Source organism: Gymnodraco acuticeps, unplaced genomic scaffold (assembly GCF_902827175.1).
Source record: "Gymnodraco acuticeps unplaced genomic scaffold, fGymAcu1.1, whole genome shotgun sequence".
Taxonomy (NCBI): domain Eukaryota; kingdom Metazoa; phylum Chordata; class Actinopteri; order Perciformes; family Bathydraconidae; genus Gymnodraco; species Gymnodraco acuticeps.
In genome coordinates this window covers 2,617,758-2,689,846 of record NW_022991154.1, presented here as the reverse complement: position 1 = coordinate 2,689,846, position 72,089 = coordinate 2,617,758, and the positions used below count along the sequence as shown (strand labels likewise).

At 40.0% G+C, this 72,089-nt stretch overlaps 1 protein-coding gene across 3 annotated transcripts; it reads left to right on the top strand.

Moving 5' to 3' along the window:
- Nucleotides 1-43,536: 43,536 nt before the first annotated feature.
- LOC117560625 lies at nt 43,537-46,502 on the top strand. 3 transcript variants are annotated; one of them, XM_034237555.1, is made up of 5 exons: nt 43,537-43,557; nt 44,583-44,946; nt 45,334-45,495; nt 45,581-45,673; nt 46,056-46,502. In XM_034237555.1, exons 2-5 carry the CDS (start codon nt 44,770-44,772, stop codon nt 46,374-46,376), a joined length of 753 nt encoding a protein of 250 aa, XP_034093446.1. In that variant the 5' UTR covers nt 43,537-43,557; nt 44,583-44,769; the 3' UTR covers nt 46,377-46,502. The 3 variants fall into 3 exon arrangements, with proteins under 3 accessions (XP_034093446.1, XP_034093448.1, XP_034093447.1); XM_034237557.1 differs by lacking the exon at nt 45,581-45,673; XM_034237556.1 differs by lacking the exon at nt 43,537-43,557 and having other exon boundaries at nt 44,506-44,946.
- The last annotated feature ends 25,587 nt before the right edge of the window (nt 46,503-72,089 follow it).

Sequence of the window (72,089 nt, the reverse complement as noted above, 5' to 3'; positions counted from 1 at the left end):
TTAATTTGAAACTGCCACTTTATCCCCATCATTCAATGCGGGAATTTTAACCGACTTCCTTTTCCCATTCATCCGTTTAGACATAGACCATACATCCCCTAACTTTACTCCTCTTCCAATGGTGGAACAAAACTCTCTCCATGACGTCTTTTTTGTGTATTGTATTGTTTTACGGGCTACTGCCCTTTTCCTTTGATAATCTGTAATATTGTCTTGTGACAAGTCTTTCTTTAAAGACCTAAATGCCTTGTTTAGTTCTTAATAGCTCTGCTACACTCCTCATTCCACCACGGCACCACCTTCTTCCTACCCTCTGTTGTTCTTTTTGGTATAGTTTTATTTGCTGCTTCTTTAATGTGAATTGTGACTTGATTTGAGCACTCCTCTATACTTCCATCTAATGCTAATAATTGTGCTGACTCCTTACAGTAAAGCCTAAATGTTTCCCAGTCAGCTTTACCAAAGCTGACTGGGAAGCTAAATACACTCCCTTCCTGTCTATATACATTTGTGTTGATGATTGTAAAAACTGGGTAATGATCACTTCCAATGGTAGAATCACTTTTTACATACCATTCACATGATTTAACTAAACTATCCGTCACCAGTGTGAGGTCCAAACATAATTGTGTCCCCCTATTCACGTCTGTTCTTGTTTTTTGTCCATCATTAAGGCAAAACAGTGATCTTTCCTCTAGCATTTCTTCTACGAAATCCCCATTACTGTCTGTTTGACTGCTTCCCCATAGGCTGTTGTGAGCATTAAAGTCACCACACCATACTTCCCTTCTATGAGCCGTCCCTGCTATTGTCTGTAAGGTTTCAATGTTCAGATTTTTACCCGGGTTATAGAAATTGATAAGCTTTATGTTCCCTTCTTTCCTTGGACTGCATATTTCTACTATGACACATTCCTTGTCTTCCGGGGATGGGACTACCCTATAGGCCAGCCCATCCTTTAGGAAAGTAACACACTCTCCACCATTTTGATTGCCAACTCTATCATATCTTATAGAGCTGAACCCTGGAATTACAAAGTCTAGATGAGGTTTTAACCAAGACTCTTGCACACAAATTACATCTGGCAATGTTTGTAACTTATAGACATATTTTTTAAACTCCTGTCCATTAGCTATGAGGCTTCTAGCATTCCACTGTAGTATGTGAATTACCATTAATAACGTGCTAACCCTCATCCTGATTGTCCGTTTCTTCCACATCTTTTGTTGCTAGGAATTAATGTATCTGGTCTGCTTTTATATCTCTAATGTTAACGAATTTCCCCGCTGCCTGCACTATGGTTTTGATTCTGTCACTTTTCTTCTTCAGCTGTGCTGCAACATTAATGGTATGGCAGATGAAGGCCATAAAATTGACTTTCTTTACCACGAGAATGCTATCATCTTCTTTATTTTCCACAGGTACTTGGCTTTGATTTGTAACCTGACTTTCTGTAATGTTGCTACCACTCTGTACTAAGTTTCTTTGAACCCTTCCACTAGGAGCCTGATTGTTTGCTTCCGTTTCTCTTACCTTCTTTAGAGCTTCTGCATATGAGACTTTACTGAGTACTTTGACCCTCTGAGCTTCTCTGGCTTCTCTCTGCACTACACATCCACCAAACGCCGCACTGTGCTCTCCTCCACAATTACAGCATTTAATCTTTGCCTCTTTTTCACATTTCCCATACTCATGTTGGCCTCCAAATCTTGCACACCTTAGTTTTCCTTTACACTGCTTTGCTGTGTGTCCCATTATTTGGCATGCATAGCATCTTAGAGGTTTTGGGATTAATTCCCTCACACTGTAGTTCATGTATCCTATTTGCACAGATTTCGGTATATTTTTCACAAACTGAATAATTAGTGAAAGTGTTTCCTTCAATGTACCATCTCTTTTGCTCATAAGTCTGTTGGCATCAATCACTTTTCCTCCTTTAATCTCCTTTTTAACATCATCCATAGACATATTTAGTGGGACTCCAGATATGACTCCTCTCAACATTGCCATTGCTCCTAGAATATGAGCCTTCATTTTTTCTCCACTGAGTGTCGTCATTTCAAGTATTTTTCCCTGCTGCTGTTGGTTGCTTGTATCAAAACTTGTTTGTTGTTCATAAACTTGGCAAATTTGATTTTACCAATGTCTTTCTCAATAGATTTTGTCAGTTGAATTGGGTGGTAATGCCCACCATCCTGATTTAATTATATTATAACTTTCCACTCCTGTTCTAGTTCTTTATTCAAATTTGCTTGGTTTCCATTTTGACTGACTTTGGATTTTTTGTTTAGGCTAGCCTTGCCTGCTTCACTCGACCAATCCGACCAACTTTGCGCTCTTGCTATGCTATCTCTTTCTCTCACAGCCCTTTTCTTCCTCACAGCGTTGACTTCCTCCCATTCCATATCAGCTCTGTGGTTCCCATCTAAGCTGGTTGACATGATGATACAGTCAATGTACAGTTTATGCTAACAGTCCAATGCTACAGTTTCTGTATGTTTAGATGTTTTCCGATTCTCTCTGAACTTTCTGCAACGTGTCTCCGACTTCACTTCCGGCTTCCGTCACGTCCTGTCCGCAGGAAAACCAACCCCCGATTGTGTTCACCTGGTGCCCTGTGTTTTCTCCTCCCCCCTCACCTGTGTCTTGTGTATTTGATTAGTCTTGGGTGTATTTAGGTGCTGTTTTCTGTTAGTCAGGATTGTTGAGAACTGTGTGGGTGGTGGAGGGCCGCCCTGTTGTCACAGTGGATGGAAAAATAAAACAGTTTTCTGTGGAAAAACACCAACCTGCCTGCTTCTCCTATTTTGCCTCCATGGCCACTCGGGAATTCTCACAAGTGGTGTCAGAAGTAAAGGCCTAACAAACACTTTGAGGAGGAACAAAGAAGCCAGCGCAACAGATGGAGCCAGATGAAGGTGCACCGGCTGTCCAGCAAGGGGCGGCGGCGGCGGCAGACAAAACTCCTGAGCAACTGGAGAAATTGACAAACATGGTGAAGTCTCTTATCTGTTTCAATACATCCAGAGATCAGCAATTGGAGAAAGAGTCCATACACCAAGAGCAGAGATAGAGGAACATGCACCTCGAGTCTTAAAAGAGAAATACAAGCCCAGGTGATAGAATTGAAAGAAGAATCGGAAAACAGAACTGAGTACCGTCGCCATGATGAGGAGGATGATGATGATTATGATGAGGACGACGGGGAGGAGCTCAAGTTACGAGCAGACCGATCCGACCGGAGGAATGAGCCGCCATTGGGGAGAAGAGCACCACACTTCCGTAGAGACCCCAAGTTAATGCCACTCACTCCTGAAGATGATATTGAGCACTTTATGACAACGTTTGAAAGTATGTCCATAGCCTCGGGGGGGGGATTATTCTGTCCATAGCCTCAGGGGAGGGATCTAGTGTGTCCATAGCCTCAGGGGAGGGATCTATTATGTCCGTTCTAGAAATGCAAGGACCTGAAGGAAGCCAAGACTGTTAAGACACTGTAAGTGGGCCATTGATTCGTTGAAGTACTATTTGCTGGGACGTCACTTCCTCCTGGAAACTGATCATCGCGCTCTGCAGTGGCTGAACCGGATGAAGGACTCTAACACACTTCTCACAGGGTGGTACCTGTCCCTGCAACCCTATGACTTTACAGTCCAGTATCGGGCCGGGATAGTCAACTTGGTGGCAGACTGTCTATCCCGGGTACATGAGAATTGAGGTACTGTGCGCTTTAGGAGAAAAGGGGGGGAATGTAATGACGAGACGCCGTTACTAGAGCTCTCGTTAACATGTTTATATAATCATTGTAATGTATAGGGAATATTGACGACAACTTCCCTGTGCACGGAAATAATGTCACTCAGCACTTTAGTGGTGAAGAGTTTGCACTTCATTGGTGCGATTGCACAGTACAGTTTGGCATTGCACATTTGTACATTGTTTATACTATTTATTGATGTAGTATTTATTAAATTGCATTAATTGTATAAGTGTTCACCCCCGTCTTGTCTGTTGCTTCCGGTCTCTGTGTTCCCTCCTGCTGATTACCCGATTGTGTTCACCTGGTGCCCTGTGTTTTCTCCTCCCCCCTCATCTGTGTCTTGTGTGTTTGATATAGTCCTGGGTGTATTTAGGTGCTGTTTTCTGTTAGTCAGGGTTGTTGAGAACTGTGTGGTATACTGTGTGGGTGGTGGAGGGCCGCCCTGTTGTCACAGTGGATGGACACATAAAACAGTTTTCTGTGGAAAAACACCAACCTGCCTGCTTCTGCTATTTTGCCTCCATGGCCGCTCGGGCATTCTCACAACCCTCAAGCAGTTTTATTGACTGTTTGGCTAACTTAGGGGCAAAAGAACAAGCTATAATTATGACATTGACATATAGTGACCTAAAAAAGTAGATAAGCTATTTAATGAACAGTAGTTTATTTACAAATTCAACAGGGTAACATCAGCTTTCAATTAGAGTTGTGTTTTTGTTCATGAAAGTCAAATATTCACTCTCTTGCTAACCTCTGGTCGGGTTTACACCAACTTCTGAGAGAAGTATCTTTGAAAATAGTAAGGCTGAAGGCCATAAAACCAAAACAAAAAGTTGAAACACACAGAGAACAGAAGGAAATAAGATAATTGAGTTATAATTCTCAATAGGGTTTATTACTCCAAGCAACTATTTCACATTACATGTTGTCATTGATCTATTGGACTTTTAAATATTGATTGAGTGCATTTTGAACGCAAGGCTTTGACACACAACCATGTTTTATTCATTGTGGTATTGCTTCTGCTCTAAAAAGTTGGAATGTTTTTTTACCACTGACTTTGTAGTATGAAGATAGTTATCATAAATGTTTATTAACGGTTTGAGCAGACCGTTAATAAACGGTCTGAAAAGAAAATATATTTCCCCATATATTAACTGCCAATATATTACATTATTTAGTGTTCTGATTTACTGGTTAATTGAAAAGATGAAATAGAACAATGAATTTTATTATATAAAGCTTGAATATGTTAAAAACTGTGTTAAAACTCTGTATGCCATAGTCATGTATCGTATAGTTTAATGCTTTAGCAATATAAGCAGGATGTATAACAGAAATCCTTAACATGGGTATTTGTAAAGACCTGTGTTGCAAAGTACGCACTTCCTCTTTCGAGGAGACAAACTTTCTATGCATAGGCCTGTCACGATAATTAATTTTGTTGGACGATACATTTTCCTGGAAATTATTGCGATAAACGGCAATATTGTCGGCACTGTTGTAAGACCATTTTAGACCACTGACATAATGATAATATATAATACTAATTCAAGTACATCCTTTCAAACAGAACTTTTTATTCAACACTCAACATTGCAAATGAAATGTGAAATAATATTCAAATATATAAATGTAATTATAATAAATTAATTAAATCACGCACAACCAAAACAATACATTAAATAGACTCAGGCTGGAAAGCAGAGCTCTCTCTATCTATCTATATATATATTTGGCCATATACAAATCTGTATTTCAAAGTTTTCGAGCAAGGAACAACAACATGTTTGCATTGTCGGGCTGGGCAAATGCATCATTAGGCGCGTTCACACCAAGTACTTTTCCCACAAAGGTTCCTGAGAACTACGATTTACAGTAGTTGTGTTCACACCAAAAAGTCCCAGGAACTAAATTAGTTCTAGAGAACCTTTTTTACCCCCTTTTCAGGCCCTGCTAGAGAGCAGGGACTTTCGTGGGAGAAAAAGGTTCCTGTGTCTGATTGGCTGGGCGGATTGCAAACCACGCCTCGTAAAACTCCCAAAAACTTTTGTGCGGCCGCAATTTTATTATCCTCGCATTGCATTATTAGCATTAGCATTATCCCAGTCGCAGAAACGCAGAGAGACTAATTTATGACATCACAAAATAAAACATGGGAGCGGTGGAGATGAGGAGGTGTCGGCATTCTGGCCGTTTACTCGGAAGGCTTCAGAAGCTGCTGGGAGTCCCAGCAGCTTCTACTTACCAAGTTGGTGTGAACGCGCCTTTTGATTGCAAACTGTCGAGAAGGTGGGGGCTCTCCATCTCCAGCTGTCGTGTTTGCTCCCAGCTGGGAAAACGGAATGGGGTGGTTATGTTTTAGGTGTAGTTTAAGATTTGTGGTATTGCCTGCTTTTGTCGCTACCTTTTTTAAACAAATGTGACATACCGGCTCATTCAAATCCGTAGGTTGGCCTTGTTAATTTGGCTTGAATCCAAAATATTGCCACACCGGAGATGTGTAGTTAGGTTTTGTAACCAATTCCATATCACTTTAAATTCCCCTTGAGTAAGTCACACGTTGTCTCCCGCTTGTCGCTGTATTATTAATTTGGATGCTACACTGCTGCACGTGCACGCAGAGTGTCTGACTCCTGACCTGGCTGTGTGTGTCAGCCCCGCCCCTCACAGCGCGCGTGGCCGGCAGCCACACGCGCTGTGAGGGGCCAGCATTTTAGCCAAATGCTGGTCACATCCTTATGTAAACGGCAATTTATCGAGCTCAGAAAAGTTATCGAGTCCATTTTTATTTATCGTACGATAATTTATCGATTATCACGACAGGCCTATCTATGCACTTCCCCTTTTGAGGAGAACATCTGTTATGCATTTCCTTGCGGGAAGTGGACATTTAACCACAACAACGAAGAAGGACACTTCTAACGCACCAGCTTGCACGCACAGGATGTGACAAACCCCGTGTCAAACCATGTGACAAGCCGCGGGAAAGAAACGGATAAAAGAAGACTGAAGAACATCAGAGTGCAGTTCCCTTTTGAACCCAGTTCGAACTTGAACTCTCCAGCTTTAGCAGGCAATGGAAGATGATCTTATAGCCTACTAACTCATAGTGAGGCAAACCTAAATCTCAGATATAATATGTATCTGAGCAAAACGCATTTCATTTTTTATTGATGTGTGGTGTTATAACTTGTGAAACTTTAATAAAACTACCTGTTCACATTTGTGAGAGGAAACTAAAGTTCATGTAGCCCTTCTGATCATTGTTGGATAAGTGACAAATCAGACGGAAATGTAACCTGTTCCCACATAGATTGAGTCCTGAGTCCAGTTTTGATTCCAGTGTCCTGTTCCTTGGTTGAGGATCAATCCCTGACGGAGTCTTGCAAAACGCCAGAGAAAACAACGGGTAAGTCGCACCTAGGTAACTCTGTTGCTGAATTCTATGTCATTTTGGAGGTCGCCATGATCGATTGATCTTACATACGGCAGCAGTGCTTTACGGGTATTGAATCCCAAGGTTTCAGAGGTGTGTTCATTATGGTCTGTGTTTAAAGTCTAAAGGGGTAAACTAACAGGGTAAAGTTAAAATGGTGTAAAACTGATGAATGGAGGTAGTATCGAAAGAAGGGAGTTTGTCGGTACCTCGTGGTGGTGTGTGAGGACACACCTTTTATGCCCGGACTGAGTAAAGACCGAAAAATATTACAACACTACACCAACTGATACTGATTAATAATCAACAGGAAAAAAATAATATAGATATATAGAATAATATATTGTGTTAATATATTACAATATATTGTAAAATACAAAAGTAATTGCTGCTTTTCATATATTGAGTAATATATGAAAGTATATTTAATAATATATCTTAATGTATGTCATTATATATTTAATAATTATGTAATATGGGACAACATATGGTACATATTGGTTGTGTATATATTAGGGCCGGGACTCGATTAAAAAAATTAATCTAATTAATTAGAGGCTTTGTAATTAATTAATCGAAATTAATCGCATTTTTAATCACATATAAATATTTGACCTGAGAACAGTGAGAAGCAATTTTTTTCACATGGATTTTAGTATACCATTAAGCGCATTCACACCGCAGTACTTTTCCCACAATGGTTCATGAGAATTTATTTCATGAGAACTCTTTGAACCTGGGGGTGGATTAGGCAAATGAAGCCGCTGACGTCACTTCTTCTTCTTCTGCTTTGGGTTTACTGGCAGGCCGCAAACCACTTCACGGCGTATACTGCCGCCCAAAGTCCCCGGAGTTGGGGACTGGCTTCAGTAGAAGCTGCTGGGAGTCCCAGCAGCTTCTACTGAAGCCTTCTGAGTAAATCGCCAGAACGCCGACACCTCCTCATCTCCACCGCTCCCATGTTTTATTTTGTGTTGCCATAAATTAGTCTCTCTGCGTTTCTGCGCTGGGCTAATGCTAATAATGCTAATGCGAGGATAATAAAATGGCGGCTTCACAAAACTTTTTGGGAGTTTTACGGGGCGTGGTTTGCAATCCACTCAGCCAATCAGAAATATAGCTCTTTTCTCACAAGAGAGCCGCACGAAAGTCCCTGCTCTCTAGCAGCTCTCTGCTCTCTAGCAGGGACTTTCGTGGGGGTAAAAAGGTTCTCATGAACTAATTTTAGTACCGGCTCTTTTTGGTGTGAACGCGATAAAAGAGGCTAACGTCCACGCTAGCTTCCACGCTAGCTGCTATATGTTTTGCATTGAGGTGATACTTGAGGCTTGATGTGCTGCGGTGATATGCGAATTCCTTTTTGCATAATTTGCACACAACCGTGCTCTTATCGACTCTTCCATCCGTCCGTTTTTTAAAACAACATTTCCCACTGTTGTTCACTGTGGTTTGTTGTTGTCTGAAGTCAGGAACGTTAGTTGGTGCTCCAGTATAATCGGTACGCCTGAAACTCATCCAGTGAGAAACGTTCCGCGGTGCAAAAATAAGTGCGATTAAAATGCGTTAATTTTTTTAACGCGTTAATTTTTGTGTGATTAATTCATCTTAATTAACGCGTTAAAGTCCCGGCCCTAGTATATATGTGAACATACATTTATATTAATATTTATATGGGGACAAGTATGTACTACAGTATATATTCAGATTGATATGGAGACATGTATGTACTATATATTCACAATTATATGGGGACATGTATGTACTCAACACAGTCTCACTCCCTGATAGTCCAATAGCGACGCTTGGTCAGGGTCCTTTAGCGTGCAGTTGTGACGCGCCGAGTCTCCTTCAGCTTCATAAACGGACGCAAAGAGCTTTCAACTGATTGCAATGTATTCCCATCGGCTGGGGTATTTGACGCTCAGGGAAGCACCGCATCGGTCCATGTCGGTGGCAGTCAAAGGCAATGTGAGCATCCATTCCAACCCAGTCTCACAAAAAAACGTGTAATAGCTACATTGGTCCACAACTTGGTACGTAGTATTTCTACAAAAACACCTCTGAAATTGTAAGATCCCTACGTTTTTTTTCACTATTCATTTCCAATGGCTGTGTCACGTGATCTTCAAATTTCTCCCTGCAGAAAAAAAAAACATGGCCGACCTTCGTTTTATTCTCGGTGGAAAATGCCTATTTTAAGGTTAGTTTGGCCATTAAAATGCGTTATGATGTCATTTGATGCGAGAAATATGAGTTGTTATTTCAGATTATGTGTGCAGTGGATGTACATGATCTTTAGTTTGCTAGTTATTACGAAGATTACTTCAGAAAATGGTGTCCATACAACGTTTTTATTGTTACCAAGGTGGTTGCTAGGGACGCTGCTATCGATATTATTTCTGTTATGTAACTGTTTAATGGTGTTATCTTTATTGCTACCCCCTTCCCCGTCAATTTATAGTGTTGGTACACAACACAAACGTATACATTTAACAAAATCCGCATCTAAAATTGTGGCATAGATACGTTATTTTCTCCTGTGCGATTCTGCAACCCAGTCTCACATCTCACAGCACATCGTCATAAACAAATACCGGAAACAGACCGAAAACATTTTTTTTTAAATAAAATAATACTTTATTCCGAGTGTGCTTGCTTTTCTCTTTGAAAGTCGTCACATAACGGCATTGTAATACAGGTTCGGCTGCTTTTGTGTTTTTCCCCTTCAATTCTGAGAAACAAATGTTTTTTCGGAGTTTAGGATGGCAGAACACTACACTACCTATAATCCTCAGCTATCCTTCCGCTTAGCTCAACAAACCTCGTGATTGGTACTCAAGCTCTGTGATTGGTTGACCTCCAACTGCATTCCATATGAAAAAAAACGTTTGTGAAAGATCAAATCATACTTTATTCAGCAGTGCTTGCTTTACTCTTTGAAATTCGTCACATTAATGAATTGTAATAAATGGTTTGGCTGCATTTTCACTAGCAGGAACCATGCCAAAACAGTGTGATGTTTGTAAGTTTATTGAAGTAACATGTGAATGATATGAGGGGGGTGAAGGGATGTTCTGGGAGGACGAGCTGTGGTCCGTGCAGTGGGAGACTCAGAGTGGGGGTTCCATCTGCGGCATGATCTGCGTGGGCTGATTACGGGCCCCCAGATGATACCTGGAATTAAAATGTTAGTATACACCAGGGGTGCCCAACCAGTCGATCGCGACATGTGTCTAAAAATAGAACAACAATATTCTGTTGTATCGTTAATGTCCTATAACATAATCCTCCTGTGCCAGAATAATGCACTTGAACGCATCAAAGCTTTGTGATTGGCCGGCGTGACCCCATGTGTCGGGGCGTGGCCGGTGGGCAGTGGGCAGTAGTTCGCTGACGTTGTCCGTGTCAACAGGAGTGACAGTCCGCAGACACACAAGACTGCAATTATGGCAGAAGCAAAAAAGCCCAAAATATAATTTTCACTCTGACTGAGGACGATTATTTTTGTATCTATTCCAATTCAAAGTCCATCCATCTCATCTGCAATGCGAGCGTGGCTTTATCGAAGAAGGGTAATTTAGGAGTGGCATTTCAAAACAGTGCACAAACGCTACGAGACGGAATTCCCTCCTAATTCTGCCCTACGCTCCCAAAAGGTGAGGGACAGGACATGCAGCTAAATGCACAGCAGTCCATTTTCACCAGGCCCAACAACAAGAGCAAGGCTGCTACCATAGCATCTTATCGTGTCAGTCACGTTCTTGCGAAACACATGAAGTCTTTCAAAGATGGCGAAGTTGTGAAAGAAGCATTCCTGGAGGCTGCCGACGCGCTTTTGGGGGACAGTAAAAATTAGCATTTCAACAGGTTTTTGATATAATAAAAAACTCAAGTTAGATACCGTTATTAATCAGCTGTACGTTTTAGTTTGTTGGAACTTATTCATTATAATTATTGCACAAAATGGTATAAGAATGCAAACATTAAGATCTGGATGGAGACAAGCAGTGGCCGGAAGTTTTGCCGGATATAAATAGGGGAGGCCGTGGTTCGAGGCAGAGTTTTAGGCGTGGCCATGCACCTGAACCTATGTTAACAATTTAACCTCATAAATATTACACATCTGTCGGAGTTTATTTATCTACAGAGATTGAGCCTCAGAATAGACAGGAGACTATTATTTTACCGTTCTATTTTAATTTCACAATAAAGTTATTAAATCGTAATATTTGTTTTGATATTATTGTTTTTTATTAACTAGACCGCTGGGTCATGTTAAGACCATCTTTTCTGTGTTGCTGTGGGTTTTTCCCATCGCTTTTGTGTTACAAATATCAAAACAATATATGTGTGGACACAAAATATATCCGTCGTAAACTAAACCGGAAACAGCAGTATATTTGATTGTGTTAACACTGTAAACTTTACAGCTTTTTAACCCAAACCACCTACTAGTTAAAGCACGTTATTAGACGTTTAGAGTAATTGCAATGCAGGTAGATTGTGTTGCTTTTTAATGACGTTTTAAAATGCCTTTTTCTTAATATCTTTCATTTTTCTAAAGCACTTTGAATTGCCTTGTGTTGAAAGGTGCTGTATAAATAAACTTGCCTTGCCTAAGGTCTGCTGCATGTTTTGTTGAATGTGTTATATTTGATGAAAACATTTACATATTAAGAGTACATACAAATTAGAGGGAAAGTAGAAGGTCAATGATAGACATATAGAATAGAAAATATCAAGAAGATACTGTAGTGATCTCTACAATAAAACAGTACATCCAGTAGTGCCGGATGTAAAGATATTAATAGGAGGATGTGAAAAACAGACAAACTAATTAGGCTTTATTAAAACATTAAATAATACTTTAGGTTAAGGTCATCTCTTAAATACATGTAAGCAAAAAGCTTTGAAGCACCAATATTATATATATTTATTATACTTATAAGATGTATGTAGATAGAATAAGAAATGTGCAGAATATGACAGTTTAATAGTGGAGGTATACACATATTGTATCTTGTAATCTTCTCTGGTCCCCTCCCCAATCTGATCAATGACGACATGTAGGCTATAGCCGCATGTCATCATTTCAGCGCTGGTTGTCTTGGTGGTGCAAAGCAAACAATGTGGGCTTCGTAAATAATTGGACAGCCTTCTGGGGAAAACCTGGTCTGATTAAGACCAGATTAAGACCATTCTACTTTGGAAGGTGCAAATCTCATTTCGGCAAACATTTCAGGGCTTTGTGGACGTAATCCATGACAAACTGGAGTTGAGACCAGGAGGCGGAGTCGCAGTCTTATACGCTTCTCTGCGCTCTCTCCTAGGCAGTCATCCATAGGAATCCCGAACCCAATAAAATACCCAATATTAACGGTGCGTGTGTCTGCCCAAGGACAATTTAAGGTAGTGATGCTCCGATCGCCAATTTTGGGGCCGATCGCCGATCGCTGGAATCAGTATCGGCCGATACCGATCGCCGATCCGATCGAGTGGGCGGGGCCTAAATGGAAGATTTAAACATCACTTTAAATCTTCCATTTAAAGTGATGTTTAAAACTCAGTTAATGGGGCTCATTCACTTGAGCTTCCACAAACAACAATCAACTTAATAATTACATTCAAATGATGTACATTATTCAAGTTTACATTCACTTTGGATAATAACACGGGAGAACTTAGCGGAAGCGCTCTCTTTTCCTCTCTCCCTCTCTCTCTCCCCCCTCTCCTGACAGCCTGTCAGTAGGCTTGTTTGAGACAAGCGAGACTTGCGCAGACCTGCGCAATTGCGATCAACGTCTTGCTCGTGCGTTGCATGATGGTTAGTAATTTTGTCCGACTTGCTCTGGAGGCTCGCCTACATGAGACGTTGAAATCTTGCGGGACAAAGACACCCGCAGCCTTAAGAGCGAGGCGCGGCGAGTCGGCGCAGTGCCTCTCCACGGGCTGCGGAAGCGAAATGCTTGATGGGAAACGACTCGCTGGTATCTCGAGCTGAGCGCTCATTGGTGGTTTTTACCACGTGCTGCTGATGAAACTCTCCAATTGGCTCGGCAAAAGTTTGTTGTTGTTTTGTGTCAGTTTTACGTCGTCCCTTCCGTTCATTTTTCATCATCGTTCCACAATGTTTATTATCATGAAATTAATATCTATATATTTTATACTATACTTGCACTACTTACCGTTTTCATACTTTATATATCTTAGCATATTCATACACACTATTCATACTGCTCACAGGCTGCTGTGTATATCTAGTGTATTTATACCCTGTTTATTCATCATTCAATTAATTCTATATTTTATTCTGTAGATTGTGTACATTACTTTTCACTTTACTGCTTGTCGCACTCCTGGTTAGAAGCTAAAGTGCATTTCGTTGTCTCAGTACCTGTAATATGTGCAATAACAATAAAGTTGAATCTAATCTTGAGCAGGAACAAATGTATTTACTTAGTACATATCTGACATTAACGATTAAACACATGTGTGCATTCTTTATAAATGCAAACCGAGTCAAGCCGACTCCGGAGGTGGCGGTATGCACCTTAAAGTTGTTTGCAATCCGCCAAAAAACCGAGAGAAGAAGAAGAAGACGAAGCCGACTCCGAGCATGGACTCCCGGCCCGTCTACACTACAGGCGTCAAAAAAGCTTGAAGCTGGGCGTGTCTGAAGCTTGGCAAGTTTTTGCGAGCAACGCGACCAACAACCAATCACATGAATCTCCCGCCCCCGACATACAAAGCAATAGCAATGTTAAAACGAAGTAAACTGGATATAAACTCCCCAAACAGGCGAAAACCTACCAGTTTCACCCACTGTCTCTGCCACCTCCCTCCATGCCTGGTTCCTCCGGTTTGTATCCCGGTAAATAGTTCTGGTCGTAAAGAACCGGGTGATTTGCTACCGTAATTTCTCGTTTGGAATATGAGGAAATGAACTGCGGTCTGGCTCTCCTAGCTTGCACGCGGTTTGATTGGCTAGCGCTTGTACTGGCGGGATTTGCATAAACGGGATTTGATTGGCTGACGCCAGCTTCGAGCAAGCATCGAGCCTTGACGCCGATAGACGCTCGCGATGCTTGCAACGCCTTGCCATGCTACCCACAATGCAGTTCGGCGAAGTTTGAAAATATCCTACGTCACCCCATTCAAATGAATGGGCGAAGTGTTGAAAGCATTTTTTGACGCCCGTACTAGTGTAGACGGGCCATCCGAGCTGTCCGACTTCAGGCGAGCTTTTTGAGACCTCCCCCGGCTGCGATCGGCTATTCTCGTCTACTTTCGAGGCGAGCCGCAACGCGTCTCAAACAAGCCTATTATCTCATGCAGCTCACTGATCCAGTAATGAGTGACCCGACAATGAAGAATACATATATTTATAATAACTAGTTTAGCTTGTTCCAGAGGTAGATAAAATAGCTAAGTGTGTTAGGTCTAACTCTTACGGTACGTCCACACAGCAGCTTTTTAAAAATCTTGAAAATCTTGGAGCTGGGTGTATCTGAAAGCTTGGGGATTTTTTGCGAGCAACGCGACCAACAACCAATCACATGAATCTCCCGCCCCCGACATACAAAGCAAAAAACCCATTTCAGATTGTCTTTACTCACCAATCAAGCGCAGATTCTTTGTGTTCTTCTTGTCTATAAGAGGAAGCAAGATATTAGTCTTACATCTTTTTATTTCTGTAATGATATGTTGAACAGCAGATACAACTCCCTGTATTTAGCCTTAACTGTCAATAATGTACACAAGCTATTTAATTAAGCAATCATACACTCCAGTACAGGCGTACAATAATGACGTTAAAGAACGGCCTCAAGTGTATGATTGCGATTCTATAACACAAACTATCATTGTAATCAACAATATCGTAAAATAATTTCATAATGTGGGCTAATTTGCTCCCAAACCTTCACTTTCTGCTTGAGTTCATCTCCGTCAGAAAGTAGTTCCTATAAAGTAGTTCCCTTGGTAACGAGAGCCGATCAATCGAACACTCATGCTTCCCCGCTTACAGTTATTGATATAATTATAGTAAATAATATATTATTAACCAATTTATTGAAAACAATTTATTGACAACAATTCTTGAATTAGGCTATTTATTTATTTATTTACATATTTAACATTTTGGCTTCAGAATGAAGGTGGATGTTCATGCTGCCATTAAACGTGCAATTTTTTAAACAACTCATGAACTCCATGCCAGACTTTTTTGCAGTTGGTGCTGTGGTGTTCACAGAAGAGCTTTCCTCCAGTGGCCGTTTGGCGTGTCCCGGACCGGCAAAAAGCGCGTTGCTCCACATTTGTCTGTTGTCCAGAGATGGAGCCCAGTAGCTGCGAAGCGATGACTTATTTTTATGCCCGCTAACAGACATGATTTCTCTGGCCTCCAACCCTGCCTCCGCCAGCCGCTGCTTACTTCTTCCTTCTCTCTGTCTATACCTGTACTCTCATGTTCCGATGAACCCAGCTTCCCCAAATGTCTTTCTTTTTGGTGGCTATATACGCCGGGATCCGGAGTCATGGATGATCCTGCGCTCCTCTGTCCTGGATCGCGAGCCCTGGATCTTGAGTCGTGGCTGTGGTCCTGGATCATAGGTCCTGGATGGATATCCTCGTGGATTCATCTTCCTATTATACACACATGCATTTCCAAACATTTGGACTACCTATGTTGCAAATGTATTATCTTTTCAATTTACACACGGCATCTATTGCACGTCTGTCCGTCCTGGGAGAGGGATCCCTCCTCTGTTGCTCTCCCTGAGGTTTCTCCCATTTTTCCCTTTAAACTGTGGGTTTTCTTCGGAAGTTTTTCCTTGTACGATGTGAGGGTCTAAGGACAGAGGGTGTCGTATTGTCATACTGATATTTTGTACAAACTGTAAAGTCCACTGAGACAAATGTAACATTTGTGATATTGGGCTATATAAATAAACACTGATTGATTGATTGATTGATTCACTGCTGATCACTACGCACTGAATACTGTAGCATTTAATCACGTATGTTATGGTTTTCACAGGCTACTATAACGAAAAAACATCAATATTTTAGATAAAATAAAGTATATCTAATCTTATTATCTTAATTGTAATTAAATAATATAGTCTTTATATATAAAATAATCATAATGTAAATGTTTACACTTCTTTATTTTGTATGCTCATACTTTTACCTTTACAATAGTTTGCTTTAATATGCAGTATATTTTTTGTAATATTGTTGTGTTTTTACACAGTACAGTCGATCGAAGTAAATCAACTTATACATTATCATGTATTATAATGTCTTGTATAAGTATACCATACATTAACCCCATTATAGCAGATGCCACATTGAATGGATGAACACATTTATTTCTAAATATAAGTTGTAAAAATACTTATATGTATTTAATACTAATAACATAATGATTCATTTTACTTTCAGATGATAATACTTTTCCCTTGGGCAATTGACAATTTTGAATGCAGGACATTTACTTCTAACACGGGAGAGTTTTGTCACATTCCAATGGGCCATTACTTGATTTAAAACAAAGAGAGTCACAGCCCTGCGTTGATTTAAGGGAGCTGTCGGGGGGATGGGGGCAGTGGCGCCTCCAGAAATATTTCATAGGGGTGGCCAAATGGGGCCACTGAAAATCTTGGGGTGGCCCACCAAAACCAAGAATGTAATTGTTGTAAAGGTATAGACTAGATGAAAACAATGGCAAAGAGAATCACCTACTGATATACTTTGGTTTCTTATACTATTCATCTGAAGTGAATATAATACGGATAGTTAACATTTGACTTCAAACAACATTTAAAAGAACCTTGTTTTGTGTTATGCATACATGTGTTAGGTGATTTATTGTTTTGTTTTTATACATGCTAGTTGTTCTTTCCTTTTAAAAAGACAAATACAGCTTAATTAAAATAAGTTCCTTTATTGTAAGGCACAAAATGTTCAGCATTCTCAACACATACAATACACAAAGCAACACAACATGTTCTTCAGTTATATTATGTCTCTAGGTTATAAATAGTTTTAGACTGAACAAAGCTGTTTGTGTCACACTGGGATCAAAGATGATTGACATGACTTTATTAAATCAAGTTTTAAAACATGACTATTTTATTTCAACAGGACCCAAAAACACAAGGGGTATAAAATGGTAAATACATACTGTGATTGAACACAAAAACACCATCTATTATTGACCTTTATAGCAAATTCAAAACATTATAAATGATACAAAACACCACCCGTTGAAAATAGGTGACGAGACATATTTCAATTTTTTTTAGATTAGGCCACTGTGGTGAGAGTAATACATATGGCTTGTATTCCATTTGTTTTTAAAATGTATATGTATACTTTATAAACAAACTGGTTACCCTTTTTTTTAATTAGCATACAGAACATTATGAAAACAAACTTGACTATTGGTCGGCTCATAACCTCAGAACACAGAAGAGGAAAAACTGCATAGATTCTCGTTTTTGAAGGAGCTGCAGACCTAAAGTGTGTAGAATACTTAAATGATTAAAAAGGTCACAATCACATTAATAAAACTGTATTTAGGTTTTAGTTTCACTTTTACAAAACAGAGTTCCACATGTACTTTCTAGCATGTATGGCCATCTCCTCACTAGCCATATGCTGCTGCTCCCCTGCCAGCTCTGTCTCTCCTTTACTCATCTTCTTCTTAAAATAAGAAGAGATGTCTGTTGACTTTCTCTTCATTTTCTGCAAATTGACATTACACACAGCAGTGATTAATAGTAGCCTACGCATTACACCAGCCCAGCATACCGACATCAGCTAACGTTAGCTTAGCAAGCTAAACTAACGCTAACTAGGATAGCTGCCAAAGTGTGTTTCCAGACGAATTATACCTGAAGTCAAGCCAGCCTTTACTGAGCCCCGAGCCTGTTTTCCAGGTCTTCCAGCGTCTCTCGTTTTAATGCCATTGAACACAATTTTTGATCAGAATAACAGCTAAAGGTTAGCATATCTCCGTTTTTTGCTCCCTAAAGCTAACACACTAAAGCCTAAGTGTTGTGGGGCTTAACAGGCAACGAACGTACCTTCTAGAAGTCTGATGGATTTTTGTCAAGTCAGTAGAAAGAAACGTTTTGCTGCAACCTGCTGCTGTCTGTGCGAATCTCAGAGTGGTGCGCACGAGTATCAGAGTGTTACCATGGTGGGAGAGGGAGGGGCTGCAGTATGAGTGTTGAAAGCTCATGGGTCATGTCCTTTTTACACAAACATGGGAAGGTGTGTCTTAGGCCATAGCCAATAGAACATGGGTCGGCAACAGGCGGCCCGTGGGCCATTGTTGGCCCGCCAGCAATAATATTTGGCCCGTAATTTTGAGAATCAAAAATAAAATATTATTTTGAGATTTTTTTTTCTTCTTTTTTTTTTTAACAACATAGGACCGAGAGTCGCACATTAGGGTTTCCGTTAGCCGGTAATCACCGGTTTTTATCTGGTAAAATTAATTAAAACCCGGTAAATTCAAAACCTGCTGGTCAAAATGTCTGGTAATAATTAGGGATGCTCCGATCGATCGGCCGCCGGTCATTATCGGCCGATATTCACTCGTAATAGTTTGATCGGTGCTCTCTATAAAGGCCGATCAGCAGAGCTGGATCTGATCGATATGGACATAATCGCGAGTGAAGTATAACCGGACCCGAGAGAGAGATCAGATCAGCTGCTGCATAATCACCTGAAGCCCCGCCCACTGTTTAGCGCGCTGCATGAGAAACTGACGGGCTGTCAGGAGAGAGAGAGAGGGAGAGGGGAAAAGAGAGGATCCGTTTCTCCCGTGTTATTATCCAAAGTTAATGTAAACTTTTGAATAACGTACTTCATCTACTACAAGTAGTTTGTTTGAATGTAATAATTATGTTGTTTGTGGAATTATTTATTGAAAAATGAATCTGAACTTTTCGATCTGTAACGATTATAAACTGAAGCAATATAAAAATGACTCCCATTAACTGAGTTTTAAACATCAGCATTTCCTGTCATAGTCTGGTGATTACCTGCTAACGGAAACTTTGCTACACCATTCTTATTATTATTATTGAAACATGACCGGTAAGTTTCAAATTTGTCCGGTAAAATAAATTATGTCCCGACATATCCGCTTACATTCATAATGTCAGCGGAGGGAGGGGAAGCGGCGCTGTGGAAGAGCAGAGTGGCGAGGGAGAGCTGTCATCTTCCCTTTACAAGCTTCATCAAACATGTATTTATCGTGTGATTTTGGAAATAAAAGTTCCATATTCTGAAAGCCAAGACTTTGTTTATTTAAAATCAAACAAAACACCCGAACCCTGAAAAACTATTTTTTTACGCAAATCCACGTTTATTTTTAAATGAGCCGTTGCGACTTCCGACTGATTTCGATAGAGCGGGTCACATATGGCAAATGTGTGGTTGTGGGGAACCAGGTCAATTAAAGTATGTATTTAACTATTAAATACATTGAGTTTGAGTAAAATACTTGGTTACTGATTCATTTAGGTTATAATAGCCTATATTAAATTGCAAAGCAAAACATGCTGTAATTGATTTATTTTGTCCTTTGATATTTTTTAAAGGTTTTCAACCTGAAAGAATCCTAATGTGTCCTTGAAAAGTTGAAATAAAGAAAAGGAAAAAGGATTAGAGTTGTCCATGCGTTGCCCCTCAAGCCTCTCAAATGTGGGCAAACACTCAAATAAATGCCAAAAACCCAGAGAACTTGACAATACTTATCAGAATAAAAGTATGTTAAATAACACTGCTACCGAGTTAATAACTCTACTTTACTCAGTGGAGGCTCGTCCATTGAGGAAAGGGAGGACCATCCTCCCTAACATTTCAGAGAAAAATGTACTTTGAAGAGAACAATAAATACACCTCATTTAAAAGATAAGTCTGTTAAAATACAGATAATAGCCCTGGCTTTGGGACTGAAATGGGGCTAGAGAGGACGAGCCTCCCTTTGGGCGGGTCTAGCCAGAGGCTCTGGATTGGGCGCCTATATCATCAGTGAACCAATCAGCGGATCTGACTGCGCATCAGTGTTGATGGGGAGGGTTATCAGCAATATCAGAGTTTTTTCTGAACCGGGGAATAGGGGCGCTGCGCCCTCTTATCAAAATCAATTCCTTGAATTAGGCTTTGATTATGTTCTGGCCCGCCATCTTGTTGCTCAACAAAAAATTGGCCCAAGGCCAAACTTACTTGCCTACCCCTGCAATAGAAGATGTTGGTTGGGGATAGAGGAGGTGTTTTTTGGGGTTTCGATCCGGTTTTTTGAGCATAAAGAGACTGTTTTTTTGAGAGAGCGCGAGAGAGAGGGGAAAACCCCTGGTATTCTCTCTCCCGGTAGGCTCTGGCCCTCAAGGCTGGGTAAATGGCTCTCGGTAAGGTTATCCTGGAAGGCGTTATTAGGACGTACGGGAATCTTAGACCTAATAGCTTTATTTAGATCTATCCTGGAAGGTGTTAATAGGACGTACGGGAATCTTAGACCTAATAGCTTTATTTAGATCTATCCTGGAAGGCGTTAATAGGACGTACGGGAATCTTAGACCTAATAGCTTTATTTAGATCTATCCTGGAAGGTGTTAATAGGACGTACGAGAATCTTAGACCTAATAGCTTTATTTAGATCTATCCTGGAAGGCGTTAATAGGACGTACGGGAATCTTAGACCTAATAGCTTTATTTAGATCTATCCTGGAAGGCGTTATTAGGACGTACAGGAATTTTATAACTAATGGCTTTATTTAGATCTTGGATAGATGATGAATTAAGCTTTTAGATAAAAATATAACCCCAGCATGATATGTTGCGTATGATTATAATGTGTTACAAGGTAAAAACCCTGTATTAGTTTTGGACCTATTTTTCTTCAAATAAACTGATCTCACCTGTTGGATTGGGACAACTAAAAGAAAATCTGTGCTCTTCTCTCCTGCTTCAAAGGTAAGACTGCACCCTGCCACACACACTTAGGTAGGAACACACTCCATTTACTGATATCAAAATCCTTCGGGATCCCTTAAACAGATTAAAAAAGAGTTGTCTGAATAGAAACAGCAGTTAATTGAACCTGGTTCTTCGGGGAGTTAATAGAGGTGAGATCTTGCTGACGTTGGTGGATCTGAGCCAAGCAGTAAACTTACATAGACTCAATAACTTCGGTCAGGTCAATTAGTAGGTCAGAGTAATTTACCGGAATAAATTATCAGGACCTCCCCGACTCTAAACTGGAACTAGAGACACCCCTCTGCCTTTATAGCCATGGTCCGGTCCGATAGCGCTCAGCTCTCTGCTGCAGAGGAAGATACTAGAGGTTTCTCAATACTCAAATTTCCCCTCTTCGACTCCTCGACTCCTCGACTCCTCGACTCCTCGGTCCTCCGGTTGTGACCCGGAAATGAATTTCAGCGCGCCATGTTGACGGACATCTAATTTCTCTAAATGCACTTCGAGGAGCTATAACCGAGGATACACTGATGGTTCCTCCACGGATGCATTTCCTGGAACGGTGGAGGCGTGACGCACGGCCGGACTTATCTCAGCCAATGACGGCTCTGCATGCATCCCCTGGATATTATTTTAGTAACTGCTTTCATCGCGACGCAATGTTTACAGTGAGAACGTTACACAAATTCACAAATGTATTCACAAATGTTCGATTTTACCCTCGTTACCAAAAGTGGAATAAGAGTTTAGCATGTAAGGGCGGTAACACGAGCAATTTGTCTAAACATTTAGCAAAAGTGCACCACATTCAGACGGAGAAATGCACCGGGTTCGACTGTCTTTCTAGTAGCTCTGTAGCCCCATCCACGAGTAACGTTTCCACGTCAGGTAGGCTATGTATGCTAGCAGCAACACACCGAGTTAACTACATTATACAAACATGGGTTAATGATTTAATACGATTTGTTAAAACATTGTTGTTTCTTTTGATGTGAAATATTATGTATTTAATTTAAATAAAAAGCAATGTTAGTTTTGTTCACAATTTGTTTAGTTAGTTTACCTTATTTTTTTCTCCAAAAGAACCGATAAAAGTAATGTTAAAGGACCGGATCGATAAGACATAGACACAGACATACTTTATTGTCATTTCAACAAGACACAGAGTGTACTATTAAAACGAAATTTCGTTGTACTGGCTTACAGGAACAAGACAATATAAAAACTTGCTAAAATTGTACATATAAATAAATAATAGTGACGTGGTGCTGATAAAATTAAAGATAAAATGTGCGTTTAAATAAAGACTTACTATACATATAAATAAAATAGACATACTATATAAAAAATATGTGCTCTTTACACAGCGTAATGTAATCTTTATGTTACTGGTCTACTTGCTGTTCAGCAGTCTGATGGCTTGGGGGAAAAAGCTATTGCAGAATCTGGCTGTTTTGCTCTTAATGCTGCGGAACCTCTTGCCGGAGTGCAGCAGGGGAGAACAGAGCATGGTGAGGAAGAGTGGGGTCTTTACAAATGTTCTGGGCTTTTGTCAGGCAGCGTTTCTGAGCGGTGTCTCTGATGGGAGGGAGAGAAACTCCGATGATCTTCTCTGCTGTCCTGACCACTCTCTACAGAGACTTCCAGTCTTTGGCATTGCAGTCTCTCGACCAGATGGAGATGCCGCTGGTCAGCACGCTCTCTATGGTTCCTCTGTAGAACGTGGTGAGGATGGGAGGGGGGAGCTGTACTCTTCTCAACCTGTGCAGGAAGTGTCGGCGCTGCTGTGCCTTCTTAAATAGTGATGTCGTGTGAGTGGACCAGGTCAGACTGCTTGTGATATGCACCCCCAGGAACTTGGTGCTGTCTGTAGTCTTCACTGCTGTGCCGTTGATGTGGAGAGGTGGGTGACAGTGCTTTTTGTTCCTGAAGTCGACAATGATCTCTTTTGTTTTATCGACATTCAGGATCAGGTTGTTGGTGTTACACCAGTCTGTCAGATGTTTCACCTCCTCCCTGTAGGCCTGTTCGTTGTTGTCCCTGATGAGTCCCACCACTGTTGTATCGTCCGCGTACTTTATGATGTGGTTGGTACTGAACCTGGAGCATAAGCATAAGCGCTATCGATAAAAGTAGTAGTACCGTTAAAGCCTTAACGATACCCATCCCTATGTGGATGTCAGTTTTACACACATTCTGAGGCCGCCGTGCCTATGTGTTTGTTTTCACTGCTAATTTATGCTTATGTTCTATTAGTGCATTCAAAAATCATTAAAATCATTAATGAAGTTTCAGCTCAGACCCCACGCTTAATATGTCTCCCCCTGGCCCACCTACATTTCTCCAGGCCCACCCACACAATAATTCCTGGCTACGTCACTGCACTCATCTGCAATTTATCAATATAGTAATCATATTTTCTAATGTAAGTCTGTTTGGAGTCTAGTTTTTCTTATACATCTGTGAAAATCTCCCTCAGGACTTAGCTGACACCACTGAGACATAAGAATACAAAAATAACTTTTTAAAAGCTAATGTTGTTGTTTGCTAGTATGTTTGAAACCATTTATAAGGTTACATTTTGTTGTGCTTTTTCTTTTTGTTGCAATGCCCCTAAGTTTCTCAGTAATTTTCTCTGTATTATGAGTAAAATGTCCGTAAATTACAGTGACGTGCGGCTGGTGAGGCACTGACTCTTTCTTTTAAATTTGACCTTAATCGAAATATTCGGTTATTTTCAAAAGCTTTTTTAGTCTGATGCTTCAATTCATTTTAAACAGACCGTTCAACAAAAGGGTCAGTGGCGTTTTTATATGTACAAAAGTGGTGGGAAACACAAAACTTAGATGTCTATATATAAGCTTCTGAGGTTCATGGCTGGTGAGGCTCTGACTCTTCAGGTTTACAAATATTATATTTTGACCTAAATCAAAATATCATATTATTTTCAAAAGCTTTTTTTGTCTGATGCTTCAATTAATTTTAAACAGACAGTTCAACAAAAGGATACCCAAAAAATGTAATTTAATCATTTAAATATTGAATTGTTCTCTCTTAGTAAGATCCCATTTTCAATACAATTGCAGTCTTACCTTGACATGAAGATGAAGTCCATTTGCCTATCCCTCTGGACAAAAATCTCTATTACTTTTTTGTAAAAGTCCTCCTTATGTTCTTGTAGTTTCAAAAGTCTATCATAAATCTGATCTAATCAATAGATTTATGATTCGAAAATTATAAAAGTAGGGTAGACATGTGGATATTATCCGGCTGAACAAAACGTGCATTTATCTAACAGGTTTGTTTCCCACAGATCTTATTTTGAGCTATTTTCTAAAATCCTATGGAGAAATCTCATTGCTTTTTTGTGGAGGGAAGCCATGCGCAGTTTACTTCCGGGTTTTAGGACGCCTCACTGCAGCTCTCTCTCCTCCTCTTCACACACCACACTTTTCGCGGCACACGTACTTACAGCCAATCAGCTCTGAATGATGTGAGATGACGTATGGTGGGGATGGCAGCACTATGCCCCTATGGTCATTATTTTTTTGCCACACACATTAAATAGGACAATACTCTGAGCATGCGCAGTGTAGTTTTTACAGTCACCATTGACTTAAACAGGGAGAGGGAGGGGCAGGATCGGGTTTTGTCCCACATGGCTCTAAACAGCTCAATAGGCACACACTGTAGACACTAATTAGAAGAACACAGACTAAAACAGCAATGAGACGAATCAGATGAATAAACATGATCTTAAAATATATTTAATATATTTTTTTATTTATTTTTTGCATTTTTTTGTAATCATTACTTTTAATACTTTCTGCTGACACTAGGTGGGGCTGTGCCCCACCTGCCCCTAATGGCCAGTCGCCACTGAAAAGGGTAACCAAAATCTAAATATTGGATTGTTCTTTCTTAGTAAGATCCCATTTTCATTACCAATGTGGTCTTACCGTGACTTGAAGATGAAGTCCATGCTATCCTTCTGGACAACAATCTCTAATACTTTTTTGTAAAAGTCCTCCATATCTTCCTCTAGTTTCAAAAGTCTAGTTTGTTGTTTGCTACCGTCTCTGCGTAGAATAACAGTAGCAACAAGAACCTGTGGGCTCACGTGCGCCCCCTTCAGTGCGGCAGAGGTTATGGCTGCCTCTCCAGGTGCTTTTTTCATTGCCGTTGTACGGCGAGCCTAAATAACATATATACGTGAAATAAGTTATTTAAAGACTATGGATGGCGAGGATAAATGTAATAGAGGGATCTAAAAACATTACATTGGTGACATACAGTGAGATGGTGCAGGCATGCGCTTAGGGCCCGCTTTCCAGCCAGTTTCTGTGGGGTGACGGATTCTGAGGTGAGGCAGAGCTCATCTGTGCCTCACCTCACCACACAGTAACTGGCTTGAGCGCACTCACAAAATAAGTGCCCGCGTTAAATTAGTGCCCGCGCTCCAGCCAGTTACTGTGGGCTTACGAGAGGCAGAGCTCGTCCCTGCCTCATTTCTCATCGCTACCCGTAGTTGTAGCGGAGCTCGGCAAATTTGCTGATTTTGACTATAAAAAGCGATTGGAATCATACATCAATCACACTTACAACACAGATCAGTGGAGACATGTTATTATTATTACTATTTAGTTTTTCTTTAGTTGTTTTTCCATTACATTGGAGTATGACAGGTGAGGCTCTGCCTCCCCTGCCTCCACTGACTGCACGTCGCTGGTAAATTAAAAAGTATAGTCTATGTTCACAGCATTTCATTGTTTTAGTTGGCTAAGATGGAGATAATTTGAAGTACTATATGCTGTTGGTTAGCGGAAACAAACACGTGTTTTATGCGCAGGATCTTAATTTGAAAACTAAGTAGCTACCCAAGCTTTAAATAATGTGGTGGAGAGGGAATTAATAAGGTACCTCAAATTAATTAAATCACTTTCCATAGGTATATAACTTGAATAACTGTAACCCCATGCCTTTAAACTATGCTCTTCTATGTGTAAAGCCCAAGTAAGAAACAGAAGGCTGATAGACAGAGTGTAATGCATGTGTAGTCACTCTTTAAGAAAGGCTCTGAACACTGTTTAACACTTTCATCATGATTTACCTACACGAGAAGATTAAGAAGCCCCATAATTGGTCCTGTGGGGTCTAATTATTGCACAGAATGTATTCTTTAACGTGTTACTTCTCCTTGAACCTTTGTTTTGAGTTTGCAGACATCTAACATTTATTTTATTATCTAATTTACCATTCCTGTTCTTGCATTATTTACAGAATGCATGAATCTCCGTCTGATTATGTATTTTATGTTTGTATGAGCTGGAGTTATAGATTTGTTACGTTTAACTGGGGCAGAGGACAGCACTTCTATCACCAATGTGTTTTATTTTCTCCTTTAAAGCAAGTGCTTTATGTGTTTAACACTGAGTAGGAACCAGCAGAGTAAGATCAAGGAAAACAACACTTAATTGCTTTTTAGAAAGTGTTTGCCAACAATAGGTCAATCTTTTATTTTAGACTGGGAATAAACTGAGAGGACCATAATTTAGAAGACAGATGAGAAGGTACCTTGCTAAATGGAAGTAAAGCAAGCAAAAAAAAGCACATTATGAAGCACATTAAAGCTATTTTACTTGTCTGTCTTGTGTTTGACAGCTACTAAAAATGGTAAAGTGCCGTATCCCATTTTTTCTAAATTCTATTTAGTTACCATCACTAGGTTCATTTAATAAAGTGTCAAACATAAGAAAAAATCAGCTTGATTTTTTAAGAAACATTTTGTATGCACTCATAACTAGGGATGGGTATCGTTTGAAATGTATCGATTCCGATTCTGCTTATCGATTCTGGTTCTTATCGATTCCCCGTTTCGATTCCAAAAGTGTAAAAGAAAGAGGTTAAATGTTTAGATAACACAAATATCTTTATTCTTTTAATCTTTAACTGACAGTTTTACAAATAAAAAATATACATGCAATACAAATGTATTGCACTGTGCTTTATTTTAAAGGTCCCATGTCATGCTTTTCTGGTTGGTACCCGTCCCCTTGTGTGTTATGAAGGTTTTTATGCATGTAAACGGTGTGCAGAGTCAAAACCCTCAAAGTACACCCTGTAGCGCGTAAAACTCTAAAACAGAAAATACCTCCCCAAAACGCCTCGTTGGAGATACGTCATTGTCCATTTGATTCTTCCGGGTACGCATGATGTCAACCGTACCCGGAAAGAAATGGACCAATCCGTGGAGCCGTTACGTTACGTCCGCGGAGCCGTTACGTTAAACCCCCGCTGATTGGTCCAAATTGACCAATCCACGGACTTCCTCACACACACACTCAGTGCAAGCAGCTCTGCTGATTTCTCCTCCCTGGCTGCAGGCTGATAACAGACAGTTTGGATTGCGGCGAAATTCTCTCTGCAGACCCATTCTCACAGCGTTTATCAACCTTTTTCTTACTCAATATCAAGCCACACTTATTGTTTATACTTCGGCTGTGACTTTGTGTGTGCTCAGGATGAGTTTGGCTGTATTTCGCTGTGTATCGCTAAACAAGGAAACAACACCTCCACGGAGCTTAGCGCGATTCACAACGTCCCGACCAATCAGAGCACACTGTGCTCACAGGGAGGGTGGGGGCTGGAGCTATTGGAGCTACAACGAGCCGTTAAAGGCAGAGAGTGAAATTCAGTTAATACACGTAGTTTACAGAGATGCTGTATGAGAAACCAATGTGAGTTTGGAAAATTGCACAATATAAATCTATTCTAGTAGACCTCAACAATGGAATTATGATCAGTGGAAATGGCCATGACATGGGACCTTTAACTGAGATATGCCTGTGGCCAGCTATTAACTTGCATTACACTGTGCCTTGTCTTTTTCTTTTTTAAGCCCAATCCCAAACCACTCCCTCGACCCTACCCCTCCGTGACGGAGTGAACTCCATCTGTAGCCACACTCGCAGCTCAATTAGGCTCCCTCCTGTCAGATGAAGGGAGTAAATACAGCAGCAAGCTTTGGGACGGCCTCCCCTCTCTCCGGCAGAAACAGGAAATGCCGTAACTGTATGTAACTATGAAGGGAGATATGGTGCAAAATGCGAGAGCGTGTAAAACCTGATGTGAGCACTTGCAGAAAAAAAATCTGAGCTTGTGTGCATACATTTACACTTGTATAACATATCCACGTAACTGTGAACCAAATTTACACTTGTATAAAATATCCACGTAACTGTGAACCAAATTTGAAGTCACAGAAGAAAAAAAAAGTTTTGTAGCTTGTAGAAAAAAAATGAAGTTAGTGATGAAATGTTCACTTGCAGAAAAATACATATTTTTTAAATATATTTTCCATTACAACTTGTAGTGGACATTTTTATCTTACCTTATATGCTTAAACCAAATGCTTCTCAAAACATTGTCTAAAACAACTATACCATTTCCTGAGATGTGCTGTTTTCTCTGCATACTCTAATGAGGGTTTTATTCCCAAGCGCTTCAAGGCCACAGAGCTGATTTGGCAGACTATGTTGAGACTACTCCTCTTCACACAAAGTCACACAAGAACTTCCATATTCTGAGAACCGTTATACTATCTACAGTTCAAGGACAGGTGTCTAATAACAATATGAGAACGTGTGAAAGCAGATTTCTGAGCTGCCCGCCCTTTCTTGTATATAAGCTTTGCTATTTTGTTACTATTGCGCACACTCCTGCAGACTATCCTATACTCTGTGAGACCTGTGTCTTTGAAGCTTCAAATAAATAACCAGAAAGACAACTCTGCTTGTTTCACCATTTATTGTTTGATCACTCTGACTTGTGTATCTCCACAGTATTGACTGGGTCTAAGATTTCCATAACAACTGCAACTTGGTCATTACAACTTGACGAATCTGCTCTGTGGCAGTATAAATCGACGAATCTGCGTTCTTGACTTTTGCTACACTTCTTGAGATAAATGTGTCGCAAAAGTAATTTTCACCTGTAGATGTGGGGAGGGAGGGGGGTTGGAGCGAAGGGTATCAGCTATCAGAAGGACGAGGCTCGGGTCAGTTACACAGTCACAGCCATAGTCACGTCGAACCGGATGACTGCGGGGCTAACGGTTCGTGTTGCTACCAGTCCGCTGACATGGTAGGTACATTTTGCCCATTACTTGCCCAGTATTACTTTGAATATTATTATTGTGATTGAGGATTAAATCCGCTTTGAAGACCACCGTTTTATATCGTGCAGTTTAGCAACAAAATAACGTCAGTTAGCCAGCTAACGCTAGCTTTGTTGAGTTTATGCTAGCTAAACAAGTAGTGGTTGTAGTCTACAGCAGTAATTAATATATTATAGCCTACTGCTTTGGCACTAACGGTTGATAACCGTTAATGAAAATAAAACCAATTGAACTGTGCTGAAATAATGACAAGTTTTATAATTGTCTTGGGCTCCTGCTGTGTTTTTAAAGCCTTTGTAAATTATCCATGCTATTTTCTATTTAGAACGAAGACTTGAGTCTTAAAATCCCTTAACGTTTGTATGCAATTGTGCTAAATTCAACTCTGGAATCAAGCAAATATTAATATGTTTGCATGACATTAGTTACTTATATTTTGCCATCACTTAATTATACGTTTAATACATTTAAGTCAAGCTAAGGTACATGTGATGGTAGCTACTTAGTACTCTTACCTGTGATGCCTCCCCCAAACAGCATAATAACCAGACTGTATCATTAAAACTACAAGTACTAGTTCTAGATCCTTGACTTTAGACAAACAATTCAAAAGACAAAATGTATTTAAAGACCAATCTTTATTTGAAGGTGCCTCTTAACCTGGGATATTAGTTATACAGTAATAGTATTGACAATCTAAAAAAACTGAACAACTCAACAGTCAACTTTATATTTCTTATTGTCTAAAGCATTTATTATTTTCATTTTCCCCCTCTCATATTCAGTGTGGATGGATTGAGACAGCGTGGTGTCCAGAGAGCAGCAGAGACTTCAGGGAGAAACCTCCGTGTGATGGAAGTCCTGTCTGTTGGTTTGGAGAGGACTGAGGGTCTTTCCTCAGCAAAGAGGACCAGGCCTGATGGAGGAGGACCAGGCCTGATGGAGGAGCCCATGCTGGGCACAGCTGATACCAACTGCACAGGCCTAGTCTGTCACTTTATTTGACTAAATGTGTTTACTTATACATTTAATAGGTTTACACCTTCTGTCCATACAGATGAAGCCCTCCATTTTAGACGCCTACCCGTGCGGGTCCGTGATCGGCACGGGGTGGGCCCCTGCTGCAAAGGAAAACCCCCCCCGCAGGACTTGAAACGCCCCCTTGATAAATACATTTAATTATAATGAAACCAGCTGCAATGGATAATGGATCCACCAGGGGGAGCCGTGATTAAAAAGCTGCCACACTGGAACTCATGTGAAATAAACAGCTGATCTACAGGTATCTGATATAGCGGATATTTGTTAAGATCCATATGTCACGGATAGGATCATATTCTGTGCTAAATAAGAGACATGTAATCATTTACTAAACATCATCATGTTTTTATTTAACAAAATCATGTTTAATTCACGTTGGCGTAAGTACAAACCATCGCTATGTTTTTAGATCAGGAAATGCAGCCCGGCTCAAACAAACGATTTTCAATAATCATCCTCACGATCATTTAATGTATCATATGTTCGCGAATTGAAATGAATGCACTAATACATGTAGGGCAATTCACCCTACATTTAATCATTCAAACAAAAATTATATTTTGTTTATTTTTAACGAAATAAATGTGGTTTAATCCATCATGAAATTAATAGGCCTATCTATATATTTTATACTATACTTGTACTGCTTACCGTTTTCATACTTTATATATCTTAGCATATTCTCACACTGTTCATACTGCTCACAGGCTGATACAGTATCTAGTGTATTCATACCCCTCATATTTTATTCTGTAGATTGTGTACATTACTTTTCACTTCACTGCTTGTTGCACTCCTGGTTAGAAGCTAAACTGCATTTCGTTGTCTCAGTACCTGTAATATGTGCAATAACAATAAAGTTGAATCTAATTTTGAGCAGGAACTAATGTAGGCTATTTACTTAGTACATATCTGACATTAACGATTAAACACATTTGTGCATTCTTTATGAATGCAAACCGAGTCAAGCCGACTCCGGAGGAAATCATATTTCGTTTATTTTTAACGAAATAAATGTGATTTAATCCACATAATTTACTGTGTTAATTGTTTACTGTAGTATTGTTTAACTTGAAGGTGCCTGATGTGAACATTTCCAGAATGTATTGTCTTAACTTTTTAAATGCCTCTGTGATGTGCTGCTACCCATTTTCCCCCCGGGACTAATAAACAAATACTATATATTGAAGGTCTATTGAATGGCCTTTGTATGTATTCAGTACAGTCTAGCCCAACCATTTACATCTTCCTTTTTTCCCGTCAAGAGTTTGAATTGGAGAAAGGTAATCGATGGTGCTTTTAAAGCCTATTGCATAATAACTGTGATTTATATTGCTTTTCAAATGCATGTGGCCACCCATTTACACTGCTCTTCCCGTCAAGAATATTGTATGAATAGAACTTAGTTAGATCACTTTACATTTCTGCAAATTAATTTTTATCACACACGTCTCCCCGTCCCGAAAATAATAAAGAAAATCAAAAGTTTAAAATAACTGACATAACAGACACCATGCTGCAGCCTATCTGCTGCGGAAACCAGGACGAGCTATTTCGGGATCTGTTTTTCTGGGGCTCCTCAGTCTCTCGTTTACCCGGCTCCGGATCTTATGCCACTGGTCAATGTTCAGATTTGGGAACCGATTGGAAACATAGGACTCAATCTGTTGCTTCACATTGAGGGGAAGAGGCATTTTCCCATTGGTCCCAGTCCAGTTGGTTATTTTCACCATTCTCCCATATGTTACAAATGGCGTTATGGCCATGAACATATTAGCAGCATAGATCTCAGGGCGATACTGTCCCTTAAAAAAGCTGTCCTGATAAAAACTTTCCTCTCGTTCTGAGGAAACAGCCCTGGTGGGTTCATCAGGAGTGACCGCCGACCCTGGAGTGACCGCCGGCCCTGGAGTGACCACTGGCACTGGAATGACCGGTGGCAATGGTGTTGCCGCCAACACCAGTATGGGAGTGAACGGGGTTGTCGCTTCTGGCTCCATAGGCTGTGGGTCTTCTTCGCCCACATGGTACCCAAACAGTCTTCGCCTGGGTTGGTACAGGCTGGTGTCCAGCTGCGTGTCCAGCTGTTCCTGCTGTGCTGGTGGGGTCCCTCTTTCAATATTTGAAAGTCTTTGAGAAAGAGACTCTAGTATCAACCATGTGGAAGCCCGCTCTGACTCTGCGGTCTCCAGTGCCGACATCATAGAAGCCCGCTCTGACTCTGCCGTCTCCAGTGCCGACATCATAGAAGCCCGCGCTGACTCTGTCGTATCCAGTGCCAACCTCACGGAGGCCTGCTCCTGAATCAGGGCGGACAATTGTGCCTCCGTTGCGGTCAAACGGATTTTAATAGCGCGGATTTCTGCATCACCCAATCCAGCCGTGCATGTGGCAGACACCGGGAGCAGATTAAGTGTGATGGCCTGATAGGAAACAGAACAAAAATATGAATACCAGTAGTCACATGGAAATAAACAATATATTTTATAGCAGAGAGATGGTGTAAATATCAATGATTGACAATGAGGGATAATAGTACGTACCGCTTTCTTTTTAACTAGTCTGACTTTGCTTGCTTTTTTGGGCGCAGGGCTTTCAGACGGCTTCTTTTTTTTTGCAGCCACCTGCGGGCCGGACTTGAAGGGAGAGCTTCGTTTTGCCTATGAATACAGAATATAACACAATTAGACATAAGCACAGGTGAAATGAAAACATAATCACACATACAGTAGGTCTAAAGGGCAGAGTATAGGTTATTAACAATCTGTCAGCTCACCTATGCAAGACGTGGTCTCCGGGACTGGTAAAAAGTGGGAGCTTCCATTCTTCCTCGATTCTCACAAAGAAAAAACGTTGTGCGTTGTGCCAAAAGCAAGTTATGCACTCTATTTATCTGTGAATCCTACATGGTGTTCGTTTCACCTGGAATGCTATTGGTGTGTCTAGTTTGAGCATACAGCCACACCCACTTGTGTAGGCTATTAATTAGCGTGACCGGCTTCTGGAATCCACGATTGCCTATGACAGCAAGGATGACGCGCATCAACAGAGAGAGGTCCCAGCAGGTCCGTGTCATGCGGGCAAATGGAAAATCAACCAGAGAAATCCAAGAACTCTTTGCAAGCCTTGGGATCGAAGTTTCACAGAGCACTCTGCGAAATCACTTTCAGGAGAAACCACCCATCCGCTCAGGTCCAAGGAAACTCCAACAGTAAGTAGCCTATACCTTATTTAATAGTATGGCTATACTCTATAGCACGTATCGTAAACAGCTGACATGTCACAGTTCTGCATTTCCCTGATGGCTTTTGTCTTTTTCTTTTACAGCAATATCGTGACTGCGATCGAAAATGCGACAAAGGCTGACAACGAACTCACGGCTCATGGCGTAAAGCGGAAAATCCAGGCGGACTTTGGGGTTTCACTAGGACTGAGCAGCATACGCAAGGCCAGGAGAAAACTTGGGTGGAAATATGGCAGGACCCGTTTCACTCCCATGATAAGAGATCACAACAAAGAGGCAAGGCTGAGACAAGCCCTCCAGTGGATCGAGTCTGGGGAAACTTGGCATGATGTGCTATTTACGGATGAATCCACAGTAGCTCTGGAACACTTTGCAAGGTACAGTTTCAACAAAAAGGACCATTCTGTTGCAAAGCCTCAGCCGAAACATCCAATAAAGTTGCATGTCTGGGGATTGATTTCGCGCCACGGTCCAGGCCCTTTGGTTATCTTTGAAGGAATCATGGATAGAATCTACTTTGAAAGCAGTATAATCAAGGAAGCTGCAGGTCCCTACATCAGGGAACATTTTGGGTCGGATCATCGCTTCTTCCAGGACAATGACCCGAAGCACAGCGCGGCTGCAGCTGGAATTGCTGCGGAGGGAATCAACTGGGTTAAAACTCCACCAGAATCTCCGGATTTGAATCCCATCGAGTTGGTCTGGCACTTGATGAAAGACTATATTCGGAAGGAGGCTAAACCAGGCTCGAAGCAGGAGCTGATGCAAGCGATAGAGGATTTTTGGAAGACAAGACTGACCCAAGACACATGTAGTCGACTGATTACAGGCCTCAATAAAGTTCTGCCATTGATTGTGCAAAATAAAGGTGGACATAGTGGAAAGTAAAATCGACCTTGTCATCAGGTTCTATAAAGTACTTCAATAAAAATACTAAATAATGTATGTGTACGTGTTTTACTGAACGAGCTGTACTGTGATCTGCATGCACTTATCAAACATTTAATTAAAGTAGGCTAGTGAGGGGTTCCAAAATCAGCCAATGTGCTTTTGTTTTTATTACATGAATTAAGGTGATTGAGAGTTTTTAACATAGACTTTTCAGTGAAAACTTAACTTAACTTGAAAATAGTTTCCTCTTTTTATTTTCGGGGTGGGGAGACGTGTGTGATTAAAAATTCATTCGCAGAAATGTAAAGTGATCTAACTAAGTTCTATTCATACAGTATTCCTGACGGGGAGAGCAGTGTAAATGGGTGGCCACATGCATTTGAAAAGCAATATAAATCACACAGTTATTATGCAATAGGCTTTAAAAGCACCATCGATTATCTTTCTCCAATTCAAACTCTTGACGGGAAAAAGGAAGGTGTAAATGGTTGGGCTAGACTGTACTGAATACATACAAAGGCCATTCAATAGACCTTCAATATATAGTATTTGTTTATTAGTCCCGGGGGGGAAATGGGTAGCAGCACATCACAGAGGCATTTAAAAAGTTAAGACAATACATTCTGGAATTGTTCACATCAGGCACCTTCAAGTTAAACAATACTACAGTAAACAATTAATACAGTAAATTATGTGGATTAAATCACATTTAATTTCGTTAAAAATAAACGAAACAGTATAAATACACTAGATATCCACAGCAGCCCAGCCTGTGAGCAGTATGAACACCAATGAGCGCTCAGCTCGAGATACCAGCGAGTCGAGAGAGAGAATGATATCTACATTTTCTCTTTTGGTTTGATTAGGACACATCCTGGGGATTGTGTTTACAAACATTGACCAGACCGTTCACCAGCCCCCACCCCCCATGTTGCCTATGCTGTCCTGTGTTGCGAACTCTTTGTTTAAAACGAATTGGCCATCGGAATGTGTGGAGGAATTCTCCCAAGGGTCACATTCCACAGCTCTCCCCACCCCACTCCTGTGATCTCCCATCCTCCAGTCTGTAGGTTTGTGTTTGCATATTTCTATCCCGTAATTCATACTGGTCCTCTCACGCACATACATTCTCCTTACAGTATACATACATAGGCTATATGAGTCTGTGTATCTACGGACCATTTGTTTTTCTTTATTAAAAAAGTAAACTGAAGAGCGTCTGAGAGGCGTTTTTGCCCTTTTGCTTGTTACCTTACTAAATGGTCTAATGGTCAGTGGAGCGAGGGGGGAGGCCCGCGAAACTCGCGGAAGTGATTTCAAAACAAAAAGCACTCGTTTGCTTGGAACAAAGAAAACGGCCAAGACACACATTGAGTCCAGAAAATGAATGTTATTAAGGGCTGTAAATATAATAAGCCTGTGTCTAAAATTGACAACAGGCTTATTATATTTACAGCCCTTAAGATACACTTTTGTGTTTAATCAGCTGACCACTACCATGACATAGCTACTTGTTTTAGTACATTTCGCATGAGAGCAAAATGTATAAATATGAGCATTAAATTATATGAATATGAGAACAAAATGCATGAATGTGTGAGTGACAATATATGAATGTGTGCATTGAAATATGATAATATGAGAGCAAAATGTATGAATGTGTGAGTGTAAATATATACGTGTGTGAGAGTGAAAATGTATGTATGTAAAAGGAGAATATATGTGTGTAAGAGTGAAAATATGCTGCATTTTGAATGTCCGATAGTCCACCATTTCCACCGGAAATACCAAACATTTAATAAAAGTGAAAAACAATGAACAAGACTATAACGTATTCATCATAATTAATTATATGTATTTCGTTTGGATGTAGGATTTTTGACTTTGTTTAGAGCAGTGATCTTCTACTATATGAACATTTTGGACCCAAAATCACAAAAAAAACGTAAAAACAGATTTTGAAAATGATATTATTTTTCATAGGTAACACAAACATACACAACGAAACCATTTAAAAGCTGGAAATATATACATGGGACGTCACTATGATAATGTGAAAGTTTGATTGAGGTAGCATGGGATTTCATTCTGATAAGGCAAAAGTGTTATTATAAATATAATACAAATATATATATACACATTATGTACAAAAATCAGTTTTTTCTGTCTTTATCTGTGCCACGCTTCAAAGCGGTTTCTGTCAATACGACACAGAGGGCAACATCACAGGTTCCTCCTCCTACATGTCAAAAAACAAGCTTAAAGCTTGACTCACGTTCAGAGTTCTCTTCATCATAGTTGAATCTTCAAAACTCTAAATCTATCTAACTATATCTAAATTCTCAATGTTTGTCTGTCACGTTACTTCAATCCAGTCTCCCGCCGTCTCTCTTCGTCTCCCGCCGCCTGTCTTCGTATATCTTCGTCTCTCTCATTTCCCGCCGTCTCTCTTCGGTTCCCGCCATCTCTCTTCGGTTCCCGCCGTCCCTCTTCGTCTCTTTTCGTCTCGTTTCGTATCACTCCGTTTACCTGATTACCTCACCCCCTCCCTGGTAAATACATCCTGTTGAGCAGAATCTACAGTTTCCAGTATTTTCCATTTCGTCAAATTATCAAATACGGCGAAGATATTAAAATATGTGCTTCCATTATTCATACTTCTGAAATATATCTGTATTAACTTTATATCATCGTATGTCCGTGTTTATTTTTGTCTGTTTATTGGGTCTTTGTGCATGAAACAAAGACTGGCATATAGTTTCAAGCCAGTACTTTCGACAGAAATACACATATACATCCTGTTGAGCAAGATCTACAGTTTCCAGTATTTTCCGTTTCGTAAAATGATCAAATGCGGCGAATATATTCAAATATGTGCTTCCATTTTTCATACTTTTGAAATGTATTAACTTTATATCATCGTCTCTCCGTGTTTACTGGGTCTTTTTGCATGAAACAAAGACTGGGATATAGTTTCAAGCCAGTACTTTCGACAGAAACACACGGCAATGTTGTCCGGACTGTTGTTATTATGTGGCACAGGTCATGTGATCTGATCACGCCGGCGTGACGGTTGACTCCAAAGGGTTAATATTAAATACATATAAGTATTTTTACAACTTGTATTTAGAAATACTCTGTTGTAATTATTGATGCATAAATGTGTTCATCCATTCAATGTGGCATCTGCTATAATGGGGTTAATGTATGATATTACTTAATAATACAATACATTATAATATATGATATGATAATTATATTTTAGTCTTATTCATTTCTTATTTCATAGTTTCTCATTATTATGATTTGTATCGCTCATCTTATTTTTGATTTTATTAATCTGTGTGAATCTGTGTTTTTCACTCTCACCCTGTTGCTGTTTGAACTACTGAATTTCCCCACGGGATTAATAAAGGTCCATCTTATCTTATCTTAATGTATAAGTTGATTTACTTCAATCTACTGTACTGTGTAAAAACACCCCAACAATATTACAAGAAATATACTGCATAAAGCAAACTATATACTTTATTTGATCTAAAATATTGATGTTTTTTCATTATAGTAGCTTGTGAAAACCATACAGTAACAAATAAGTGATTACATGCTACAGTATTCCGCAAAACACAACTGCAGAGCTGCAAAAATTGCAAACAGACAAAAGTTCATCAACACCCAGTTGTCTTTGTGTATTTTGTGAATGAAGCGCCATCTCATGGTTAAATCCTGTAATTGAACAAATGGGGAAATTGGGCAACGCCCTCTAGCAATTTGGCAACACCCCCAGCCGCTGGCATCCGCTGGGCTTTTGACTGGGACACACCCATCTGAGTCTGATCTGGAGTGCTTCATCTGTATGTGCTTTTATTCAAGACATGTTTTATTAACTTTTGGTTCACATTTCAGTCAATTGTATTTGTATTTGCACTCCTTTCGTCAACACACTCTCACTCCCTAAGCGTCCAGGAGCGACGTTTGGTCAGTGTCCGTGGCGTCCAGTTGTGACGCTCCTAGGCTCCTTCAGCGTCATAAAGGGACGCAAATAGCTTTCAACTGATTGCAATGTATTCCCATCTGCGGCGGGATTTGACGCTCATGGAAGCACGGCATTCGTTTGTGTCGGCTGCCCTTAAAGGCAATGTGAGCGTCCATTCCCATTGGATAACGGAGAATTGTACACCCGGAAGTAAGTATTCCTCTTACTGTCGATTGATTTTACAGTGATATCTGCACTACTCATCGACTAAAAAACACCAGATTATCCTTGTTAATTACACAACATTGATTGGTTTAAATTGTGTGCAATGCTTTTGTATTTTTCCCCTTCGATTCGGAGAAACAAATATTTTTTCGGATTAAAGGATGGCAGAAGACACTACACTACCCAGAATCCCCAGCTATCGTTTGGACTACACCATGTGCTCTGTTTGACAAACCCCGCTTTTTTTCACCATTCATTCCAATGGCTGGCGTCTATGTCACGTGATCTTCAAATTTCACCCTGCAGAAAAAGAAAACATGGCCGAACTTCGTTTTATTCTCGGTGGAAAATGCCTATTTTAAAGTTAGTTTGGCCATTAAAATGCGTTTTGATGTCATTTGATGCGAGAAATATGAGTTGTTATTTCAGATTATGTGTGCAGTGGATGTACATGATCTTTAGTTTGCTAGTTATTACGAAGATTACTTCAGGAAATCGCGACGTTTTCATTGTTACCAAGGTGGTTGCTAGGGACGCTGCTATCGATATTATTTCTGTTATGTTGTGTAACTGTTTAATGGTGTTATCTTTATTGCTACCCCCTTCCCCGTCAATGTATAGTGTTGGTCCACAGCGCAAACATATTAGTTTAACAAAATCCGCATCTAAAGATAGCCTACGTTATTTTCCCCTGTGCAATTCCAGTCTCACATCTCACAGCACATCGTCATTAACAAATACCGGAAACAGACCGAAAACATAAAAAATAAATAAAAAATACTTTATTCCGAGTGTGCTTGCTTTTCTCTTTGAAAGTCATCACATAACGGCATTGTAATACACGGTTCGGCTGCTTTAAATATTACATATCTGCCGTAGTTCTGTATTTATAGAGCCCTGATGAGAAGACTTCTGGACAAACATGAGGAACTGAAAACGTGACGTGGATCCTAAATATATCAGCCATTAAACAACATCTTACATTTATTTTCACACAATACGTCTCCTTGCAGTATCAACACTAATTCGGCTGACTTTTATATTTGATCCAATTGGTAGATAGGCTGTATTTACACCATAAAGGTGCAAAGCTGATATAAAGGGACACCTAGTGGTTAAAGCATGTTATTGAATTTCATTATTTTTATTATTAGATATTAATAGGATCCCTATAAAGTATATTCATTACTCGTTATTCTCTACTAATAGTTAATTAAAGACTGTATAATGACTATTTTTCACATCCCTTTCAAGATTTCAAGATTTTCTAAGGTTTATTGACATATCATATACACAAACGGTGTAGTTATGAAATGAATGAAAAACTTGGGTCGCAGGTTCCTCAATAGTGCATTACAAGGCATCTATCAATATTTGTGCATACCTCCAGCAATGTTAACTATGTTGAAGCACTTATTTTAACTGATATTATACATAATGTATTATACTCTTATAAGATGTATGTAGATATTTCATCTCCGTCCTTGTCAGGTATTGAACAATCAATAAATAAAGAACACAGAATTGTTAAATATAAAACACAGAATTTGTGTGATTATACTAAATTATTTACAAATAAACACCACTGCATATTTACAACTGTTACACATGCTGTTATAACGCAAATGTTCCAACTTGGGATCAATAAAGTATATCTTATCTTAAGCTGATCGATGGCTGCTGCCATATTTGCAAAATTTGCCTCTGAACCTTGACAAGTGCATGTTTCAGGCTTATCAATTAACAACAGGGGTCACAAACATAAGACCAGCTGTTAAATAAAGCTCTTCTGACCTTAGCTGGCATGTGTGTATATATATATTAATGCTGCCCATTATGGGCACAAGCAATTTTCTCCCATTTATTAATTATATGTTTTTAATTTGAGTGTTTCCTATCCCCTAAACCTCGAGGGATGTACACAGTTTAATACTGGCAACTTCTTATTATGGGAAATACGAAAACGTCTTTTAAAACTACAACTCCCAGTAGAGACGTGCCATAGATAGAGAACATGTTGCGAAACAGAATAGCCAGCATGTGTAGTTCTGGGGACGGGGTGGGGGGAGGGGGGGGACGCGGTGGCCCCGTTCAAATCCAGTTTTGGACAGTCTGCCGTGGTTCCATCCCATTTCAAGTGCTGTTCGAGAATCGGCGTAACCCTCGGAGCACACTCTCCAATCACAGAGCTTGAGGACTATCACGGGGTTTGTCAAACAGAGCACATGCACTGTAAAAAAGGATTTGATCATTAAGTTATTTTAACTTTTGTCTGTAAGTTACTTCCACTTAATATATCAATTTATTCAATTTCTACTTAATTTCATAAGTTGTAATTATTTCAACTCAGCTCTGTAAGCCAGTTCAATGACCTATACATTCTATGAAGTAAATTTGACTTAACAGTGAGAGTTGTGATGTGTAATGTTCTGGAACTTTCTATGGCCTCTTAACATGGCAGTAGTGATGACATATTCCTGCCCGGTGAAAATAGTCCCGGTCTCATAGTTGTTTTCATTCATTGAAGGCATTTAACAGGGACATTAGTTTTTTTAATTTTTGTTACGATATACAGCAAGTATATACTGAGTTCGATTAGCCATTATCAAATGAAGAACTTCAACCGGACAGATTAATGACTACGAAAAGCTAAGCGGCGGATGAATATGTTTTTGTAAAGCGATGTGACAGTGAGTGAACATGATTGAACATGAACATGAACAGCGTACCGGGTATACGCAGATCTTATCGGCTGATGAACCACTGATGGCAGTGGCGGCGCCAGAGATTTCCTCTAGGGGGTGCTGTGGGGTAGCTTGACGTTTCATAGAGGGTGCTCAAACATTTAGGGTTTCCCATTAATGCACCAGCGCTACAGTTGAATTGTCTAGTGCAACACTCCCCACACACACACCCACACACACACACACACACACACACACACACACACACACACACACACACACACACACACACACACACACACACACACACACACACACACACACACACACACACACACACACACACACACACACACACACAGTGCACCCGCGACTGTTACAATGAAGGCTCGATAATCAGCTCACGGCATATAGGCAGGGGTAAAGTGCTATTTTTACAAGTGGAGAGCGGACCTCACCTCCTCTAGGAGGGTCCTCACCTCCTCTAGGGGGGTCCGGGGGCATGCTCCCCCGGGAAGATTTGTTTTTAAATATTGAAGTTAAAAGCATCAATATGGTGCACTTTGAGAGCAACATTAAGAGATCTATGGATACATCTCTCAATACCCATACGAAACAGAACTGTCAACAGATTTACTTTTTCTTTATAGATATTTTACAAATCACTCCCCTTTTAAAACAAACCGTTTGAGACCCACTGAGATAACTAGACTAAAGTTAACCATCTAAACACTGAGAGAGTCCTTTACTTCACCTGAGCTGAGGTTACCTGAGACTCTCCGTCTGACAGGAGAGAGTTCTCTCTCCACCTTGTTGTTGAAAAAGCTCCTTATATCCGTTAGCTTGGCTAGCTAGCACCAGATGCTAACCACTGTCACTACCCGATCTGCAGCTCTGCCCGATCTGCAGTGCGCATGTGCGAGATGGTCCACCATATTGGACAACTCCGGACGGCAACCCAAGATGGACACTTGACACAGTGGCTTTTAGCAAAGCTCAAAAATAAAACGAGAGAGAGATGAGTTATTGTTATTACAACGTGACTTCACTATTATTTAACAACTCTTTTTATGGGGTTCTTTTATTTGGGGTTAAGTACATTGTCAGAATAAGTGAGAAATGAATTTAACTTCTGTTAGACAGCTATATGCCATACGTTTTTGCACACATTCACAGTAAATATGTATTCAGTATGATAGCTGTCTAACAGAAGTTAAATCCATTTCTCACTTATTCTGACAATGTACTTAACCCCAAATAAACGAACCCAATAAAAGAGTTGTTAAATAATAGTGAAGTCACGTTGTAATAACAATAACTCATCCCTCTCGAGTTTTCCTTTTTAGCTTTGCCAAAAGCCACTGTGTCAATGTTGTCCTATTTGGGTTGCCGTCCGGAGTTGTCCAATATGGCGGACCATCTCGCACATGCGCACTGCAGATCGGGCAGAGCTGCAGATCGGGTAGTGACAACCACAACGATCACCGGTAGATACCCACTGGTGCGCGAGGCGAGCTCTCTCGCTCGCTCGCGCACGCACGCACACAAAATGGCTCGTGCCACACACACACACACACACACACACACACACACACACACACACACACACACACACACACACACACACACACACACACAGAGCAGGGCTTGAATGAAACACAGAGACCCAGAAGTAAGCTACTTGTACTCACGAGGCCTATTATGTGCAGAATCCCTCTCACTTTCAGTTAGTTTTGATTGAGTGTCCACACGTGGACGTTTAAGGATTAAAAACGATACATTTTTCACTTTGCTGTTAGCAAATCATTTGGCGCTCTAGCTAACAGGAAGTCACCCAAGTGTCACAAAGTAATTTAGTCTATGGGTAGGTCAAAAATCGAATGGGTGCTGGCCATTGGCCTAATCATATCACCTGTGTTGGCTTTATGTTTTTGGTCAAAAATGTGTTTGTTTCACATATGCATTGATGTAATCAATAATATTTCTAATTTAATTTAATAAAAATAATAATAATAATTTTTGAAAAAACATATTTCTTGGGGGTGCTTTGGCAATCCTGGGGGGTGCTGAAGCACCCCCTAGCTCCCCCCTGGCGCCGCCCCTGACTGATGGACAGGCAAAGTGAGGTGAGTGTTGCATGTTTAATGGTTTCAGGCAAAACGAAAAGTAGCTAAATGGAGTTAAATCAACACCTAACTGGTGTTTGAATGTTTATAAAGAGATTTTATTTCAGTGCAGAGTGTTGTGAAAATGTCAGTTTACCAAGCTAACATTACAGGATTATGATTATCTAAACTTTTATTAAATAAATACGTTTCAAGCATTCTTACTCTTATTTATGACGCTTGTGTTTTTAAAAAAAGGTTTGAATGATAACTGCCTATGTTTGTAGCTTAATTTAGCGAGGTTTTGTTTGTTCGTTCCAGTAATTAGCCATGTCCTGGCTCTGTTTGGCTAAATATTGAAGCTAAATTAACGTGTTTCGGTGAGGTAGTGTGTGTTAGTCATGTCTTGGCTCTCTGTTCGGTCAAATATTAAAGCTACATTTGCGCGTTTCTGGGAGTTTATATGTTCCTGCCAGTAATTAGCCGTGTCCCGGCTCGCTGTAGGCTACGGCTAAATATTGAAGCTAAATTAGCGCGTTTCGGAGAGGTTGTGTGTATTCCTGCCAGTAATTAGCCGTGTCCCGGCTCGCTGTAGGCTACGGCTAAATATTGAAGCTAAATTAGTGCGTTTCGGAGGTTGTGTATGTTCCTGCCAGTAATTAGCCGTGTCCCGGCTCTCTGTTAAGCTAACAATTGTAGCTTGTTAGCCCCTGCTATGTTCTAGTAGCTGGGCCACGGCTTTGAAATGGAAGTCATTTGTGGATAAGTATAGGGGACTTGAAGATTGTTTTTTGTTAAAGCCGAGCAAGTGTTAAAGTGATTCTATCCTTACAAAGTTTTTCTGGTTCAGCTCACCTAAACCTGCCCATATATGGAGGGGGTGCCTCGCGCCGTTGAACGAGTAAAATGCTAATTGTGTTCAGAAATAGCATTTATATTGTGTACGAATGCTATGTTCCACTCTTGAAATGGAGACACATTTGTATTTCTGCTTTTTAGAAAATATTTTATAGAAAATGTACCTAAATGTGTGTTCTCTATTACAGGTACAGATTTTCGAAGATTTCCGTTTTGCTGCAACTGGATGAAGTGGACTTGTAAGTTGTGCAGGTTTTCCAGTTACAATGAGAAGGCAATTGTTAAAACTTGGATACATACAGTCGTCTTAAAAAGTCGAAGAAGGGTGAGGTCAACTATTGTCCAGATCTCCCTGAAGGATTGAGTAGTGATGACATGGAAGAGAAGCGTCAACATATGGAGATGGAAATGCCCAAAAAAGACCCTGATCACCAATTCATTGAGGCATTGATGACTGATACCTTTTCTCAGCTTCGGAGAGAGATCGTTGGAGATCAGCCACTGATCACAGAACTAAAGTCCAGATGGCCAGCTCTGTTCAGTGAGAGACAGGTAATCAGTCATACAATTGTAAATTCAAACTATAAAGCATCTTATTTCATATATTTTATCGGTCTTATTCAATCATGTGAAATTTGAAAACTTTAAATCAAGCATGTAGAGAGACAAAATTATCACGTTTATCAATATTATTGCAGATTCGAGTCAATTGTTAAAAAGCTATTCAAAAACACATCCTTTTGCATGTTAAAGACGGGTATATCATTTTGAATCAAGTTCTACGTTGCACTTAACATTTAAAACACGACTATACTTAAGATTGGGTTCTCTTGTCACCAGCATATGCCATGTTTTTATTGCAAGAAAATGCACAGTTGCACATGCATGCATCTTGGAGACTGTTGGTAGAATATTTTCTATATGTCTGTGTCTCCTCAGATTCAGGCAGAGTTCAAGAGAATTGTCACTATGGACCTGCTGTCATCGTTTCTGGATGGACTTGATGGCCTGGCCCCAACATTGCTGGAGGTCTACAAAGGTGCATCCAGGACGGGAAAGAAACCGGCACTAAAAGGCATTTTGGACTGCCTTGAGAAAGATGTAAGTGGAGATGCTGATGACCATAATTTAGCCACCATTTGTTTGCTACAAATGTTTATATCCCACTGCATTTGTTGTCCTGCAGAACACAAAGGAGAGGAGGAGGACTGCTGCTCTCTTGGGACTATCACACTACTTGTCTGGCGAAAATCAGGCAAATGTCATCAGGATGTGTGATGTAAGATCATAATTGTCTTTAATTACTTTATGTAATTGTACATTTTAACATAAATCACCCTGTTCCCAAAGTTTCCTTCAAAAGTAATGTTTACAATTACCTTAATTTAACTAAAATAATTGCAATAAAGAATGATACATTTAATATAAACAAAAACAGCAAGAAAATAAATGTTTAACTATTAAATAATATAAATAAATATATAACTCAAACTGTGAAAAGGGAGGCAATGAGGCAATTTAAATGATGTTCCATCACATTGCACTTTAACACTGTGAACTGTAGATTTTAGCTTCTATGTTTATAGCAGAGGCCTCTTAATTAGCTTTGTAGATAAAAAGTACTTGTACACTGAGCTCACTTTTATTTCTCCTTTTTTAAGGCTCATGGAGACACTCTTGAGGAAGCCATGAAGGGGATGCAAGTTGGTCTACTGATAGGCTACGAAGGTGAACGGGATGCCTTTCCTCAGCAGATCTTCAACGTGGCAGTTGTGGTCGAGGAGACCATCGTGTTCCACAACCTGAAGGATGTGGCTTGCGGCTTTGCGATGCTTCTTGGACTGATTTATTGCTTGAATCTTCAGTATCCTCTGGAAATGAAGTTTTCCTTTGAGTTCCTCCAGAGGGTTGTCCTGAAGATACAGCCAGACCAAGCCTCTGCCAAAATACAAGGCCTAAAAAACAAACTAGCTAGGAGGTAGATCGTCAAACAGTGTACAGTTCAATTTGGTGTTCTTCATTTGTATGCTATTTTTGCCTCTACAGTGACATGTTTTTAAAAAATAAAAATGTTTTAGGTTAGTGAGAATTCCATTAATGTTTGAAATGTCACGAAGAAACTTGGATTTTAAGAGGACATTGTTGAAAGAGTCCTCTCCTGCTGATGTATAGAAATAACTTAATGTTCAAAAATCTCTTTGTTTCGTACCGTTTGCACTGCACCCTCTGTCCTATTAGTCAAATGAATATATTATACATATATTAGATTTTATAATGTGTATGTTTGTTGTGTGTGTGTATATATATATATATATATATATATACTTGAAAAATAAAAATATTTCAGTATCTGAAGTAACTTCAAGCCTTGATCTCCTTTTATATGCATGTGGGTGATGTTTAATGTTCTAAGTTCAGTCGGTAAGAAGTTTAAGGAAGCTGGGGAACTTGTCATTATAATGGAGAGGCGAAGTCACGCCCATCTACTTCCGGACCATGGGACCCCGGAAGCGAAACATTTACATTGAATTCAATGGAGAGAGAACACGTATCTTTTTATCCCGTTTGAATTGTGCCACGAACTACACATATGATGTTTGTCAATCTTAAACAATAATTTCCATGTCAAAAAAGTCACATTTTGTCGAAAAACTGCTGAAATATAAGACTATGAAAAATACGCTACTACAAAGACTACAAATCCCATTCTGGGTCGCGTAAGTGATGTCACAGGCATGCTCGGTGATTTATAATAAGACTCGTAATTAAAGCGAAGAAGAAGAAAATCTCATAACTGATTTATTCCCTCCAATAAATTATAGATCGCTAAAAATAAATTCACTTTTACAAGATGCCTGTGTGCTTTGTACCAGGTTGTAGTCATAAAAGTGATCATACCACTTGCTCCTTCTATCGATTCCCGTCTGATGAAAGGACCAGGAGTCGCTGGATCAGACATATCAGGTAATATACATGTTGTGCATGGAACATAGTCAAGTTAGCTACCTAGCTAGTAGCGACGAGTAGCGAGCACGTTAGTTAGCATTACATTACTTAGCCTTGTCATTTTTAGTAGCCTTACCATGAAGTTATTATTTTATTACATGAAGTAAACCAAAATGTTAAACAGTAACCAAACATGATGGTAAGTATTTCGTGAAACTTTTGAAGAGTAGCCTACTGCGCCCTCCACCGGGTGCTAAGGAAGCAGTTCAGGGAGAGTCGAAGGCAGGCATGGAGCTTTGCATGACATTCTTCTGGACGTGTTTCATTGTGATGACAATCTGTTTGTTGGAAAGACAGTCGTTGTGTGCTTATTGAGAGAAAATTGTTAGAAGAGATAATTATTCAAAGTGTTGTTACTTTAAAGTGTTGTTACTGACCTTTTTCTCTTTTATTTTCTTTACCTCACCTGTAACTGCTGAGACGTTGAGGAACATGCACACTGACCTGCTCTGGCAACCTGATTTCCACTGTACGTAATAGTATTTGGTTATGGTATATTATTTATATACATCATAGGCACAATGCACCCCCCAGAGACACACATGTATTGAGTGTGATATTTTGCATAGGTCATGTGAAATCATCTTTACATACTAGAAAACTGTAGGAGCGGCAACTTGTTTTGAAATTGAATTTTTAATATCCGATAATAAAGTTGATCTGTTTTCTTTATTCTTCTCTCTTCCCAGCTCCATCACCATTCTCTGTTCCTGCAGGTCCTGCTTGCTAATCAATGCTCATATTTTTTTACACAATTACAAATAAAGTCATTGCATTGTATGACATGAAGTTGTGCTTCATTCGGAGTCAATAATAAATTCATTCTGCCTTCAACTGCGCAATGATTGTGGACTGCACCGACATCCATGTAGCTGCCCCCCAGTAAGATGAACCAAGCAAAGAGGGTCCCCATCATGCCCAAGGACATCCAGCTGGCCCACCACATCCGCGGAGAGAGGGCTTAGACTGACCTGAGACCAGCACACCCAAACACAACAGCTCTTTTAAGAGCCACATACATTTTCAAAGAGTTGCAATCCTACGTTATTATAATGATTAAACTGGTTCATGTATCACTTAGTTTACTGAACCGTGATGAATGAAAGAAATTAGTGAGGTAGTGGTTTACTGAAGTTACAAAGACATTAATATATGAGTAACAGGTCAGTGTAAACACAAGCTTCTGTCAATTATGGATCATTCAAACTATTTATATAAAAATATGTAATAAAGTTCTAAAACAAGTATTCGGTATATTCCTTGATAGCTTTTGGAGAAGGTTGTTTTTAAGTTTACTAAAATCTATCGTTTCAACTGTTTCACTTTATAAAAAGGGAACAGGTGAGTAGAGCATCATTGAGTTTCTTATTCTGTCAGTAAATTATCCAAATGAATGTTTTTCATTATTTTAGTCAACCCTAAACAAATTGATTGTACCTTTTTAATAATGACCTTACATGGTCGGCAAAGTTAAATTAACTTCAGAAAATCAAATCTGTTCTGAGAAAAAACTAATAAATGTTTAAAGATAGGAACTTGCCATCCCACTGAAAAACAGTCCGTAGAGATTTAAAGGCGTAGTTGTAGTTCAGTCCAACGTTTCATTTGGATTCATTTGACAACAGTCAACTATTTTCATAAAGAATATATATATTTTTCAAAGTCAACTTTATTGTCAATCTTACCCAGTTTGAGAGATCAAAAAGACGTTTAAATAAAATTATACAATTTACAGATATGTATACAAATATATATATCCTATATACACCATCATGTATAATGATGGTGTATGATGTAGAAGGAAGTGTGGTAGATAACAAGTAAATATAGAGTTACATACAGATCCATGTTACAGCAAAAGATGGAATAACTAAGAAGCACGCAGTATAATAATAATTACATGCAACAATTAAATAACTGCTCAGCATCTCCACCACAATCCCAATCTGCTGTGTCCTGTTTTCCTCCCCTCTGCATAACACCCCATCACACATACGAAACACAACGCAGAGTCCGAGGGTGTTAAGAGTATGTTTATTGAAATGTCCTTCTCTCTACTGGCCAACACAGGGAGCATATGCTGGGTGTAGAATTGTTCCAGGAGGAGGAGATTTCCATGCCATGCAGGGTCTTTGGGGATGGGGATGATGATCGCCTCCTTCGTGGTCCACACAACAAAGTAGCAGAGACTCCGGTCTGTGATGTGCAGCTGCCCTTGGACCTGGTGCCAGTATGGGTGATTCTCCTTGAGAATATATGACCCACCCTCCTCACGGAGACAGAAGGATGGTAACTGGACTGCCTCCGTGATGGTCATGTTCCTCTGGCTGTGTGGACACTTCACCTCCAGCAGGGCAGATGGCTCCACAAGTCCATCGGGTGATGCTCCCAGAACACCCGACTCACTCACAAAGAGACCAGACTCGATTCGAACACTGTCACTTGATAGGCCTCCACAAAAGCCTTCACCCCTTCGGCCTGGTTTACAACCCCCCAGTTGACAGTTGGCGATGTCTCTGGCCAGTGGGTTGTATGTCTCCTCTCGCTGTTGGTAAAGTTGAGACACCGGCTGGACTACTTTGGAAGTGCCAGGCTTCCTCCACTGGCACTCAACATCTGTGGAGCTGATCTGCCACATGGCAAATATTGCCAATGCTGCAGCGTGGCTGCATTTGTACATCTCCTGTGCACAATCACAGACAGCGCTCTGCATCGCGCCATCGTCTCCCATGCAGATCTGTAAAAATAAAGTAAGTACCATTTGTTAGCATGCTATAATAGATTGAATGAGCAATAATACAAGGATGGTCCGGATCTGGGGGTGGGAGGGTTTATTTTTCCATAGTTTTGTCCTCTTGTCTGTTGTTATTGTTTGTTTTTTCTGTATTTTTTCTAATTTGTGTTGTATTGGTTGTGATTGTACATTGTATTTTTCTAAATGTGTATGAATACATTTTTGAAAAACATTTGATCAACAATAAAAAAGGATTTGGTCAGGATCTAGACTCAGTGTGTAGTTTATTAATTAATCAATGCTCTCTACATTAGGAAAACACATACCGGTGTACCAGAGGGAGTCACACACAGCTGTGCCTAGATAACCAAAATCCTTGAATCGACACACAGCAAATAAACTCAAATGACACAACGAGAAAAAGGAGATCACACATACAGTATAGTCGATATAAAACTGGCCGCTTCAATCTGAAGAGCAACTAAAACAAAACACGGGAGTGTACCTTGTTCTTGTGAACACTAATGTTATCCACAGCATACACAGAGACCACGAAGTTCTTAAGGAGAAAACTAGTTGCTAAAACAAAACACGTTAGTGTACCTTGTTAGCTAATGTTAGCTAGCTGACATTAACGTTACACATTGCACTCATATTACTCACCGAAACCTTGTAAAGCCGGTCCCGCATGCTGGCTCTTACAGAACCGACTAACTCCCCTTTCATATAGGTACAGCTCTCAACGTGCCCAGACTTGTAGTGATTTTCACCTCGTAAAATACTTTTATTCTCATTCTGAAAGAATGTGGTGAAATGTGCTAACGTGACGGCCATCTTTATGTTGGTGACGCGTATTGTGCGAGACGAGAGACCTGTAGTTCACTGAGCGGTTTCACACGAAAAAATGTGTAACTTCACAGTTTTACGACACATTTTTATTTTTTTGACTTGCAAAATGTTCTTTTAAATTGACAAACATCATATGTGTCATTCGTGGCACAATTCAAACGGGATCAAAAGATAACCTTTCTCTCTCCATTGACTTCAATGTATAATTTTCCGCTTCCGGGGTCCCATGGAGGCTTTCGGAAGGGGAGGGACTTCGCCTCTCTATAAGAGTTAGAAATAGAAAACACTAGTTTACTTAACATGAAAATGTAAGTTCAATTGATTGAAAACATGAGTCAACATAACTTGAATTTGTCAGTCAGTATACATATAGTTAAAGTTATCCTAACTTAGAGCTGTGAGTTAAGATAAGGTAGAAGTTAAAGTTGATTTGACTAGATAATGAACATTTCTTGAACCTATAATGTAAAAGTGTGAGTTTCTTTAACTCACAGTATTAAGTTATAACAATGAATGATCATTAGTAAAATAACTTGTACTACTTAACATTGTGAGTTGACTTAAAGTACATTTGTACTTTAAGTCAACTCATATATATGAGGCAGCCCTTGAACTTATGTTTATAAGTTAAAACACCCTATTTATTTTTACAGTGTGGTGTAGTCCAAACAATAGCTGGGGATTCTGGGTAGTGTAGTGTCTTCTGCCATCCTTTACTCCGAAAAAATATTTGTTTCTCCGAATCGAAGGGGAAAAATACAAAAGCATTGCACACAATTTAAACCAATCAATGTTGTGTAATTAACAAGGATAATCTGGTGTTTTTTAGTCGACGAGTAGTGCAGATATCACTGTAAAATCAATCGACAGTAAGAGGAATACTTACTTCCGGGTGTACAATTCTCCGTTATCCAATGGGAATGGACGCTCACATTGCCTTTAAGGGCAGCCGACACAAACGAATGCCGTGCTTCCATGAGCGTCAAATCCCGCCGCAGATGGGAATACATTGCAATCAGTTGAAAGCTATTTGCGTCCCTTTATGACGCTGAAGGAGCCTAGGAGCGTCACAACTGGATGCCACGGACACTGACCAAACGTCGCTCCTGGACGCTTAGGGAGTGAGAGTCAATCAATCAATCAATGTTTAGTTATATAGCCCAATATCACAAATGTTACATTTGTCTCAGTGGACTTTACAGTTTGTGTTGCTTTCGTCCATTATTCTTACTGAAAATGTTAGATTACACATTCACATCTGACTGAAGATTGGCCCCATTTATTTGTGACGTTGCAAACTCTGCGGTACAAGGCACAAGTGATGTGAAGCTCATAAAGCAAGGCAAATAGAAATAATCAGCTGATGGAGTGTAGATGTGGAAATAGGTGCATCCCATCAGCTGACTATGTTTTTCGCCACACTTTATAAGCCTGACTATAACCACCCCTTCTCTGAAGTGCAGGCAGCGTCACAAACAAATGATGGTCCTGATAGACTACAAAAATATTCGGTGTGCAGATCTTTGTTTTCACAATATAAGTAGTTTATTATATTAATTATTATTAATTATTTTTTAATTGTAATCAGATTATGAATGAACAGTATGAAATTCATCAACATTGAAATATATGTTATTATCAAAATAATATTTAACTGTTATCAAAACGTAGTGCAACTGTAGAAGCTTGCTCTGTTGTTTCACTGAAAGAATCACTTTTACCACGTTTTTTACAGACAATATTGAGAGATAAATAGTAGCAGTTCTCACTATGTGTTAAATATCTTTGCCTTCAATACATTAAATTAGAAAGCTGACAAAGTCATATTGCTTGTTAACATCTAAATGTAACCTTTTGCATTGAAAAAACCTCAACTTCACTGATGTGTAGGTGATCTAGTATTTAGTATTGTTTAATGGAATGTATATCACTGTATTCAAGTCAATACTTAAATTATTTAAACCAATATCTTTCTTGATTCTTTGTACAGTATGAAAAAAGAGTCTTTGTACATGTGCTGAAGTTCACTGCTGTGAGGAGTCCAGTTCTGTCTCTCACTCTCTGGTCAAGCCTGTCTGCATCACCTGGACACCTTAAACAAACAGATATATATGTAAAGTACCATGTGTACACACAACTGATTCTCTTCTGTTGAACATGTTGGATTGTGTATTGTCCGAGTCAGGGTCCTTTTTATTGTACTGTAACTTTGGAAATTGTGTTACCAATGCTTACTGTTTATTTGATATCAATTTGGTAATACAATTAATAAAAACAACAAGGTTTGGGTTCGTTCTTCAGATGACTGTGACGTTAACGTGTAAGCTCAATAATGAACTCCAGCTCAACCAACCATATTGTAATATCTAAGTAATCATCTTGAAATATGACATTAATAATTGTAATATACACACATCTTATTGTGAGGTTGATTTCACATACACTACTTCGACGTTAGCTAAATAGAAAATAGCATGGATAATTTACAAAGGCTTTAAAAACACAGCAGGAGCCCAAGACAATTATAAAACTTGTCATTATTTCAGCACAGTTCAATTGGTTTTATTTTCATAAACGGTTATCAACCGTTAGTGCCAAAGCAGTATAGGCTATAATATATTAATTACTGCTGTAGACTACAACTTGTTTAGCTAGCTGCTAGCATAAACTCAACAAAGCTAGCGTTAGCTGGCTGACTGACGTTATTTTGCCGCAAACTGCACGATTTAAAACGGTGGTCTTCAAAGCGGATTTAATCCTCAATCACAATAATAATATTCAAAGTAATACTGGGCAAGTAATGGGCAAAACTTACCGCTGATTGATGCGCCATTTCAGCGGACTGGTAGCGACTCTATGGTAGCGACACAAACCTTTAGCCCCGCAGTCTCCAGTCACCCGAGCCTCGTCCTTCTGATAGCTGATACCATTCGCTCCAACCCCCCTCCCTCCCCCCACATCTACAGGTGAAAATGACTTTTGCGACACATTTATCGCAAGAAGTGTAGCAAAAGTCAAGACCGCAGATTCGTCGATTTATACTGCCACAGAGCAGATTCGTCAAGTTGTAATGACTGATTTGAGAGGTTGTAATAACCAAGTTGCAGTTGTAATGGAAAATATATTTAAAAAATATGTATTTTTCTGCAAGTGAACATTTCATCACTAAGTTCATTTTTTTTCTACAAGCTAAAACACTTTTTTTTCTTCTTCTGTGACTTCAAATTTGGTTCACAGTTACGTGGATATTTTTTACAAGTGTACATTTGGTTCACAGTTACGTGCAGTGGCGGCGCCAGAGATTTTCTCTAGGGGGTGCTGTGGGGTAGCTTGACGTTTCATAGAGGGTGCTCAAACATTAAGGGTTTCCCATTAATGCACCAGCGCTACAGTTGAATTTTATACTGCAACACTCCCCACACACACACACAGTGTACCCGCGACTGTTACAATGAAGGCTCGGTAATCAGCTCACGGCATATAGGTGTGGGTAAAGTGCTATTTTTAAAAGTGGGGAGTGGACCTCACCTCCTCTAGGAGGCTCCTCACCTCCTCTAGGAGGGTCCTCACCTCCTCTAGTGGGGTCCGGGGGAGCTTGCTCCCCCGGGAAGATTTTTTTTTAAATATTGAAGTTAAAAGCATCAATCTGGTGCACTTTCAGAGCCAAAATGAAGAGATCTATGGATATACAGTATCTCTCAACATACATATGAAACAGAACTGTAAACAGATTTTCTATTTCTTTATAGATATTTTACAAATCACTCCCGTTTTAAAACAAACCGTTTGAGACCCACTGACTAAAGTTAACTAAACACTGAGAGTCCTTTACTTCACCTGAGCTGAGGTTATCTGAGACTCTCAGTCTGACAGGAGAGAGTTCTCCCTCCACCTTGTTGTTGAAAAAGCTCCTTATATCCGTTAGCTTGGCTAGCTAGCACCAGATGCTAACCACAACGATCTCCGGTAGATACCCACCGGTGCGCTCTCTCTCTCGCTCGCTTGCGCACGCACACAAAATGGCTCGTGCCACACACACAGAGCAGATCTTGAATGAAACAGACCCAGAAGGCCTATTATGTGCAGAATCCCTCTCGCTTTTAGGTGGTTTTGATTGAGTGTCCACACGTGGACGTTTAAGGACTAAACAACGATCCATTTGTCACTTTGCTGTTAGCAAATCATTTGGGGCTCCAGCTAACAGGAAGTCACTCAAGTGTCACAAAGTAATTTAGCCTATAGGTAGGTCAAAAATCGAATGGGTGCTGGCCATTGGCCTAATCATATCACCTGTGTTGGCTTTATGTTTTTGGTCAAACATTTATTTGTTTCACATTTGCATTGATGTAATCAATAATTTTTCTGATTTAATTTAACACTAGAACCGCCAACGGGTACATTTTACCCGTAGCAGTTTTTTGATTGTATGTAACTTTTTTTCAATAACATATTAAAGTCTCCCAGTCCATGACTTTTCCTGAAAGTGTGTTATGTAGCACCCTCTGTTGTTAACAATTGTCAATATGAAGTCAGATTGAAAAAATCGCCCAAAAAAAGACATTTATACCTATATCCGCCAGCGGGTAATATTTACCTCATAGAAAATGCAGCGTAAACATGACGTGTTGCTATAGCAACATATTTTGTCTACTGCGGTTCCTTATAGATAGAGAGATAGATTGAGAGAGAGATAGATTAATATATATATTGATAGATGGATAGAGAGATAGACAGACAGATAGATAGTTATAGATAGTGTAACATCTTGGAGAATACAAGATCTTGGATGGCTGAGCTCACGTTGAGGACGTAATGCATGCAGGTTACGTGCCAGTTGAATAAAGATGGACACTCGGAATGAGAGAAGTAGTCCGCGTCTGTTTATGTAGACAATTATATGTCCATAGAACAGAACATTACAGATGGATCGATAGATAGTTATAGATAGATAGATAGATAGATAGATAGATAGATAGATAGAGAGATTTGTACCTAAACAAAACACAAGTCTAACACCAAGTGTTTAAATCAGCACTCTTAGCGATATTTTATACTTCATGTTATCTGCACAAATGATGTCATATGAAAAGCTGAGAGTCCACAGATTCTATTGGTATAAATGTCATCCCTGTGCGATCAAAACTCACTGTTCTGTATGATAAATAAAAGAACATTGTACCTTGAAAATCAATAGCGGGTACATTTTACCCGTTGGCGGTTTTAGGTATACAGCGACCTCTGGCGGTTCTAGTGTTAATAAAAATAATAATAATTTTCGAAAAAAAACAAAAAAAACACATATTTATTGGGGGGGCTTAGGGGGTGCTTTGGCAATCCTGGGGGGTGCTTCAGCACCCCCTAGCTCCCCCCTGGCGCCGCCCCTGGTTACGTGGATATTTTATACAAGTGTAAATGTATGCACACAAGCTCAGATTGTTTTTCTGCAAGTGCTCACATCAGGTTTTACACGCTCTCGCATTTTGCACCATATCTACCTTCATAGTAACAACGGTTTCAAATCAGCATCTCTTAGACAAAAAGTTTAAATGAATAACTCAAATAAAACTCCAAACATCTTTCATTGTGTTTCAAAGCTCTTTTAGTTTTAAACCTGATGTTTATAAGCTTCTTAGTTTTTGCAACGGTCTGTAAATAAACACAACTTTATAATAAAATGCACAATTTTACCTTTTTCTAGACTAAACACAGGTGTTACGTGCTTGTGTTGCTTTTCTCTGTCTCACTGCTGCGCAGGTACACCTGGTCCGCCCCTGGCTCCACCTCCCCCAGGTGTCCTAATGACATTCAGCTGGGGACTTTAAAAGGAGAAGCTGGAGGAGAAGAGGCTCTCTTTTCCTGCCCTGATGCCGAGGGATTATATCCGTGGATTTCCTCTCACCCCACGTGTGGATCCATTATTCTTTTGCTGTCTTATACTGTGTGAACTCTGGAGGATGTTAGTGTAGGATTTTTCGCGGCTTTGTTTTTTTCCCAGTAGGTTGTGTTTCCAGTAGCCCATGGTGTGGCTGGCCCAGGCCCCCTTCTTCCTTTTTGTTTGTTTATTGCCGTCCTCCAGACTTGGTTCCTTTTTGCCGGTAGGCATGTGCTGACAATAAATGCCCTTCCTTAACGATATTCTGCGTTTGGCGTGGTTTGTTTTTAAGTTACGGGTCTTCCCACGAGCCACTACCGCTTGGGTTCGCCATTGCATAATATTCATCTTGAGTCAGATCTGGTCACAGGTCCGGTAACTGTCGGGGTTCGGCCATGTCTTCCCATTGAAGGGGTAGATATGGTCTTGGGGAATGATTTAGCCGGTGGCAGAGTGCTCGTTAAGCCGGGAGTGAATGCGGTGGCAGTCACCCGCGACAGTTTTACGGCTACGGGATTGGACAGACCGGTCAGGGATCCTCCATCATGGCGTGAGGGTGGGAAATCAGGTACGATAAGCCCTGGGGCTGTTCATAACCCTGTCGCTGCCTGTGTGGAGGCGCTGTCCAGTGCTAAAAATGACACCCCTGTCACCTCAGAGGCCCCGAATGCTGCGGAGACTCTGGCCAATATGGAGTCTCATTTGGCACACTTGCCTGATGCGCAGCGTGCAGACGTATTGGAGCTGATCGTGAGGTGGAGCGCCCTGTGTCGTACCGCTCCGGGAAATTCAATCCCCACCAGCGGGTGTGTTCCACCATTGGTTCCACAGTCGAAAAGGAAGCACTGGCTATGGTTCTGGCTCTAAACCACTTGGAGGTGTTACTGTTCTTAAAATGTTGCAGTGGTTGCAATTTTTTTGTGTGTGTTTTGACTGATATGTAGCCTGTTCGGTGTGTGGACTGAGTGGTTGAGCACGTCTGTCGACTTAAAGTTGATTGTTGTGATTGTTTTGTTTGTTTAAAAAAATATATATCTAAATCACTAACTCATGGTGGGGGTGTTACGTGCTTGTGTTGCTTTTCTCTGTCTCTCTGCTGCGCAGGTACACCTGGTCCGCCCCTGGCTCCACCTCCCCCAGGTGTCCTAATGACATTCAGCTGGGGACTTTAAAAGGAGAAGCTGGAGGAGAAGCTCTCTTTTCCTGCCCTGATGCCGAGGGATTATATCCGTGGATTTCCTCTCACCCCACGAGTGGATCCATTATTCTTTTGCTGTCTTATATTGTGTGAACTCTGGAGGATGTTAGTGTAGGATTTTTCGCGGCTTTATTTTTTTCCCAGTAGGTTGTGTTAGATCTTTGGGTAGATGAGGGAAGTCTGGGTCCTACGACCCATGGTGTGGCTGGCCCAGGCCCCCTTCTTCCTTTTTGTTTGTTTATTGCCGTCCTCCAGACTTGGTTCCTTTTTGCCGGTAGGCATGTAAGTTACGGCTGTGCTGACAATAAATGCCCATTGTTAACGATATTCTGTGTTTGGCGTGGTTTGTTTTTATGTTACGGGTCTTCCCACGAGCCACTACCGCTTGGTAGGGGGACGGGTCGTAACAACAGGTATGATCCTAAGTTAAAAACATATGAGGTCATCATGAGGTTGTTCACATCGTAGTTTATCAGTGGATGTTTGCTGGAACTACTTTTTAACAGCTTATTTCCCGACGGACACACAGAGAGCGTTTAAGGCGATCCATCTTTGGTGTTATGAAGTGACTGAGCTCGTGAACTGTTTACGGCCATTCTGTGATTCTCCAGAACACACAGATGGCCAGTCCACCCTTACCCTGTATTCCACCGGGTCACCGCGGCACAGACGGACCCGGTGGAATACAGGGTCTACCGTGTTTAGGAACCGTTAAGCAGAACCAAAATTGTGTATTTTGAATGGGTACCCGGCATTTTCTTATCGGTTCTCATCTGGAACCAAGTTTCAGTTCCCAACCCTACTCATAACACATTTTGGCAAGGCTTAGAATAAGAAGAAGAATCACACATTTTGACAATCAATGACAAGTTTTTGCATTTTTAGTAACACAACAGAATGCAGCTCTTCCATGTGTAAGATCATTTTCAGTTACTTTTTTGTGGTCACATGTTACTTCAGTCAGTGTATGTTTAGGCCTTCAATATTCTTGCCAGCCTTCTGTCAATACTAGTTAGCTAAAGAACGCACAGTGACGGTGATAGCATAACACAAGGCCTGTTAATATATTAGTTATAATGATGTCTATCTACTAGAGCAGGGGTGCCCACACTTTTTTGGCTGGTGAGCTACTTTTGAAATGACCAGCTCACCGAGGTCTACCAACCAAAAATAAAATCCCAAATTGCAAGGGTTGCTGAATAACACATTTTATTTATACATGGGATAACTACAATAGGGCTGCAACAAACGACTAATTTGATAATCGATTAATCTATCGATTAATGAAACGATTAATCGACTATTCGGACTATTATGCCTTGCACAATTTCTCAAACGCTCTTATTTAGCCATCAACTTTTAGATGTAGCTTGAGGTTGTTTTAGGCATGTGGAAACTAACAATGAAGACAATAAAGATGAATACTTGATTCAAAAATACATATATTATTAAATTAACTTAACAAATTGTTTACAAAACTAACATTTCAATTAAATAAATAATATTTTACATCAAAAGAAACAGTGTTTTAACAAATCGTATTAAATAATCTGATGACAGAACTATAAACAGAATAGCTGAAACTTTAACAAAATAAATAACTCTGTTACCTCTAATCATTAACCCATGTTTGTATAATTGAGTTAACTCTGTGTGTTGCTGCTAGCATACATAACACCTGACGTGGAAACGTTATTCGTGGATGGGGCTAGAGAGCTACTAGAAAGACAGTCGAACCCGGTGCATTCCTCCGTCTGAATGTGGTGCACTTTTGCTAAATGTTTAGACAAATTGCTCGTGTTACCGCCCTTACATGCTAAACACTATTGGCAACGAGCCTAGAGGCTTTGCATATGACGTCACGTTATCCGTGACGTCAGCGCAACGGCCATACTGGAGTACCAAAACAGACACCGTAATACGCCATACCTGTTTAATGTTTGTTTTTTACCGGACATACAATGGTTAACTTCTGTGCCATTGTTGGCTGCGGCAACAGAGGTGATCGAAACAGGGGGCCGAAGTCATTTTACAGGCTGCCGGCGGTTATTATAACACACCAGGGTGAAGCAACACATGAACTTTCAAAGCGTCGCCAGGAAAAATTGCTCAATAGGATCGGACGGGAGGATCTCAAATCATCCAACCACAACTACTCGCGTTTGTGGGGATCATTTCACGTCAGGTAAGTGTCGGGTTTTACATACAAACATTCAAAATGAACATATAACCCACGTACTAAGACATGGATCTTAACAAGGAAATAGGAATCCTGGAGTCTGTCATCGATCGACATATCAGATTGTGGAGTATCTACAAAGTAAAGTCATCCCTTGGTCATCTTCACACCAGTCTGTCAATCCCCTGCAGTGCTTCGTTTAACTGTAATTTAAAGTAATTCCTCCCCCTACTGGCCATTTGATTATATGTAAACAGTAAAGGCTGTACAGTCCCTGGTATCTTTTCAGAGGCTTTTGGTTTCCTCAATTATTTGTCATGTTCCAATGTCTTGACACCAGCATTTTAAATATATCTAAAGTCTGACTTGTCCTGTCAAAAAAGGTCACATTTGTATTAATTAACAGTTCACCCCAGATATAACTGACCTACAAGTGGCACTTTTTGACAAATCATCCTGACTGGGCATCGTCTGTAAAATTGGGCCACGAGAAAATTACAGCACCTTCCCCTGCTACACATGCCAGTTATAAACGCGCCAGAAAAAGGTCATCCATCGCACTACTTGATCTCTACAGCATGGTATCTGATATACCATTTTTAGAAGAGCCCACACCATGCAGTCCTGGGAGCCACTGGGGGAGAAGAGGGACTGATTAAACCAGAGACTGGCACTGCAGCTCAGACTGATTAAGCTTGGGTAAATACATTTTGAAAAAAACAATTGAAAGGGCAAAGTATTATATTTATTACAGGTTTCCAATTTACCCAGTGAAAAACAAGTACATGCTTCTTTAACTGTAAGCTGCAGAGATAACCTCACATAACAGAGATAGATTAACATTGTGTTCATATTACAGTTTTTTTCAATGCTAAAACACATTTTTTCAAAACACTAAACACATTCACAAAACCATACACACAAAGTGCAAAACACCTCATATATACTGCAGACTTAAGCACTGCACCCAGAACTACAGAAACACTTACCAAAACCAAACTGTTGCACCAAATGGCACACACTTCATTCATAGTACAAGACATTTTGTAAAACCAACTACACACCATCGTGCTCAAGCACACTGTTTCATGGCGTTTGATATAGAGAATTCTGCAAATAAAGATTGTTCAAGTCTCCAAAATATGTGCAGAAACACAAATATACTGTTGTTATACTTTTACTTTTCAAAAAGTGGAAAGTTGAATTGCAAATTGGGTGCAGAGCTGAACATGTGTTTAGAGTTTTGGATATTTGAGCTGAGGTTTTGCTCTTTGAGTGTCAGTTTAAATAATGATGATTTTTGTGTCATTTTAGTGTGCACAACTTGTTTTGATTGTTACATTTACATTACATTGCATTTAGCTGACGCTTTTATCCAAAGCGACTTACAATAAGTGCGTTCGACCAACAAAATACAACCTTGAAGAAAACAGAATCATATAAGTACATCAGGTTTCATAGAGCAAAAACATTTCAAGTGCTACTCAACTGGCTTTAGGTAAGCCAGTCCTTAATTAGTATAGAAGTGCTTTGTAGTAGTTATATCGCTCGAAGTGGAGTCGAAAGAAATGAGTTTTCAGTCTGGAAGGTGTGTAAGCTATCTGCTGTTCTGATGTCAATGGGGAGCTAATTCCACCATTTTGGAGCCAGGATAGCAAACCCACGTGTTTTTGCTGATGGGAACTTGGGTCCCCCTCGCAGTGCGGGTGCAGCGAGCTGTTTGGCTGATGCAGAGCGTAGTGCATGTGCTGGGGTGTACGGTTTAACCATGTCCTGGATGTAGGAAGGGCCAGATCCATTCGCAGCATGGTACGCAAGTACCATTGTCTTGAAGTGGATTCTAGCAGTTACCGGAAGCCAGTGGAGGGAGCGGAGGAGCGGCGTGGTGTGGGAACATTTAGGAAGGTTGAAGACCAGACGAGCCGCTGCATTCTGGATGAGCTGCAGAGGTCGGATGGCACATGCAGGTAGACCAGCCAGGAGGGAGTTGCAGTAGTCTAGGCGTGAGATGACGAGAGCCTGGACCAGAACCTGCGTCGCTTTCTGGGTCAGCATCCTCCTGATGTTGTAAAGCGTGTATCTGCAGCAGCGGGTTGTAGCAGCGATGTTTGCAGTGAAGGACAGTTTGTTATCTAGGATCACACCCAGATTCCTTGCAGTCTGAGTCGGGGAAACAACAGAGGTGCCGTGTACTTACATGTTCTTTATATAGATTTGATGTAAAATAAACAAGTTCAATCAAATAAATATATACACTGTCATTCAGATTGATTAGTACTTCTGTTTCTTTTGAGAGGGGACGCCTTTTCCTGGGTAACTGTCTTGGCATCACGTATCCATATGTTTCTATGTAGAAAAGGAGAGATGCAACATGGGTACATGTTGATCCCAAACCAGCCTTGCAGTTGCAGTTAGCTGTGATGACTGCACCATCCTTCTTCATCAGTACCCACGGACATGTTGGCGGCAGCCTAATACTCTGAGAATGCAAAACCTGAAAAATAAAACACAAAAATATTATTGGATTGTTGACTATTTAGAACCACCTTGTCATATGCTAGGTAGCACATAACAGAAGCTGACAACCAATAATAGGTTCACAACTTTTGGAATTTAAATATATTGCAATATATAATAAAGCTTTATTTATAAAGCCCTTTTCATAAAGCACGTGTAGCTCAAAGCGCTTTACAATCACAAGTTAAAAATAAACCACGAGAAATTCCCCTCAGATCAGATGTTAAGACCTTTACAGCTACATAGCAACAACATATATATACATATTGGCTAACATTTTAAAAGGTTAAGAGACACGGCGAGGTAAAAGGTATGATATTAAAAATACATAATAAGACACAAGACTAAGTTAATTGATGCAACAATATAAAACCCTATAAAATAAAGTAAACATATAGATATAGGTAGCCTACAACATAAATAAAAGTTGGTGTTTAAAAATGTCCACTGAGTTGGCCTCTGATATTTCTTGGTAGCGTAGTGGATAAAAGCAGCCTCACCCATTTTATTTTGGGGGACTTTAGGGATATTTAAAAAGCCAGCTGAAGAGGACCTCACGAAATATTTACTCACTTTTCCAGCTATTACAGCCACATCTCCTTGATATGCAACGCAAACTTTCGCGGATCCACCCGGATGTGAACTCTTTATGTGCCTAGAGTCCTTTGTACGCCTTCATTTCCTCCATGGTGTACAATGGAATTGGCGAAAAAACCAGGTAGTTCACGATATCACAGTAGGAAACTGAAGGCCATGAATTTATATCGGTGCTCAATTTATCAACTCGCTACTCGGAGGGAAGTCACTGTCATATGCAAGCCCGCCTTAACCTGCCATCAGGCCCTGGGGCTGATGGTTTTGTAGGCCCCCTATTAAACAACAAATCAAAGTCATTTATAGCCTCGGCAGGCTCTGTAATCGCACTTCTCCACTCTGCTCTACGCGCGCCTGGTCCTCTCCTCCAGATGACTGACGTATCGGGCCTCCCTCATGTATTTGTCCGGTTGCCGTTGGCTCCCCTCCACGTAGCAAGTCCTCGTCGTCCTCTCCATCTCCTCCAACAGATAATGTCCCTCCTGTCTGTTTTTCCTCTCCCGCTACTCCATCGCTATCAGAACCAGACGGCCTACTTGGCTCCGAGGCCGGCACCGCTGCCGCTCGGTACAGAACTCATCTGTTCTTCCTCCTCATCCTGGCCTACAGGTTTAAAATAACCTGTAAGCTTCCGCATTTTTGTAATAGTTGCTTGTCTCGAAACTCCTTTTCCCTCAACAATTTCCTTTTCCGAGCGCCACTCTCAAACTTTTTCTTCTCAAACTTTTTCTCCTAAACAACCTTCATCTGTCACTCAATCACTCGCAATTTGAATAAGTCACATGTTAAACATATTCTCATTCTGATTGGCTGTTAAGTGGTGCCCACTAACTGTTTCGGAGTCATCATTTTTGAGAAAAATGGAATCCATCGATCTGATTGATTAGCGGAGCAAATTATCAAAATACTACAGAGGGAAGATATTTTCATTTGAATTACTGGTCTGGGGGAAGCTCACGAGTGTGTGTGTGTGTGTGTGTGTGTATACGTGTGTGTTTGTGTAATTTTGCATTTGTGTGTATTGTGTTTGTTTCCCGGGGAAACCACTCACGAGAAACACCGGCTGTTGTTGTGCCTGCTGTGACGTCAAATTACTCCGTTCTCCGCTTGTAATTATGCCGAAGCTTCAAAGTTGTATTTATCATCTGAATTTGCCGAAACAAGTTTAATATTCTGAAAGCCAAGACTTTGTTTATTTGAAATCAGATGAAAACAAACTGTAAGGGACCCTGCCGTGTTATCTATGATTACTATACGCTTACATTCATAATTTCAGCGGAGGGAGGGGAACAGCAGAGTGGCAAGGGAGAGCTGTCTTCTTCCCTTTACTAGCTTCAAAAATGTATTTATCGTGTGATTTTGGAAATAAAAGTTTCATATTCTGAAAGCCAAGACTTTGTTTATTTAACTTTTTTTTTTAAAACATCCGAAATAAAAAACTTTTAAAAAAAATATTAAATATTTGTTTTATTTTGTATTGGCTCATGATAGGGCCCCGATCTCCGTAGGCCCCTGGGCTTCAGCCCAGGTCAGCCCGTGCATTAAGGCGGCCCTGGTCATATGCCCTGTGAACACTCCGATAATGCCTCTCCACGTTACCTTTCTTTGGCAAAGCGACGCTTGCTTTACAAATAACCTTTGAATGTGACATCACAAAAAAATATTCTTCCTCCCATTCTGGGTGGAAGTGGTTGGTATGTCTTTAGCTTTTTGCTCGGTCCCGCACTCATTTTGTTGTTTGTCTCTTTAACTTAATTTGAGTTTTCCCGGCACTTGACTGATTTTGTATCGCTTTGCATTCTGGGTTAACAGACTGGAAAGCGATAGGTCGCTTTTTCTGTCAATCAAGTGAACTCCTGAATTAAGTGGCAGGGAGGCCAAGGGAGGAGGGATCAAAACTTGTTTTGTCTATTTTAACGGAGCTGTATTTTTTTTTAATGAATGACTCGCGATCTACCAGCGACCAGTCGACCGCGGTCGACGTACTGGGCACCTCTGTACTAGAGCAATGGAGTTTCTTTATGACTGTCCCAGTACAGCTGCCCTTTAAATATTTTGTTATAAGTGCAATGAGTTCTAAACTTTGTTGTCTGTGCTGCTTTTCCCGACTTGTCCCATCTGCACACCTGCTCTGAATCAGCGTCGTTAGTCCTTCTCTGCTCCCGGAGTTTCTCCCAATCAGCTCCCTGCCTCTTCTCCTATTCATCCTAATCATCTCACTCCCCCCACCTGGGCGTGTCTTTCAATTTCTGTTTCAAGTTTGATTGAGCCAACCCTTATGACACATAAATATATTGTAATACATTGGAAAATATAATACAATATACTGGATCATACATTTACATATATGGGAAAGTGAAGTAGTAATAATATTTTTAACACGAGCAATCTGTCCATCAGCTGGCCAAAAGGCATCATATTCATACGGAGAAATGCACCATTTTCAACTTCCTTAACTCAGAGTTCTGTTACCCCAATTACGTGTAAGGTGGGAGAAGGAGTCAGATCAAGTAGGCCTACTTAAAGGTGGGGTAGGTAATTCACTTCAGAATTTGTTTTTGTTATATTTCATGGAATGCTCTTAACATCCCGATAGCAATGAATACATTAAAGGTGGGGTAGGTAATTCACTTCAGAAATACTTTTTGTTATATTCCATGAAATGCTCTTAACCAGTTTAGCCCTAAGCCTGTTTTTCAGGTCTCAGGCTCTAATGACATTCCCAGAACAAATGACCATATCTTCCCTTCTAAAAGGGTTACATTAATAATCTTTTTTTTCAAAGTAATGGTAAACCTGTGAGTTGGATGTAGAAAAGTCAGAATCAATAGATGTTTTTTATTTTAAAGAAAATTCAGATTGAACATAGTAAAAAACTGTAAATTATAGTGTCCGTCCAAAGATTATTTTTTACTTATAGTGAAAACTACCCTTGGATGATGGTAAGGTAGACTAAAAGCTTTAGGAAATCAAAGTACAACATATAATATATGTATCAAGATTGATGCAAAACAAGTGACATTTGACCTTTTTAGAGAGGTTTAGCAAAAAACTCCACCTCTGGGTGATTTGGGTGGAAATGGGGATTTGACCGTTTCTCTGGAACCCATTGGTTGATTTTGGTGATTGACATCTCTTTCTAACCGTTAGAGCCAATATAATCGAAGGGGAATTTCCCCACTCACACACATGGTAAAACAAAAAGGTGGGGGCTTTGCGCATGCAGGTTTGCACTAGGGCTGAACGATTAATCGATTTTAAATCGAAATCGCGATTTGAAATGATGCGATTATCAAATCGCAAAGCCTGCGATTTTTTTTTACTTTTTTACTTTTTTTTTTACAATATATATATATGTATTTTTTACTATTTTTTTTTTTTCTTGTGTGTCAGTCATCCACACCAATCAGAAGTGCTGTGCTCCACATGTACCAGCCATTGTTAATCAATCAGAAGTAGCCCATGATAGAAGGGTCCAATCCAATCACCTGCCAAGTGCTTCTGAAAGTGCCTGCCCTTTCCAAATGGCTTCCAATGGAGCTTTAGATGGTTTGGTGAAACAAACCATCTGGGTCAGGTTAGTAATGCTCCATCACATGTTTCTATTACAGGGTGAATCTTAAACTGAAGCTTGACTTTAAAGCAACCCAACGGAAGTTTCATGTAAGTTTAGTTTTTTCACTCGTAGCTCGGGCTGCGGGAGTGCTAGAGACGGGAGTACGTTGATACGACCTTCCTAGCCGGAGTTATGGCCGCATTTTACAATAAACTTCCGTTGGGTCGCTTAAAAACAAATATCGCAATTCGAATCGCAATCGCAATATTTGTCAGAAAAATCGCAATTCGATTTTTTCCCAAAATTGTGCAGCCCTAGTTTGCACCAGAGTGAAGCTATCTGTAGCTCTGATTTCTGAAAACCGAAAAGCAGGTTTATTGCTCATGGATTATCAGAAATCATTCAAAGGGACACAGACACATTGGATTAACCTATGGATTAACTTCAGCAGCGTTTTTATCGTTTTAATGCCATTGAAGACCACTTTTGACCAGACTATGACACAGGTGAGCCATATTAGCGTTTTTAGCTACCTAGCGCCATATATTTTGATTTCTGTTCTTGTTATTATCTCCGAGAGTTCGTATAATTGAGTGATAATGAAGGGTACCCCTTAATTCTGTGTCACCTCACGATGTGAAACGATGGGTTAGATGTGCAGCAAAGATAAATATTAGGTTTTGTGAGTGAATTTCGGTGCAGTCATCTGTTAGCATTTTTCGCTCGTTGCTAATTCAGAGGCTCAGCGTTAGCATTGTGTTTTTTTTGTTTTTTTAAATATTAAAATGATCAGTTAAGTTTCTTCCCGTTACATAGATATAAAACATTCCTAGTTTATTAATTGAACATGCCGTCAGACACTGTTTCCTGCAAGATGTTGCAGGAGGGCCCCGGTACCGGGGTCTCTCGGGCTTAACAGGTACAACCAAGCATTTCTGCCTTATCAAAGATTTGAACAGAGTCCTCCTTCACAATGCAAAGTGGAAGCTCAATAACATTTTTGTTTTGTTCTAGAAGTCTTCTCATCAGGGCTCTATAAATAGAGAACTACGGCAGATATGTAATATTTAATGCAGCCGAACCTTGTATTACGTTATGTGATGACTTTCAAAGAGAAAAGCAAGCACACTCGGAATAAAGTATTATTTTATTTGTTTTAAATGTTTTCGGATTTCACATCGCATAAACACCATATCCCAATGTGCATTGTGGCTAAACCATCCAATCACCGAACTGAGGATCTTGCCTACGTCTGTTTCCGATATTGTTTATGACGGATGTATTTAGTTATACACACACATTCGTTCACATTTTAATTTACATTAAAGTATTTTGTGAGGCCTTCTAAAATGTTTTTAAATATAACTACGGTTCTAGTTGAAGAGTTTGTAAATGAACATGAACGCAAGCTGTTGCCTGGCAACGCAATCGCACAACGTCACGTCCGTTAATTCCACAACGACACACATGGATTAACATCGATTTAATACATTAATGTAGCCTTTGTTTCTGCTAAAAGAGGTGTCGACCAGCTGGGGCAACAAGAAAATTGGCGAAATCGATTGTGACTATTAAAAAATAAATCATTATTATATTAATATTGACAATAACAACCGACCGTCGGGGTAGAGGATTTGCTTGGTATTTCCGGGTATTTATATACTGGTTCTCTGCCTTTTCCGGTATTCCATACCAAAGTCATAGATAAAGTACATACAAATACTAGGTGGTTGTCCCAAACGGAAAGACAAGTATGTTCTTTTCTGCAATTCATCCAGTTTTGAGCTCCCTACTGTATTTTTACAGTAGGGAGTTTTACTTTTTTATTGCATGCCCTGCTTTCTTTACCTCTCGATTGTCTCTGAATTATCTGGTGCCAACAGAAGAGTGTCAGTAACTGTGTGGCTATTGATCTATGTAAGGTGACCTTCTACAAGTCACCTGTGTTTGCTTTTTCTCCAGCTTTTTTCTCTCCTTCTGGTTAAATCTCTGTCCACTGTGCGCAGTGGGCGTATAGTTACCAAAGATCGGAGGTTCATGACCAACTTGCAGAGCCAACGTGCAAGAAGATATGACCTTATGCTTCCAGCATAAAGTTATCTACAGTTGTGTTGGGAGAGTGTGAGACAGCTCTAGTGATGAGTCACACACTAGGACCATAAGAGCTGTACAAATCATGGCACCACAGAGTTGGTGGATACGTTTCTGTGTTAATCAGTATTAAAAATAATTTCCACATTACTCATTTAATCCATAGATTATATACAAATAATAGCTTTAAGTAGCAGGACTGTAACACAGTTTCTGACCTTGCCATTTATGTTGAGTAAAATATATTATTTGATGTCTTTCCTTTCTTTCGACAGAAAGTTTCCACCCCTGCAAACTTTCACACTTCGTCACGGCAGACACAGACAGTAAACACTATGTGAAGAAAATCGAAGCAATTTAACAGCATGAAAAATGTAACTTACATTCTTCATACAGTGTCGGAAAAAAACAGATTACAACATAGCAAGAGCAAATGAGAGTGAGGATCTGAGTAGAATATCTGTGACATACATTTAAGTGAGAAATATGCTCCAATAGTGTGTTTATATTCCTGCGGCAGAGGTACCAGAGCACTGTAATGAACTGTGGCTCTGCATGAATGTGTTAAGAAATAGTGAGTATGTTTTATTCATACGGCAGACGACTTTTTCTCAATGTAATGCTGTGGAAAAAGTATATACTTAAGACAAAATAACTTCATAGCTTGAAGCCTGATGATGAAGCCAGTAATGTTAATTTACTGGCATAAGATCTTCTTGACTGAGGCTAGAAACATTTTAATGATTCCAAACCAATGTTTACCTCAGCGGTCATCATGGCCATCATCCAGAAGCATAACTCTGGGAATGGACACCAGATAACAACCCTGTCTCCTATATGCTGCTATTTCTTTGCATGACAGGAAACATAAATAGCTTCTTAGGTTATGTTCACTGGCATGTTTTTTCCAACATGTGACAATCTTTTACTGGAAAGAAGTTGAAGGGAGTAGGTCTGGGTAAGTGTTTTGGGGTAATAAGAAATGAAAAAGGAAGAGAATGCTTTGTGTGTTGCGACCAACTTTGTAAGGTGGAGGCAACACATTTCCCCAAAAAGGGTTAGGTGAGAACATTATTTGGTTCAACATGTTGTCAGACCTACCGTTACAGCCAAAGGTTCCAAAAATGATCTGATTTGATTCCTCTTTCATTTGACTTGACCAATGATCACAACCAGGGAGATCTATATAGACAAAGTAATGTTTTCCTTATACTGACGTAACTGAATTTACTCAGTTATGGTTAGGTGAAGATTGTGGTTATGGTAAAAAGAGAAAGAAAAAGAAAAAATATCGCAACCAATTGGCCTGTGGTGTCAACTTCTGTTTCCTTCGTTCTTAATCCTATCCTTCTCCCTTCGGGCATGTCGAAAAAGATTAAGTATGAAGTAAATGGAAAGTTGAAGTTGGGAGCAAACAGATGCAAATTCGCTCTTGGTGGTGTGGATTGGGGTAAAGACATGTGGGGTAAAGACATTTCAGAGATTTATAAATTCCCTTCAAAGACATGCATAGATGAATAAAGAAAAGGAAGAAGAGAACTGGAGGAACAACCAAAAATAACATTGGTCTTTCTGAATACACTTCAATGCTGTCCTTTTCCTGTGTGAACAGTATCTTGGGTTAACTATTATATTATATTGAATAACGTCAGTGTATTCAGTCTTCAAGCATTGATTTTCTCCAAGAATGTGCTCTTTTCCTAACTTTAAGTGCTTTGAGTTTCTAAAGATAATTATAAAGCGATTAATCTAAACTTTAGTTGCCAAACATATACAGTATAGGGAAAACAATGTTATGTTGATATTTACTTACAGATATGTTCAACATGAATGTGTCTTTGATATATTGGAAATAAACATAATCTATTCACCATTACATTTCCTTTCACAACTAATTTATATCGCAAATTATTTCGCTCTATCTGTATCTTCCATTATCACATCGTAGTTTCCAAATAACACTGCTGGCTGTAATGTGGACTGTCAGTGAAAAATCTAAAATTGTTGGAGGCTATTATTTCCAAGTCATTAGTTAGAGGTGGGTGGACTCTGCAGTCTCATGAAATAATCTGTGCTGCTCTTTAAGTCATCCTGCTTGCCCGTGGCATCCAGTTGTGACACGCCAAGGCTCCTTCAGCTTCATAAACGGACGCAAAGAGCTTTCAACTGATTGCAATGTATTCCCATCGGCGGCGGTATTTGACGCTTAGTGAAGCACCGCATCCATTTATGTCGGCAGCTCTTAAAGGCAATGTGAGCGTCCATTCCCATTGGATAACGGAGAATTCTACACCCGGAAGTAAGTATTCTCCTTACTGTCGATTTGACAGTGATATCTCCACTACTCATCAACTCAAAAACACCAGATTACCTTTGTTAATTAAACGACATTGATAGATTTAAATTGTGTACAATGCTTTTGTGTTTTTCCCCTTTAATTCTGAGAAACAACTTGTTTTCTCTGAAATGTGGAGCGCCAAAGAGACTACACTACCCACAATCCCCAGCTATTGTTGGGACGACGCCTGTCCACTTTGCGACAAACCCCGTGATTAATCTTCAAGCTCTGGGATTGGATGTTGGAGTGGCAGTGCGCCAAGGTTACGCCGAGCGTCAAGCTCTTTGAAATGGAACAAAACCACGGCAGACTATTCAAAACTGGACTTGAACGCCCCCCGAGAACTACACATGCTGGCTATTGTGTTTCGCAACATGTTCTCTATGGCACGTCTCTACTGGGAATTGTAGTTTTAAAAGACGTTTTCGTTCTTCCCAAAATTAGAAGTTGACAGTATTAAACTGTGTACAGCCCTGGAGGTTTAGGCGATAGGAAACAAATTGGTGTGTACAAATTTAAAACATGTTACTAAATGGGTGAAAATTGCTTGTATCCATAAGGGGCAGCATTAATAAATATCCACATGACAGCTCATTGTCACTTTGTAATTCTACTCCACTACAATTCAGAGGTTACCCTGTTGAGGTTAGCAAGGAACGTTCTCACAACTTTGGCAAACGTGTTTTTTTTATAAAACGTTCCTTTAATGTGATATGTTAACAAAGGTGGAACGTTTTGCCTGCAACATTCTAAGGATGTGT

What these genes read in the sequence shown, in the direction of transcription:
- LOC117560625 (XM_034237555.1), top strand. Translation starts at nt 44,770, where the DNA reads ATGGAAGAGAAGCGTCAACATATGGAGATGGAAATGCCCAAAAAAGAC. An exon ending in CTCTGTTCAGTGAGAGACAG is followed by an intron (nt 44,947 to 45,333) that starts GTAATCAGTCAT and finishes GTGTCTCCTCAG; the next exon opens with ATTCAGGCAGAGTTCAAGAG. An exon ending in TGGACTGCCTTGAGAAAGAT is followed by an intron (nt 45,496 to 45,580) that starts GTAAGTGGAGAT and finishes GTTGTCCTGCAG; the next exon opens with AACACAAAGGAGAGGAGGAG.